The sequence below is a fragment of the Mchenga conophoros genome, linkage group LG18, assembly GCF_057382185.1.
Source record: "Mchenga conophoros isolate Kocher_MC1m ecotype Shallow Benthic linkage group LG18, M_conophoros_male_GT1.1, whole genome shotgun sequence".
In the NCBI taxonomy this organism is placed as follows: Eukaryota; Metazoa; Chordata; class Actinopteri; order Cichliformes; family Cichlidae; genus Mchenga; species Mchenga conophoros.
In genome coordinates this window covers 16,386,918-16,455,200 of record NC_140543.1, presented here as the reverse complement: position 1 = coordinate 16,455,200, position 68,283 = coordinate 16,386,918, and the positions used below count along the sequence as shown (strand labels likewise).

At 38.6% G+C, this 68,283-nt stretch overlaps 2 protein-coding genes across 2 annotated transcripts; one reads left to right on the top strand and one right to left on the bottom strand.

Moving 5' to 3' along the window:
* Nucleotides 1–15,689: 15,689 nt before the first annotated feature.
* myl13 (myosin, light chain 13) lies at nt 15,690–18,855 on the top strand. The gene is made up of 5 exons (XM_085254082.1): nt 15,690–15,838; nt 17,391–17,418; nt 17,837–17,986; nt 18,167–18,340; nt 18,435–18,855. Exons 1-5 carry the CDS (start codon nt 15,731–15,733, stop codon nt 18,539–18,541), a joined length of 567 nt encoding a protein of 188 aa, XP_085110208.1. The 5' UTR covers nt 15,690–15,730; the 3' UTR covers nt 18,542–18,855.
* A 3,186-nt stretch (nt 18,856–22,041) lies between these two features.
* On the bottom strand, nt 22,042–66,116 carry crhr2 (corticotropin releasing hormone receptor 2). Its single transcript, XM_085253667.1, has 12 exons — nt 65,906–66,116; nt 65,655–65,774; nt 47,718–47,803; nt 46,687–46,793; nt 43,982–44,099; nt 43,729–43,882; nt 39,476–39,536; nt 39,304–39,376; nt 37,973–38,058; nt 35,311–35,446; nt 34,766–34,807; nt 22,042–24,636 (listed from the first exon to the last, which is right to left on the bottom strand). The coding sequence occupies exons 1-12, from the start codon at nt 66,111–66,113 to the stop codon at nt 24,496–24,498; spliced, it is 1,332 nt and encodes a 443-aa protein (XP_085109793.1). The 5' UTR covers nt 66,114–66,116; the 3' UTR covers nt 22,042–24,495.
* Nucleotides 66,117–68,283: the final 2,167 nt, after the last annotated feature.

Below are 68,283 nucleotides of genomic sequence, written 5' to 3'. Positions count from 1 at the left end.
TGTCCAAGCGCTTTATGGACTCTGTGATAGATACTAAAGTAGTTCCTGTCCACCTGGAGACAGAGACCCACATTGACACTGATGACACATGATGACACTGCCATGCCAAACCAGGCATGAATGCATGCAAACATCACATATATGTTTTGACTATCTTCCTTGTTCCTTCCTTCCTTCACATTTCATTCTGTAATGAAATTATGTAAGTGTCCCCATCCCACTGAAAATTTCCACTTTCTGATTTTGAAGTCTTTCAATCCCGCTGTGATGTCCTCATTTGACCAAGGCAAGTGGGAAGATCTCCAGCTGTTTAATTTTTTTAAGTGTCTTTTCTCAAAAGTGATTCTAGAACCACCAGTTCAGCAGGTTATGATGATGGTTTTCGGGGAAAATGCTGGCAAACACCATTGGAGCTGCTTATTCCAGTTGCTATGGTACTCTGACAGCAGAATGTACAGTGCTGTTTTTTACAGTGTGGTCACAGTTGTGATCAAATGGCACAATGACTGAAATGCCCCAGCTGTTAAACCATGCAGAGTCCCAGCTATCATAGAATAGTTGTAGGATTATAAAACCACCTCACAGGCTCCCACAAGCAGAGATATAGTAAAAGGCAATTTCAGTCCTGCTGGGTGTAACCTACAGTGCACCACCTAGAAATACCCAGCTACACCTTTTCAAAGAACAAAAAGGGTACATATTTGGGCCCAGGGAGTAAAAAGGTACATGCTGGCACCATTTCATCTAGATTTTAAAACAGGATTACTTTTAAAAAGATTGTGTGTGTGTGTGTGTGTGTGTGTGTGTGTGTGTGTGTGTGTGTGTGTGTGTGTGTGTGTGTGTGTGTGTGTGTGTGTGTGTGTTCAGGGATATGCAAGGTCTTAGGTGAAATATAAATTTTCAAGATAATTTCGCATTAAACACAGGAGCACACAGAAACAGTACATGGAGGTTGGGGTGATGGGGATAAGGTTGTATGTACCGATCATGGTGGCCAGCCTTAGCATGTGATTTATATTATCTTGTTTGTGTTTGAAGTACAGTATTATAAAGGGAATGAGCTCTAGGCGCAACATAAGCATGGAGGCAGTGTTTTTGTTTTAACTGGGTCAAGTTTTTCTATAAAGTTGAAGTCAATTTATCTAAATTTTCATGATCTGTTAGCAAGTTGAGCCAGTGAGTTATTGATCATTTTGTTTTGTTTTTCCAATTAAGAAAAATAGCTTTTAATGCAACATTTAAAGGCATTAAGCTACAAGCTTGGAGGTTCTTAGGTACAGTCAAAGAGAAGAAGTCAGATCCAAGTAAAACAGAGGAGGTGAGATGCTGAGGCTAGCTCTGTCGAAGGTTCTAGCTTTAAACTTTTCTGAGGCATTTGTTCTCCAATTTGTTTTGTGCTCTGACAGGGCATTAAGATATAGACACCAGAGGTTCAAGACTGGTTTCCACATGGTACAAACCACAAGTATGCTAGCAAGTACAAATATCAAGGGTATCAAGGGTACAACAACAGCACTTTAGATGGTACTGCCCCAGCTACATGCTACTGCGCCCATTAAGGCAATTTCTTTTCTGAGAATATAGTAAGCACTTTGATACAACTGTTATTCTGATATATATAAATACAATTCTTTTGTATTGATACAATATATCAAGCATCAAGCAGTGACTCACTATAAAAGCCATCAATGCTGATAGACAACCGTGATTGGCTGCTGTTGTGGATGAACATCGTGTGTATTATCCATCAGAGAGAATAATGTTTCAGCAATCAGCTTTAAAGTCATTAACTGCCATATGCTTCCGCCACACAGGGCACAGGCTGGCATCTCATGCTGACATTGTTTTCATGCATCAAATCAAAGTTTAAGTCGCAGCAGCACTCATCACGTGTGCAGTTATACTTGAATGTACGTGTTTATTGTGGGGTTTAAAATGCTCCAAATCTTTGTAGTTTGGCGTTTTTGCTCATGTCTTTTAACCAGCTGATTAACTGTACGTTTTGTTAACAGTGTGAAACTAAGATAGAATAATGACTCAGTGGACAAATTCATAGCCCCAGTTCTCTGTGTACTAGGATGGATAATGGGTATTTAGTAATTTGAGCATAAAAGCTCGCCTTAACTCAAGGTTCACTACATTTGTGGAGCTCTCAAGCCTTTTACAGTTGTCCCTAGAGGATACACACAATACGGTTCTTACATTCGATTTTCATGTGTATCATACCTGCTAAGAAAGTGTTGTTGTTGCTGCTCAGTGATACGTTTTTGAAAAAGTCAGTCAAAGATGGTATTTATATATTGTTCACTTGCAATTAAAATATAGGATATGATAGGACCTATAATTCAAGCTCTTTATTTGCCGACAGATTCAGTGAGGTGCAGTTGATGTCTTTGTTTAAAGCTGATAAGAAGACCAAGCTTTGCTATATTCTTTCTGCCTCTTCACGAAAAAAGCAACAACATATAGCGATTTAGTCTCTTATTTTTTATAAGGACTTGATGTCAGGTTGTTGCTGTGTCACTTTGCTCAGTCAGTCAAAGATAAAAGAAAAAAGCCGCAACATAACGAGAAGTTGTTTTTGCATGAAAAAATCAAAAAAGATCCAGTACCATTTTTATAACCCCTTAACTAAGCAGCAATGCACTATAGGTTATGAAACTGTGTGTCTTTGCACAGCATTGAAAAATAAAGATATATAAATATCTTTCCCATTTTCCACTTCCTTTTTTTAACTTCCTTATTTTCTTTTTGCTCTGTGTATTTATTTCTTAGAGGTCATGGTACTTACTATAACAATGTCCTCAGTATTAACCAGCAGAGCCTTCTTTTCCATCATAAATATAGGTTAATTCCTGCGGTGCAAGATAATACACAATATAAAAGCGGTCATAAACAAGCAATAAGATGTATCAATATATTTGCTCATCTGCCTTGCAGAAGATTGCACCCCACTGTGCCTCTATGGAAAACTCAAGATACAGTAGGCTGCAGAAGATTAACAGACGAGACTGTGTTTAAGACATATGCATAATCTCCACTCAGTTTTCAATTCATCTGTCAGGGTTTGTCTTTCTAAAACAGAGCTTTTCTTTTGAAACAGTCTCTGGGAAAGGTTAACCTTGCCTTCAAGCCAATTACTGTATCTCTGTGCCAGTTCTGCTGGTTATGGTCTTATCCATGGTACTTATTCTTAATTTTTCACCCTGTCCTGCATCTTTTGCCATCAAATTTATCACAGAAACATTCTGTCCATCTGGAATGATTAATATCCATGTCCAGTAATTGTCTGTTAGGTTCAGCGCTCTGCTGTGACAGCACATCTCTATCTATCGATCTATCTATCTATCTATCTATGAGCGCAGCAAGCTTCCATCATGGTTGGAGCCCAACTCTGTAGGAGACCAACTTGTATATTCTTGTTCTCTCACATTTACAAAAGGAATCAGATATCAAAGTAGATGAAAGTGAAAAAAGCTATTAAGAAATCTATTATGGTAAATGGCCTGTATTTGTATAGCACTTTTCTAGTCCCTAAGGACCCCAAAGCGCTTTACACAACCTGTCATCCACCCATTCGTGATAGTAAGCTACAATGTAGCCACAGCCACCCTGGGGCGCACTGACAGAGGCGAGGCTGCCGGACACTGGCGCCACCGGGCCCTCTGACCACCACCAGTAGGCAAGGGGTGAAGTGTCTTGCCCAAGGACACAACGACCAAGACTGTCCAAGCCGGGGCTCGAACCGGCAACCTTCCGATTACAAGGCGAACTCCCAACTCTTGAGCCACGATCGCCCACGATCTGTTACACTTGGAGGAAATTAGCTGTTCCCCTTATCAGCTCTCATTATCATCCACTCATGTTAACTTTCTCTACTTAGAAAAAAAAATAAAGATAGTTTTGGCTTCTCCACTTGTCACAAGGGGTCGCCACAGCAGGTACCACTGCATGTTTGATTTGGCACAGATTTACCCGAGATGCCCTTCCTGACACAATCTCAAAGGGGACTCTACTTACAAAAAAATAATACGTTAAAAAAAAACACGCCAGTGTAACATATGGCATGTATTTTGTATTACGTATTCACCACTGAAATGATACTATAAGCTATATGCTGCACCCTATGCAACAATCCAGGAATGGGGACACTGAAATTGTATATCTGTGTGACGCATGTCAAAAGCCATGAAAAAAGCCAAAAATTCAAAGCACATGTATGTCTGGACACACGATACTCCTCATTCTTGTATGGTTTCATATAGTGTGCTGGACTTCTTTTTATACATCCAGTTATATCTTTTCCATATAAACATCGTTTTGTTTTGGTTTGCTTTGCCCTGACTTTCACGTACACGCGTGACCCTAACAAAGGAAATTGCAAAAGAAAGCTTTAAATGTACACATATAATTTATTCCCCATGTTTAGAAACATTTTGGAAAATTCTGACACAATTACCAAGTGCTCCTCAGAAATCACCAGGGATTGTAATTGGAATAAAATCTTGGCTTCCTTTTTAATCATTTCTATTTACTTTAATCATGATTCCAAGGCAGCAAATGTCATATACAATATAGTCAATACCCAGTTTTTGTCACAAAACAATTGGTGAAGCCCCCCAGGGCCAAACAAAGTTTTTTCAAGTTGGATTAGGGTCAGCTCATCTTTCCTCCTGCTGTCTTGACAGCTCACACACTCAGGTCTCCCAGAGGTATAATCCAGAAATAGAATAAAGGAACAAATCTGGTCAAAGAAACTTCATACCTGACACTGTGAACATAGGACACACGTACACACTGTGGAAGTGGAGGAGTTGATGATTACGAACATCAATCTTCCACTTTCATGTCTATCATATTGAAACTACTTTGATGAAAAACATGGCCCGTGAAGATAAGGCGGCATGAGCTAACCAATGACCTTTACTGACCCACATATATATATATATATATATATATATATATATATATATATATATATATATATATATATATATATATATATATATATATATATATATATATATATATATACCCACCCACGTGGGTTCTCTCCGGGTACTCCGGCTTCCTCCCACCGTCCAAAGACATGCAGCTTGTGGGGATAGGTTAATTGAATAATCCAAATTGTCACTAGGTGTGAATGTGTGAATGAAAGTGAGTGTGAATGGTTGTCTGTCCCTGTGTGTTGGCCCTGCGACAGACTGGCGACCTGTCCAGGGTGTACCCCGCCTCTCGCCCTATGACAGCTGGGATAGGCTCCAGCGCCCCCCGCGACCCTGAAAAGGACAAGCGGAAGCGAATGGATGGATGGTTGGATATATATATATATATATATATATATATATATATATATATATATATATATATATATATATATATATAATAACATTTCAAACACAACAAGCAATTCAGTACAAAATGCGCTATAATTTCAGAGTTGAGATTGTCCACCACTGTCAACAAATTCCAAGATAACCAAAGTGTTGAGCAATAAGACAAAACCAAAAAGGGACTCAAAAACAAAAGTAGGGTTGTGTAATTGTTAAAGTACGAGAAAAGAAAAACAGTTGGCACATAAATCTAACAGTTAATGTCAGAGGGGCCAGCGCAGTAGCTGCTTAGGATATCTGATAGCTCGATGTATTTTTCTCAGCAAATTAATCTGTTGTTACAGACATACTATCTGGATAAACTGAATGTAATCAGCAATGAGGTCACCATTTCTTTCCCAAAACAGAACAGCAGAAACTGGCTCGAACCAGCGTGCGATGCTTTAGATGGCGTTTACTTTGAAAACTTTGTGAGAGAGTTCTACGAAGCTTTGTCCCTCTGATTGGGTTGGGTTTACAGGGTTAGGTTAAAGCATGAGTCATGAGGAATGATAATTGGTTGTTTTAGGCATGAGAAGTGAATCAGAGACACAGGAGGGTGAGCGCCATCAAGTATGTAACTTTCCCCTTGTTAAAGTGAAGGAATAATTGTGTATTTCCTCATTTTTTCTTTTATTTTTGGTTTACACACACACACACACACACACACACGTCACCCATCTTCTATATTTCTGTATAGACACTGTTGCTTCTGCTAAAGTGGGTCGCTCTAAACAACAAAGTGATGATAATACTCTTAGACTTTGTCCTGTTGTGGCATGCTACTTGGTCATCATTTCCATCATTATCGTTTAAACAACTTCTTTAAAAAATAGGTTAAAAAAGTTCAAAAGTAAATCATATATGATTTTTTGTTATACCAGGCCACACCTGCAGAGTCCTAACATGATCACGCTTGGCCTCAAACTTTAAGGAACGGGAAAACTTTAATTATTTACAAAAAATATAAGATCAGCAGAATTAAATTTTTACAGCTCGGTGCCATAAATAATAACATGAGGGGAAAAGGGAAAACATATTTACAGTGGAAACTATGGCCTCCACTGCTGTGAGTAGATATGGTTGTGGTAAACAGGAATCATATGAGCAGAGCAGAGTAAACACTTAACTGGTCAAGAGCAACATGGGGTTTAAAGTTAAGCGAAAACTGTCTTTAATAAGAGAACTGTTTGCACGTTGCAGAGCTGAAAATGCAATTTTAAATAAACGCTTGTCAGAGTTACTTGGTGTGACACTTTTGCCTCTCAGCAAGGGCACTCTAGTGGTCACTGTGACCACTTGGCTGCTGAGCTCGGTCAAACTCAGAGAATGAATGTCCTCGGGAGGATCAATACATGTGAAGTACCTCGATAAATCTTTCTTCATTCCCACCGACTCACAGAAATATAAGAGGTCTATAGTGGGGACAAGGTACAAGCAGATGATTACACAGAGAGCAGAAAGAATGGGGCCTTAATCAAATAAATTAGATGTGACATCAAACTAATGTGAGGATAATTTTAAACAAGGCTGTCTTCGAAAAGTCGGAATAATTCAGCAGTGCTGCTCTGCACGATTAAGTGTCCAAACTTCCAGATTGACCCATTATTTTCTCTATGTTAGTTCATATTAACTGAGGTAAAACATTTTGTATTCTAATGGGGAAAAAGGTGATATGAGGGAAACACATGATGATGAATCATTTGCGGATTCAAAGATTTGCTTTTACAGTTTGTTTTTTTTTATTCAATTGCTTTGGCACATTTTTCAAAAGATTTTTGAAGTTTATTTTCTCAGTTCTCTTCTCTGCATTTCCCAAAACTGCTCATACATGCAGGCAAATTCAAGTTTTTCTGTGCAAATGAATAAGTGTTTAAAGCCAGGCAGAAAAATGCATAGACATTTAGTTTGTTTGTTCTCTTCATGTTTCCTTACAGTCTTGTCCTTCGTGTTTTCAGTAACAACAAATGCATTTTGAATAAAACTGTTATTCCTTCCTGAGAATACCTGCTACATTTGTGGTCTGAAGTTTAAATGTAGACTCATCATGGACATAAATGTCACAGTAATTTGGGGGTTTTGATGATTTCTTTGAGCTGTTCTTTGTGCTCAAATATACCCAAAGAGCCCAACTAAAATTTGGTTAAATGTGCCTTAGAAAGTTGCACCCCAATCAGATGCTTTTGGTAGACATCAACAAGCTTCTGGCATAATTCTGGCTGGATATTTGACCACTGTTCTTGGCAGAATTGACATAGGTCATTTAAATTGGTTGTTTTCCTAGTGCAGATCCAGCTTTTAAAGAATTTTTAATAAGGTTGAGGTCAGGGCCTTTCAGAAGCTTAATGTTAGCCTGCTTTATCCATTTCAAAATCAGTTTTGATGTGTGTTTGGGATTATTGTCTTGACAGAAAATCCAAAATAAATTCAAACCTGTGGATCCAATTCTTTTTTCTTTTTTTTAAGTGATTAAAGATGCATGCTGTATAATTGTTCCACCCTGTAAAACAAAAAGCTCAACAAAACCATTAAAAGTACAAAGCTACCATGACATTCATGACCATGATTAGTGTATGTAAACCTCTGACTCCACAACTGTATATGAGAGTGTGCACGTTTATGGTTTTACATTCGACATGCAAACAAAATGTTTTCTGTGATTTGCATGTTTTATGAGTCATTTTTCCTCTAAATGGCTGCACATTACAGTTATAGTTACAGAAAAACTGAAAAAACAGAGACAAAACACATCAGCTATCAGTGCCAAAAAACACATACTGTGGAAACAAAACACGAGTCTGCTACGTGCAATAGAATGCTACAATAACAAAGCTGTGCTGTGAAATCACTGGATCCTTTTGCCCGCAGGCTCTATTAAACCTCACACCTAATGCTCTCCCTTACAAGGTAACAGGGGATTTGTTGCATCCAACCTCTGCACTTCTTCTGCATCCCTCTGTATTCTGCTGACTTCCCGTTGGTACACTGCCATATCTTTGCTCCTCTTTCTTTTTCACCAGCTAATAAATGTTTGTCTGAGCAGACTCTTTCATATTCTATACATATATATGCACAAAAAAATTATTTCTATTCATAATTTACACCTGTGAGTTTGGCAGATTGTGACAGTTAACCACCCCATTTTCTGAAGATGATGACATATTCAATTAAATGACGCTAGCATATTCTTAAGACTAACTGATCAATAAATTGTGGTCAAATAACGAGAAATGTTCTTTCAAATGTCCACCAGTAATAAGATGTTACTGGATTGTTAGATGTCATCCCTCTCTGTATTTTTTGAGTATTGTGCAACTGAGAAGACTAAATTAAGTGGCAATATCGACACCCAGCTAATTACCCTGTGACCACAGGAGGGCAGTGTAGTTCAGATGCTGGCTGGGCTCTCCATGTTTGACAGCACAGATGTTGACAAGTTATAATTAGGGACTGACATCTTGCGCCTGAATAATAATACCTCTCTCTCATTACATTTTAACGTGAAGCCTCTGATGCATGAAGTTTTAGCTTGTGAACATTAAGGGTGCTTTTTTATATATCTATTACACGTGTAAATGTTTGTGACAGAATAGGTAAGACTAGGAGTTTGTAAGACGAATGTTGCTGTCTGGCGACGCACACTTTCATAAACACACGTAGATTAAATGTTTCGCATAAAATATATTTTAGCGGAAATCCTACTGAGAGCCCCCCAAAAAACCTGTGTTTATATTTTCTTTACTAAATAAGAATTTCTGCCAAACAACATGGCAGCTATGGAGTCTATGTTGGAGTGATGCCTGTGCAGACTGGCACCATTACCACTTCAGCACACTAAACTGGATAGCACATCGGATCCTAGTTGGACAGGGGACAGTTTAATTACACGCTCCTTCACTTCACTGACTGCCTTGTGGACCTGATAATGAACACGTCAAAACCTACCAGGAATTGAGCTGGTATATTAACCACCTTATTAGTATTAACGTTGGCGAGGACACGCTGTATCCTGAGTGCTCGTAAATGATCACAGTGGAGTAGTGTCGCCCCCGCTCCACAGAGCCCTGTCACAGAGCCAAAGGGTAGTTTGTCTGTTAATGCAGTTACAGAGCACTGGACTTAATGTTGCCCTGTAAAGAATTATGAAAGCAAATAAAAAAGGTTTCCCCAACACCGCACCTGCTACAACAGGGAAAAGACTAAATCTCCCCAGCTTCAGATTTAATTTTTTCAATTGTATAGAACAGATCTGTTTAGTGTTAAAACTGATAATCACATTAATGCTGTGTTTAAATCTCTGAGTGAATGTGCAGTATTCTATATGGGCTACAAATAATTAATTCAATTTATAAAATATTGCTCATCTACTGCAGATCACCTGCTTTGTAAAATTATGTATCAACCTCATAATGATTCATCTCTGATGATTTATGTTCAATTTCAATGACAGAAACGAATCCCGAGAATGTTTCTTTCTTTTCACAAAAGCTCTGTTGCCCACCTAAGCTGCTTATTTTCCTTTATCTTTCTGCTACACTGATGCAGGACCTAAATAGGTCTACAAGCAATTTAAGAAAAAAGAAAATTAAGTAGCTTCTATGTCTCTTCGGCTTTAGACTTCACACTCACCCCGAGGCCTGTTTTTCCCTCAGTCAAACTCACCAGGCCAAGGCTAACCCCGAGCCCACAGCAGCTCGTGGAATCTGTCTGAACCCTCCATGCCAGCAATGGAAAGGCTTGCACCGAGCTCTGACACAGAGAAGCTTTCTGTCTTTTGTTCTACAGTCCCAGCCTGCACACTTTCAGTCTTCCTTGCTCATAAGCTATCTTTCTATTGTATTCTTGCTTCGTATGCGTATGCAATAGCCCTGGCAAGCAGTTTAGCATTCCTGCATGGCAGACTTCCCACAATAAAAACTGCCAGATCACAGATTTGACCACAGCGGAGCTATGACCTGCTAATGCCCCCACCTCCTACTTGAGGTGGGGGCTTTCCAAGCTTCCAAGCTTCTGTCTTGCACAAAAATACGTTGGTTTTTTAGCTTATAGGTGGCATAAATAAAGGGGGATGGTAGCTATGGGCTTTATTCCTACTTTCACAATCACAGGTGAGCTCAGTCGTTAGCTTGGCAAGTGAAAGCCCCCAGCTAACTCAGAATAAGGGAACACCAGGTTTGACAGAAGCATTAATATGCAGGCTGTCAGTGTGTTTTATTGACACTGCTTGCACGATCACACCAATAGGTTCAGATGAAAGCTGATAGTTAAATAAGGAACAGCCTGATGGTGGTGTTTACCTCTTTACCTCTTGACCTGCACCATGTGGCACCTATGCTGACATAAGTGAGGCAGCTTGTAAAGGAGCGTTGCCCTGAGCCCATTTCTCTTCAGCTACTTCACACAGCGATTATGTTAGCGCAGGCCATAACAGAGGCTTTCGGGTGCATTAGGAGCTTTACATCTCTATGCCATCACTGTGATCATGTTAGCAGAGCAGATTGTGTGGTCAAGCGCTGTGTGCTCCTGATCTTACTGCTCAGTGCAGCAGTGAGTCATTCCTCTGAGGAAGGTTGCAGGTTCTCTGCTGCGGATCAGAAGTGAATCCACAGCCTGTACAGCATAGAACGTGAAATGACCAAAGATATTTTCTGCATTAAAGTCAGGCATTTTTTTGATTATTTCTTTGATTATCAGTGATAATGTAGCACCTCAACATGAGCAGATGCGCTCATGGGGAATAGGCTGCTTTTGTCAGCCATGAAACATGACAGAGGTTTCAAGCCTTCATCTACATAGTGCTCAGGTTGCAGTTTTGCTTTCAGCCTCTTTTACATGTTTGGTTAAGAGGGTTAGCTATTTCTTTTCCCCACTGAAGATCGGCCGTAGCTCAGGCTGCTTCCACATCAGTGACGTCAACACAATGCACAACAAATTCTGAAAGCAACACAATGCTTTGGCATGTGCAGCTGTGCTACCCTGCACCTACAGGGGAAAACAAATTACAAAAAAAAATATGTTTTCGGAGGGGGCTACACATCCCGAGAGTGGGTCTTAACCTGCATCCAAATATAGTGCTCAGTGTGAAATGTTCTGGACTACAGAGGTGACAAACTGAATGTTTTGTTTGTTCATTACTGCACATGAGAAAATCTTCAATAATGGATGCCCGCTGGAGAAAAACAAAATCTTAACCCGGATGTGATACATGTTATGTTATCCACGCATCGATATCCATAGTTTGCAGAACAGATCTGGCAGGTCTTCGCCCAGCCTGTCGCTAACATGTTCTGATTGTTTGACAGTGCTGAATGGGCCCAGGGCTTCTGGGAGCTTATGACGACCCCTGTTGAAGGTTTTTTTGGGGGGTCATTTTGCAGCCTTTTCAGGACTTTGCCTTCAGTGGTAACAAATAACAGTCCCATAGATTGCTAAGTACATTCTCAGAAGACTAGAGTCACATCTACAGTATAGCAGAATCATATACTATTAATTGCCTCAGAAAAAAAACACATGTCACTGACACATCGTGATTTTTCTGTTGCGGCTTTTGTGTCTTTCTGATGTCTGACTGATAAAAACTGTACTTTTTCAGTGAGTCATCAGAACTGGACTGCCACTTTTTGGAATGGCAGTGTAATAGCATTGCTTTATCCTGGCTGCTAAAACATCATACACTAAAAGCCACAGCTGCACTGAAGGTCGTGTGATAGGTCAGAGTAACAATTGGCATTGTGCGCTTACTGGAGTTTTTCCAAGGTGCATGCCAGCCAGACAACAGACTAACTCCAAAATAGCAAACTGCACAGGTCTTAGATGGTTTGAGAGCTTGAGTGTTTGTGGTTGGTCATGTCAGGAGTTGTTGCTGCGGCCTGTTGATGGGATCACCTGACAGTATCTGAGGGGGGAGGTGGCAGTGAGCTATGTATGGCTGGATCCATTTATACTTGGGCTAACATACACTGTTTCCATCTGTCTCTGTGTAGGTTCGCTCAAACCAGACACTGACAATTTAAGTCATCTCCCATTTGAAGATATTGAGGAACAAACTGCAGCCATGACTAATCATTTCTCAAGCATTCACTCATCAGATTTTTTTTTTGTTCTTTTTACAATTTTATGCACCATCTCCCCCATGAAGCCACAGTCAAACAGAGCAACAGAAGAAGAGCATGCCAAATTATTTTCCTGTGTGTTTCTCTTGTGTTTCATTGCATTTTAAAGACAATATCCCCTTGATCATTATGATTTAGTTCCTTCTCTCCTTTTCTAGCATTTCTACAAGCTGGTGCTGACAGGCCAGTCATATTTTTTGTGACATCATTCCTAATAAAGGAAATTATAGTTAGCTCAAGATTTAAATCAAGCGCTTGAATATGTCACTGTCATGAAATTACATGATTCAGGCTCCTACAAAACTGATGATTAAAGGATTTGTTTCACATTATTCAGTATTTGCACTTCCTAACAGAGGATTTACCAAACTTACCATCAGGCAATGTTGACTTCATTAGTTGACATTTTTATCACATGAGCTTGATGGGAGCTCTTTAAAGGCTTTAAAGGCAAGCCAAGAGCAGCTGCTGACAAGCATCTTTCCTTGAAAAGACATGGAGATGTAATCATGATCAGTCTGTAGAGTGAAGACATGGAGCACATCGAGCATATATTTCTAAAAACAGGCCAAATTTATACATTTTCCCTGCTGTAGAATCTGTAGCTGCTATTTTTCACACTGCTTTCATTCTTGTGTATTTAGGCACAGTTCAAATTTCATCCTCCACAGATCGCAGCACCAGAACAAAAAATCAAAATACTCCACTGCCTTGCTCACCACTTACCTTTAGCCAATTGAAAGAAAAATGAGTTCTGAAAATTCAGAAAACTGCGACTGTTTAATCACAGCGTTAAAAGAGAGAGAGAGAGAGAAGCCCTTTTTAGTCTTGGAGGAGTGTAGACAATCAATTGAAGATTGCTGTCTTTATAATTACGATAATAAAAATTATTTTTGACTTCATTTTTACCTGCTGTCATGTGAACCAAAGAAATGAGATGTTCATAGCATATCAGCCTTTGGATTTTGTGGTTTTTACGCACTGTTAAAGTTTTTATATGGACAAATGTCCTTAATCAAGCTACGCGAGACCTCATGTTACCTAACCAATCTTTGACTATTGACCTTGTTCGGTGAAGTGTAGCATTTATTAGTGAGGAGAGGAAGACGAAAATGATGATATCTGAACAAGAGGGGAAGTTGCTTAAATTCCAGTGCCACAATGCTCTGTGATGAACAGCAATTATCCTTGATTATTATTCAAAATTACAACCAATGAGACGGCATCATCCGCTGTGCACACTGTGTGCCAGGACAAGCCTTTATGATGACCGTTTATCTAGTGCGATCAGAGGGATTTTCAGGCCATTAAAATAGGATTCACCAAGTGTTGTGTCTGTGTGATCTTAGTCTTGCGAGGGTGATTATATGTGTACAAACCACTCGCAAAGTTGAATACAACAAACAGAGAAGTGAATAAAGTAATCTGTGATAACACTGGGTGCTGCTTTGTGTAGCTGCCATTCACACTTGAATGCAGACACAGGGTGGTAGCTGTCTGATGTTTTCGGTTTTATTCACATAGTTATGAACTCAGAATCATGTGTGCAAGAATAACTCACACAAACATGCAATTAATTTGCTAATTAACGCAGAGTGAAATTTCTTGGAAATGAAAGGTCATGCTTGACATTCATATTAGCATCACAGTTCCTGTGATTTTCTGACTTTACAAATCTTGATTAAGATGTGTGGATGTATCCACACGTGACTTGTTTATCCAGCTACAGAAATAAACCCACTGTAACGCACTTTGGTTCATGATCAGGTTGGACTACCTTTTCCCCTTTTCTTCATGGGATAGATTCATAAAGGGTCTGGAAACATTTCTCAGGGATTTGAGATATTGTAGCATTACTCAGCTGCACATTCATGATGAAAATTTCCTGATCCTAAAAGTCTTTTTTCCTGTCTTCCTTCTCTCACCCCAGCTGGTCACGGCAGATGGCCGCCCCTCGCTGAGCTTGGTTGTTCTGGAAATTTCTTCCTGTTAAAAGGAAGTTTTTCCTTACCACTGTTGCCAAAGTGCTTGCTCATAGGGTTGTTTACTTTTTCTCTGTGTATTATTGTAGGGTCTGCCTTATAATATAAAGCGCATTCAGGTGACTCTTGTGATTTGGAGCTGTATAAATAAAACTGAATTGAATTGTTCCATCATAATATTACACAATGTTCAGCTGGAACTAAGAGGTCCAAAGTGGGCCATTACACCAGCACCAACAGCCTGAACTGTTAATACAAGACAGGATGGATCCATGTGTTCATGTTGTTTGTGCCAAATTCTGACCCTGCCGTGTGAATGTTAAAGCAGAAAGTAAACTCATCAGACCAGGCAACAATCTTCTATTGTTCAATTTATTTATTTTTTTACTAAAACTTGTGTAACTTTAGGCTAAAATTCCTGTTCTTAGCTGACAGGAGTGGCACTCAGTGTGGTCTTCTGCTTCTGTAGCAGAAGGGTTGGTTGCAATGAGTACTTATTTGAGTTACTGCTTATTTTCTCTTTTTTAAACCACTCTCTGTAAACTCCAGAGATGGTAGATCAACAGTTTCTGAAATACTGAGACCACTTCGTCAGGCAACAGAAGTCATGTTATATTCAAAATTACTGAAGTCAACGACCTTCCTCATTCTGCTCAGCAGGTCATCCTGATTATGTCTGTATGCTTAAAAGTACTGAGTCCCAGCAATATGACTGACTGATTAATTGAACTGATGTAGCTAACAAAGAGACCAGTGAGCGTATAAAAATATTGTAAAAAGCAAGCCGTCCATTCACAGATCCAGCGGAGACTTAATTATTCATGCTCATAGAGAGCATTTTCATGGATGCATTGTGGATTTGACATTTTAAAAGTTTGTAGATCTTTGTTAACACTTTCTTCTTTTTGAGTATTTTTGTACGACATCATTCTGTCACTAAAGCATTTTTCTCTGCATCTATAGAAGATTGTGCAAATAAGTCTGATCTACGCTCATATTTCATTAACAGAAGGAACCAGGCCCGGGGATCTCAGCTAATGTAGTTTTCCATCACTCCTGTCTTGATGATGTTATACACACAACAACCTTTGTCTTAAATAGAAGCACAAAGGCATATCCTTTTATAGTCCTCCCCTATTGTTGGCACTGTGGGGGTGGAGGTGACACCTGTGAACAGTGGATAAAGGGCCTCTAATCACCCATCTCTGACCGCAGTGTCCAGGATCACTCTGCTGTGTGTCAGTCCTCCCCTTTGTCTCTTCCAATGGCCCCTAAGAAGAAAGAAGAGCCAAAACCTGCCGCACCAGCTGCCCCCAAACCCCCAGAGCCTGAGCGCCCCAAGACCCCGGAGTTTGACCCAACATCAGTGACGGTAAAACATCAACAGATATTATTATTGTACGCACAGATTGTGGATCGGCTTCAGATAGAGGTTGTTGGTGAATTTAACCCCTTTTTTTATTCAATCATATTAGACAGATAAGGAGACTTCATTTCAAGAGTCCAATGCTGTTACCTATGCCTGTGTTTAAAGTGCATCAGAGACCCCATGTGACATTTACTTGGCAGTACAAGACAAACAGGAGGGTAAAGATTTTTCAAGGCATTATGGTGATTCTTGTAATATTTTTTCTAACCTTCATAGCTTTACAGAATTTTTCATAAACTGCGCGCATCTTTGACAGTTATGGGGGAAAAAGCACGTAACTCACTGTCAGGGCGAGGTTCAGAAGCAAACTACTTGATACGTCAGACATCATGGAAACATTGTCTTCTGCTGACTTGGCCCTTTCTCAATGGATAAATGTTTTCTTGGTTGAGCGAGCTGCCATGTTACAATGGACCGTGGTTAAATCCACAAAATATGATCTTCATTATGTCTGCAAATAGCAGACCACCCTCACCATTCCTCTGTGGGGAAAAAGGGGTGGAAAAACTGGGAGGAAGAAAAATACAGATAATTATAGCCATCTTCATCCATCTTTAAACATGCTTAGATACGTTTTTGGATAATATTTTTACAAAACCTCACAAAGGGTCTAGGGGTCTGTAGATGTAGCCTGACATGAGACAGAAACAGGGGCGTGCCCTGACAGTTCAAAATATGCTTGAAGTGCAAAACTTCAAAAGTTGTTGTGGTTACTGAGGCCAAAGCTATTTTTAGATTTAAAATAACAGATTTTAATGGAGCACAAAGCTGATTGTAGAAACGAGCTGTACAGCTGGTTTAACATTCAGTTCTCTTTCTACTATATATTCTACCACCTGAGTGTCAAACATGTGCAGTTTCCCAGGAAAAGCAAAGATACTGTGCAGGACCCTCAAGCACCCAGGTCTCTGGTAGAGGACCCGAGCTTGAAGGATAAAGACCGCCCTGCCCTCTCTCTCTCACACAAACACAAAAATTAAAAAATTAAAAAATGAGATGAAACAGATGGGTTCCCCTTCAAGGTTTTGTTCTGCTTGTTCTGCTGAACAAATAGAAGAATAATTAGAAGCATATATAAATCGCTGGATCTCAGGTTTTCTAACTCTAAATGGTGTTTAACAGATTTTATGTACTTTACACTCTTTATATCTAATAATGCTGCTCGTGTGCATATGCACATGACATTATGGCCTTGTTACTTCCCCGTGGAGCTGACAGCACCAAAGATTCCACGTTACATCTAAAAATAAACTCAAATGACGCCGACACTGGTAGACAGTATACATCTAGTAAGAAGGGGGTTTTAGCCTCAAGGTCACAAGTAAACAATGCACTTTGATCAGAACAGATGATGGCTGTAACTCGACCTGCTAAAATGGCTTGCTGTAGGAGGGTCATCAAGTTCACCGTCTTAAATGAATTCACTGTGTTTGCGGTACTATGTCCCAAATGATCAGCATCCCTCAGTCGCTTTGTTTTCTATGTCTTTTTGCAGCTGGAATTTACTCCTGAACAACTTGAGGGTAAGGCTCAGGCGGCTGTTACAGTTGTCTTCTGGGCTGCATGGTTTGTGAGTTATTTATAGAGTGAATAAATTGTTTGTGTGATCATGCCACCCATAAGTGTGTGAGAAATGTTCAGCAGCAGCTGGTGATACACTAGAGCCAGCATATGCTATTATATTAAAATAAACATCCATCTGTGTCAGTCGCTTTGAAAAGGCTTTAAGATGCATGTCAGTCTAGGTAGAGAGGAACATCTGAGGGTTTGACTCCTTCATTAGCGGTGGGCTCTTTTATGTGAGGCGTGCAATTATGCTGTTGATCGTTACACAAACAGAGAGCATGTGATGCCTTTTCTCAAAGACTTTGCATGTTCTCTTAGATTACAATAACAAGATGAGAAATCAAAAGGAATAATGCGCTTTCTTTTCATTCACAGACTTCAAAGATGCTTTCCAGCTGTTTGACAGGACCCCAACCAGTGAGATGAAAATCACTTATGCCCAGTGTGGTGACCTAATAAGAGCTTTGGGCCAGAATCCCACAAATACAGAGATAATGTACGTGCTTGGAAAGCCCAAAGCTGAAGGTTAGTAATGAGACAAGTGTGCAAACTGAGTCATTGCTGTTGTTAAGCGTTGGAGCTGGATGTAGTTCAAGAATCTGTACAATATCGGACTAAATAAAGTTCACCACTACAAAGGAATTCCGTCTTTCTTTCTTTCTTTTTTTTGTGCTTTATTTGTTACACTTTCATTATTTTCTGCAGATATGAATACCAAGATGCTGGACTTTGACCAGTTTCTACCCATCCACCAACACATCTGCAAAGCCAAGGACCGTGGAACATTTGAGGACTTTGTAGAGGGCCTCCGGGTGTTTGACAAGGAGGGGAACGGCACGGTCATGGGTGCAGAACTCAGACACGTTTTGGCAACACTGGGTGAGTTAATTAACAACTTTAATTCATGAATCTGTCATCATAAGGAAATGTACTGAACTGACTGCTTTCCTGTGTTCTTCCTTGGGGATCATAGGTGAGAAGATGAGGGAGGACGAGGTGGAGCAGCTAATGCAAAACCAAGAGGATGCTAATGGGTGCATAAATTATGAAGCTTTTGTTAAGTACATTATGGCATCTTAAGAGGGGCCGATGTTTCTTTCAGCCTCATTGTCATTCTGGTGCTACATCGCAGTACATAATGAAATCAATATGAGTGAGTAATGAGTTTGTCTCTCCTTCATTGTGAATTCTTGACCGCAAAAGATTTCCGTACATCTCATCTTGTATATTTTTCATTTCCATGCATCTTGGATTGATCTACAGCATAATTCATCAATATTTCAATGTTTTCTTTTTTTTTCTAAGGTCCCTGATGTTAATGCTGTGCGCACACTGCACATTGCCCCTGTTTATTTTGTAGAGCATGGTAAATAAAAACACTCATTGTGGCTGTACTCGATTTTTCAAAAACGAACGCAGAAATGTGTGTTATTGTCTGCGCCTTTCACATAAGGCAGTTCATTTTGCTTCAGATTGAGTCATAATATATAATATAGTGCATTAAGAAGCAAATCAGAGACTCCATGGTTTAGTAGTTAGCACATTAGCCAAATCTAAAAGCTCACTGGTTTCAGGAAAAAAAAATGCTGATTAAAAAATGTGGAACCATCCACTGTGGTGACCCCTCATGAATAAAAGAAGCTATACTAACAGACAAATCAATAGAGTGTCCTGTTTGTTATTCTTAAGATAGCAACAGGACAACAATTAAAATAGGAAACTATATAAAATCTCTGTAGTTTGCTGTAAATGAGCATATATTTGATTCAATTACTTCTTCTAAAAATGTTATACCTAAATTTCGTTTCTCAAAATGTATTTTATTTTGTCAAAGTCCCCAAGAGAAAAGCATCTTTAGAGTAAAAAAATAAATACTGACATTTAAAGTCTGTATTAAACCTAATATAGGGCAGCAGCACTTACTACAGTGTCAATCACAGGAAATTTTGAAAAAATAGTACTTTCCCTAATCAGCCAACAGAGGGAGCTGTTGCTCAAAAAATGTCTCACTTGCGGTAAATGTGGGGATTCTGTAAACACTGACGAATGAAAAACAACATGCCATTCTTCACCTCCAGCCCTGCTACAAATATACAAATGAGGAACATTAAGGTGCCACAGCCTATCCATCCTGCTAGTCCCACATTACGGAAAGTCATTTAAATTCTGGTTGGCATTTTATCCAATGGCAGGGTTAGTTTCATAATGCTCGTTAATCAGCGTGTAAACCCACGCCTCTAGTAAGACCCATAATGAGCCAATTTACCATAACTGATAAAATGTTCGCTGTTTGTGAGCATTGTTATGTAGTACTGCTTAAATACTATTTTGGTGGTAAAGTTCATACAAGCTTAACGACATCAACCCTGTACAAGGATCTTCCTTTTATTTCCCCAAGAGGAACAAAAGCGCTCAGATTTCTGAACAATATCGTCATTGTCATGTTGTAGATTAGGTTGAACAGGTGCTCTATGGACCCACGCAATAATAAGTAAAATATTCAGCGCCGTTGCTTTATGCCTGCACCATTCAATTAAATGAATCACAATCTTAGACATTATTTATACTTGTGGGGTTTCGCTAGTTGTGAATGAGTTGAAAAGGACCCACTTACTACATTCGTTTGTTACCTGAGGCCTGAGGCTACAAATACAAACATGCTACGCCTACATTATTTTCCTGATATTGCTGAAAAACAAACAACATATTTCAACATAAGTCTGAAATCTGAATATAAAATAGAAATTTCTTTGATTTTTCGCTTGTATCTTGACATTACAGTAAAGACTATCCCATTTTGGGATTAACTCATTTCGAAACAAGTTCACCGTGGCATTATCCTTCACCTTAAATAGCTTTTCAAGCACTTCTTTTTCACTGCTCTGCTGACCTTCATCATAATCTTTTTCAGTCTGCTTTCCTCATCCAGCCGCTTCAGGCTATATAGTATATTTACCTATTATGTGTTCACAGCCAATTTTCCACCAGACGGCTAGACTGGCACCAGTTTATAGTTGCTGGGACATATTGACTGTATGGTTTAAGTAATGCAGTAAACTGGCAGCATCATATTGGAATAATTTCCACATTAATTCCGTTTAATAACAAAACTCCTGGGAGAAAACAGTTTATATATTTTAATGCCATTCACCCTTAAGGTTTACCCTTAAGGAAAAATCAAGTATTCATGTTTAAAAAGTCCTGGTTTACTTTGAATTGCCTGTTACCTGTGTAATTGTAAGCATGGTGCTTCTCCAGAGAAGAAAAAAAGAAAGAGATGCTTATTCTGTTGTGTCAAATTCGTTTTTAAGATCAAGAGTTTTAAAGCCAGAGAGCATAATTTACATTAAACCCCTTGCTAACTGAGTTGACTCAATGCTGATTAGGCCCATCATCACAAAGTAACATTAAAGCAGAGCTATAAATCCGGTGTGGCTGAAGACATTAATGTGCTGGCACAGTGGTTCTGACTCATTTCAAGTCAACCAGTAAGAACTGTTTTGCCAGTGGTGAAGATGTGAGCAACTGCCAGTGGGAGTAGCTTCCCTTTACGGCTTATTGACAGAGAGCTTTAATTTCTTTTGTAATGTTTTCAGTTTCCAGGTGCTGTTGGTTATTTTTAAGCAACAAAACTACTTGGTAAGGCTTAGAATAATATTAGGGATTGGATTAAAATATATCCTCTCGCTACAATGTCGAGAATTTCTCTGCCAGAAAACCTTGAAGGCAAATACCACCAAAAACATTGTTTTCTTAGCCCCACCAGGCTGGTAAATGTGTTTTTAAGGTTTACTCCACCCTCTATGTGCACATGTGATGCACACCATCTTTTAGAAATTAGAAAGTCTGAAGTTGAAAACGCAAACTTAATAAAGTTCCTTTACAGCCAGGCTGAAGGATGCTGCCTGTGGGAATTGCTATTAACTTACCTTTATGTATAAAATCAGCAGGGTGACCTTTGCAGGAGTTTTGGCTTAAAGCAGCAATAATTAAGTGATGGGAGATACTTCATTAAGCGAGGTCATTTATTAGTTTATCTGAGCTTAAGATATAAATATTATATTACAGATGGGTTTATTTTGAAATTCGAGGCTTAGTGGCAGCCTTTTGTTGTCATGCTGGTTATTTATTTTTAGTTGATGCAATGTGGAATGCAGTTTAATGCAGACACATGGGAGTTCAGGGCAAATAATCCATGATGCTGTGCAGATGTGCTGCACACGTCTGGCATGATACTGAAGAATCTGATAGCATTGTCTATCTTTTGCAATGCTGGAAACCATTAGAAACATTAATTGTCACAATAAGGCTTGATTGGGCTACATCAGAGTCCCGGCCGATTGTTTGGGGATGTATAACTCAAATCCTGAGGGTTCTGGGGATAGGCTGTAGTTTCTGCTCCATTTCACTCCAGTCAAGCCTGAAGTGTATGAAACAGTGTCTAGCAAGTGCTCTCTGAGTGTGTCTTCCATTCTGTGAGTAAAAACTACAATTTCAGATCAGGAAATGCCAGTGAAGCAGCAGTCGTTCAGTCTATCAGAAAAATAAGTATGAGATTGGATCATTATAAAACTGCTGTATTTATTTTATAAAGTGCCTGGAGGTGAGGGAGATACACAGCAAATGAATCAGCTGAACAGATTCTATTAGTGCAATCTGTGACTTTTGTAAGATTTTCAAACTGTATGGACCCAATGCACTGAAATGCCCCCCTCCAAAATATATAGTGTGTTATATAATTTAAAGTAAAATTTTAATCAAAATCATTTTTTCACACATACAGTCCAAGTGTATACAAGTAACACAAAGATACATGATTTACAGAGACAACGGCTTCATTTTCACAAAACTTTTTTTTCTTTTGTTTATAAGGCAACCTGGGTTGTTCAACAAAGAGTTTTTATAAAATTATGTCTGACATCAAACAGCACTGAATACACATCATGTACAACAAACGATGTACAAAATAAACAAGATTTGGTCGACAAAGTCCAGTGGAAATAATAGAAATACATAGGCAGTTAAAAAGTCAGTATGTCAGTAAACATGGTTTCTCTCTTTGGTGAGTTCAAATAAAATATAGTTTTATTTATATTTTATTCACATTTGTTTAAAAAAAGTTTCTTTATGAAAATACGTCACAGTTGTAATGTAATGTGGTACACTTTGTATGTATGTAACATATTGAAGTCTTGGGAGGATGCGCAATGTCATGGCTAACTTATGACGCCCTTGATCAGAGTTATATATTAATGGGTAAATAATGAGAGGTGATCAGTATTTACCAGCTAACATCAAGCGTCATCAAGCAGCAACAGCAAAAATGAACTAAGATCAACAGAAACAGATGTTGTAATGTAGCAAAAGTTTACAAAATACTTTTTTTACATCAAGATGTGATTAAATATTTTGTGTTATATACACCATCTTCACATGGGTTCAGTTTTTGAAATAAATTCTGGATGTTTTATGTGACACTTTTAAATACAAACCCCGATATCAATGCAAATATAATCTGAAATAAATACATAAACGTAATAAATAAATAAAACATGGGAAGGTCATTCACTTTCTGTCCGAAGCTTGCAAAATCTTCTTAATGACCCCTCTGGAGTATCACAGTATTAAGCGTTATTGTTAAATCCACACAAAACACACATCAAACAGAAATGAGGGGTGCTGATTTTGCCACCCATCAAATGTCAGACAGTTTTTATTTAACAGATGTGTAGCTAATCTATCAACACAGAAGGGAATATGTGCATCAAAATGTAAGCTTGCTGTAATTGATCGATAAACCTTTTCATAACAAACGTTTCCTCCCTTATTATTATCTGTCCATACATGGCTGTTTAAATTACTATTGGGTGAGCAGCCTTAGGAGGTGTAAGAGCCGGGGTTACAGGCAAGCAGAAGGTTGATCTCACCAGAGCAAGGGTTTAGGAAAAGGATCGGTCCTCATATTGTCAAGCTCCTCTTCCTTTGACCCAGAAGCTTAACACTGATTATAAGGAAGCCACAAGGATTTCGTAAAGCCAAAAGAATTTAATCTGCTTCCACTGTGCCTGCATGACAAATCCATGCGCAGCACTTAACAGATTACATAAATGAGAATCACTTGGATCCATAAAATATAGTGTATATATAATCATACCTTTCCTCGTCTGCAAGAGAACTCTAAGTTGGGAACGCTCATTTATCGCTCTCGGGGAGTTCAAACACATAATACGTTAAATTGCTCTTTATGTCAACACCTTCCTTGCACAGTAAAAAAAAAAGCAACAAAAAAATAAGACCAAGTCTAACAAAAGGAAATAAAAATAGTTGTAAAATCAAATCCTCAGAACAAAGAGGGGAAAAAAGTATTTACCAATGTTTACAACAGTAAGAAAGATGTAAAAAAGAAAGAAGAAAAATGATTAAAAAAAAAGACACATTATAAAAGCTTCTTAACAATGGCTTGTTTGTATAAAATAGCCACATCTCACATTAACCAAAACATCATGTGTTGAGATTGTGTTTTAGTTTAAAAAAAGCAGTTGATGACTGTACATTAAATTGTTTTCACTTCAGAGTGTTATGACTCATTTTTTATTATTTTGTTTTTACTCTGTGCTGTTTTCTGTTTTCTTCCTTACCAAAAAGCTTCTTTCTGTCAAATTAAGCTGCTGATAAAGAGCAGGTAATTCAAAGAGCAGTTTAGCATTTTTATCATAATAGATACAAATGGCAGTTTTGGCAACATATGAATGCGTCATGGTCAGTCAAATTTCAAGTACTCATAACCAGTAACAACACTAAAATTATAGGGTCAAACCTGATGTAATGTGACCATTGAACCATTTCGTTGTTTCGAAAAAACCCAGCCCGTCTACGTCCCGAACGGTACCTTATAACGAGAACTTCATGTCATTTTTGTGCAGTTAAAATGAACTTTTGTCACCAGGCAAAATAAATCGCATGACTCCTTAGTCATACCGGACAAACAGCGACCTTGCTGGAGGAATCAGTATGGAGATTGCGTGTTTCTGTGGTCACACGGCTGTGGTCTGTTTGATGCTGTGGAAGCTGATCCTGGTCGGAGAGGTCGGGATAGACATGGCTCGTGCCACTCGAACTCGAAGAGCGTGGTTGTCCTGCCAGCGGTGCCACCGTTTTCTTACTGCTGAGCGAACCTACAACGATAACAAGATATATAGAGAATAAAAGAATATTACAATAAACTTCAAATTATTTTTTAAGATATTATACAACATTTTGGGAAGTCATTTTAATTGTTTAATGTAAAGATAGAGCCATGTGAATAAATAATTGTTTTAGAAGATTCTGTGCAGTCCTGTGAAACTCCATTATTCAGTTCAGCTTGTAGAAAGCACCTTTAGCGCTCCTTAACTTGAAGTATTGTTTTCTGTATGACTTCCAGTCTCTGGAAGAACCCACACTTCTTTACAACACTTCAGTTCATTGAGGTTTGTAGGCATTTGTTTATGCACAGCTCTCTTAAGGTCCTGCTCCATCATTTCAGTCACGTTTAGGTCTTGACTTTGGCATTATAACACTTTGACTCTTTTCTTTTTCAGATTCTGTTATAGATTTGCTGCTGATTTAGCTATTGGACAAATGGCTTCACATTTGAAAGAGTACTTTGGTATACAGAGGAGTTTGTGGTCGACTCAGTGACCGCAAGGTACCCAGGTCCTGTAACAGCAAAAAACAGCCGAAATCATCAGCCCTCCAACACGGTGCTGACAGTTGGTCTCAGGTGTTTGTGCTGATTTGCTGTGTTTGGGTTCCTCCACACATGGTACTGTGCTTTATGGCGAAACATCCCTACTTTGGCCTCACATGTCCAAAGGACATTGTTCCAGACGTTTTGTGGTTTGTTCAGTTGCAACTTTGCAAACCTAAGCGTTCCTGCCATGTGATTTTGGAGATGCTTTCTCCTGACAACCCTTTTAAACAAACCGTGCTTGCTCGTTTTTCTTCTAATTATACTTTCATGAACTTTAACACTTAACATGCTAACTAAATCCTGTAGAGTCTGCGATGTGGTTCTTGGATTTTTTGCTGTTTCTGTCACCAAAGAGGTTGTCACACTTGTTGATGAGCAGCTGATCGAGTGCATTTGATTAGCAGCACCTGGCTGCTACTTACAATACCCACTGCATTCCTGTGGAAGCAGTAAGGGTGTGCTAAGTTTTTAACAAGATTATAATGAGTCCTGTTAAAACTCTGATTTTCTCATGACTGTAAATGTATGACTTTAACGGTAGACTATGAGACCGTAAACACATTAACTAATTAACTAACTAATGAAAAATAATATTCAGGTAAAAATGTTATATTAAAAAAATATAACTTTTTTGCCAATAATTTAAAGGGCTCTGTTCCCACAATGTGTGTCTTTATGTATAAATTAAACCCCATTATTATACTGATTTAATTTCTGTTTCCTCTCGATTACGATCAAACGTGACATAATCGTTATACTCCCCGTCTGTTGTCCTTTTGTCTCGATTTATAGGTTTTTCTTTTATTAAAAATTTCTGAATGTGATTCTTAATAAAAGTCACCTTCACAACCTTCCACCATGATCTGGCGTTATATTTTAAAATCAAATAAATGGTGATTTCAGCATATTTGGCCACAAAACCTAATTTCTGTCTCTGCTGCTCATCCACCTCCCCGTGTCCGTATTCAGTCCTTTGAATCCAAGTCAGGTACAAAGTTTTCCACACTCACATTAATTTTAATGACTGCAGTCAATGTTTTTTGATGCAGGTCCTGCCACTTGCTAGGACTTGACATCTTCTTAACACTTTTAGGCAGTTATTTGGGCACTTATTTTAAAGACCCCATTTAAAAGAATGGGAATTTCAATGGTCCCCCAGAACATAAAAATTGCATGCATCAAATCATTGAGTGAAACTGCTTAAAAGGCCTGGCAACTTTGCCCTGGAAAAAAAAGGTTTCTTTCTCAGAAGTTATACGTCTACTTCACTTGTGAAGAGTTACACAGCATTTTGGCTTCACTATCGGCTCAATCAAGAGTCCCAACACAATCCTCCTGACTCATTCCACCAGACCACTGAAGAAAAGCCAGTTTAATTAATATGGGTACAGTAAACTAAGAAAAACAACACTACGCATATTTATGTCTATCCCCAAAATGTTGAAACTTGACTGTGCACTTGTAACAACATGACTTACTAATTTGTTTCATGGTTTGGCTGCAAAAATTTCTGGCACAACTTCACCTACTTCCAAGGTGCATGGAGAGGATGAAAGAATTCACAATGCAGGAACTCCAGCAACACTTGAGGGAAGATGTGGCCTGATGAAGGCCCTGATGAAGGCCACAAGCCGAAAAGTGTCAGTCAATTATTAAAGTTGTTCATCTTCCCTCAAGTGTTTCATGGTTTGGCTGCCAGAAAGCATCTGATTGATTCATTTGGGTTAAGAGCGGAAAATGCGGTCCCTCTCATTATGAAATCCTCCAACAGAGTTTTATTCAGGAATCTTTCTTTCCATCACAATGATGCATATGCCTCAGTGTTTCTGTTTGCTTTGATCAATTCAAGATCTTTGACTAAAGAGCCTCAACAATTCCAGATAACATCAATATTAATCCAAAAGTCTCAAAAAGCAAAATCCTTGCTACAAAATTACAACCACGTTACCTCAACTCAAGATAATCAACTCAATCAGTATACCTTTAAGTCAGGGGTGTCCAACTCCAGGCCTGAAGGGCCGGTGTCCTGCAGGTTTTAGATCTCACCCTGGGTCAAAACACCTGAATCAAATGATTAGTTCATTCCCAGGCCTCTGGAGAACTTCAAGACATGTTGAGGAGGTCATTTAGCCATTTAAATCTGCTGTGTTGGATCAAGGACACATCTAAAACCTGCAGGACATTGTCCCTTCAGGCCTGGAGTTGGACACCACTGACTTAAGTCAACGCTTCAAATTTCCTACTAAACATGCTAACACTATGCCTCACTATATAAATAAATGCATCCTTTAGACTTGAAGGACGTAATGTTTCATTTGATTTCAATGGCTTGCCGGTCTATAATTGACCCAGTATCTGAAACTGTCATGGACCTGGGTCGTTGACCTAGTGTTTTGAGTTTGTTTGGCTTCATGAGGCATTTTGTTTTGCATTGTTTGCTCTTGTTCTTTCTTCATGGAGTATTTGTGATTATTATGTTCAGTTTGAGAGCCCTGGGGTTATTTCTTCGTACATCAAGTTTTGTTCCCTTTCGTGTCCCGTTTGTCTCGGTCTGTGTGCATCCTCCCCAGAATCTCCTGTGTTAGTTATTTGTGCCTCCCTGTGAAGTCTCTCTTGTCTCCCTGTTTATTCGCCTGTTTCCCAGTCATGTCTCTGTGTGTCTGACTGGTTGCTCTCACTCTCTTGCCCCCTGTCTGTGTCTACCTACTCGTCTCTTTCTCCTCCCTCTGTTCCCTGTATTCAGTCAGTCTGCGGCTCAGTGCATGTTTCTTGTTTTATTCTGACAGTCTCTTGTCCTGTGTGCATCTTGTTCAGTTTTGGTTCCCTTGTCTCGCAATGGCGTGTCCAGCGGGGTGGCCTGGGGGGGCACAGGCCACCCCCCCAACCAGACTGACCACCCCAGGTGCCACCCCAAAGGCAAAACAATAAAATTCAATCAAATATCAAATGTCCGATTATGTTTTCACGGTGAAGCTCAGATATCCGAGTGTAAGTGAATGCAGCATCGGCTTCTGCGCTATGCGCATCACGTTAGCAAAGGTAGGAGAGCCAAGCAGAAAGACGCACTGCAGGAAACAATTTTTCGGTGAAAGAAAATGAGGACAGAATAAATGTCCCGGTAAGTAATATTAAGTTTGTTGAGTTTAGTAAACTTCGGTGAAATTAGAATACCAAGGAAAAAAATAACACTTAAAGAATTATTGCAGCCGTGGAATATTTCAGACAGTATGCTACAGAGGGGAGCTAACATAAGAGTTATGAGTTATAAGATGTAATCTAAGCAGAGGTGGGACCAAGTCATTGTTTTGCAAGTCTCAAGTAAGTCTCAAGTCTTTATCCTCAAGTCTCAAGTCAAGTCTCAAGTAATGTCAGGCAAGTCAGAGTCGAGTCTCAAGTCACTGGTGTAAAAGTCCGAGTCAAGTCACAAGTCTGAAACTTTGAATTTCAAGTCCTTTCGAGTAGGGGTGGGTTTTTATAATCGATTTATCGATTAAAATCGATTCTAGCTTGGATAACGTAAAATCGATTCATTAAAATCCTGAATCGATTTTTTAATATTAATTTATTTTGCCCGAAATGCCAGAATCTCAGGTGAAAGATCACAAAATTTCAACAACCACCAAACAGCTAAGACCGTAAATGAGAGCAGGTGCACGGCTTCTGCACAAAGACGTAAACACACAGCGCCGACGGATCAGGATCAGTTAGATGTCGCTTTTCTCAGCTGACGGTCGGGGCTGAAAGCCGACAGCTCGCTGATTCTGATCCGCGGGTCCGCGCTGTGTGTTTACGCCCTTTTTGCGCTGATCATATGGCTGTTAGTTTTATCTCTCTCCAAACAATATTGACCGAACCAGCAGCAAAAGAAGATCCAAACCACGCTTCACATAAACATCGTCATGAATTCCCTCTGACTTTTGCTGACTTTTCAGGATAAAAATCACACTTCATGCACAGCTCTCTCTCTCTCTCGCTCTCTCTCTCTTTTCTGCATTATTCGCTTGCTTGTTACACACAAGTCTACCGTTGTTTACAGGCTGTCGGCCGACGTTTTTTTTCCCCTTTTACTTACTTCCGAAAAGTAAACCTAATTTCTGCCGTTCAATATTGAACAAATTTAAACTTTTTAAAATTAAGCAAAATGCAAAACGCTTAGCCGTGTCTCTAATAAAACCGCTGTAACTTCAGAGGTGATGTTCATATGTTGATTAATGGTTTTCTTTCGTTTTTGATGTACTGCAGAATATTTTTTATAAAATCCCAGAACAGGAAAATCACCTTCATGTTTTTCTGTGTTTTATCTTCAGCTACTTTGACACAAAGGCATCTGCTGTGATGCTCACACCTTTGATAAAGTCTTGCGTGTGTCAGCTTCCTTTTAATAGATACAAAAATATGTAAATGTACTGATCTGAATTATAATATTTCTGACTGTCAAAATTTCCCAGAATCGAATCGAATCAAATCGAATTAAATCGAATCGTGGATCGAATCGATTCGGGACCTTGTGAATCGGAATTGAATCGATTCTAGAAATCAGTGACGATACCCAGCCCTACTTTCGAGTCTTTAAAAAAACAAACGAAAAAATAATGTTGCAGTTATGCTAAATGTAAATATTAGACCATGTAATTTTAAAATCTGTGTTTTTCTCAACACATGACAAAATAGTGAACTTAGAAAATATACACAAATTGTGAAATTGCACCTCTTTAAAATGCAGCTCAATTAAACTTAGCTCCAAGAATAATTTTCACCGACAGTTCTGAGATACGCTGCATGTTATTCTTGGATGCGGTTGTAGGACCGGCTTTAAAATCGCATGACAAAAATATCATACATATTAAAAAAAAACTGTATCACCAACGTAGCCTGGACAACATTTGCTAGTTAGATGAAGTCAGCTATCTCATCTTAGCATATTTATATGCATATTTATAATCATACGGTTCTTGGAGTGAGTGCATACACTCATGAAGTTTAGTAACTTCAGGTCACTGCAACAAGCCCAGGTACAGTTTACCGACGGATGGGTGCAGGACCTTGAAATGCACCGTGTAGAAAGTAAAGACCATGTACGTATCATAAGTTTACCAGTCTCACAAATCGTCTTCATAAATACACATTCCTTAACCGTTTATTAATATAACCTTTGAGCTCAACGGTAATTAATTAGTAGTGGAAATAATTTCTGGTAGCATCACAGAAATGTAGCAGTGACAATAATATTGTATGCTGTAATCGTACTGGGCAATTAGTGATACAGAAAAACTGTTTTATCCTGTGAATAAAAGTATATGTTTTTGTCAATGTACCATAATAACAGAAGCGAAACGCAATATTGTGTCAGGACAATTCACTATTTATGCACAATAAACACAATAAATAAAGGAACATAGCGCGACAATTTCTGTTCAGCGCCAGACTTGCTTGTAACCTATATCACTAATTATGTTAAGAAAAATGACGCATTAACTACAACAGCAGACTGACCTTTGTGTAAATGCTTGGAGCAGACTAACCTGTGAGCTGGAGTGTTCTGGGACGTTATATTTGATCTTTGAATGGCTGCAATCCAGGCCACCCTTCGGAAACATGGCTCGAACAATTTCTCTTCCACGACGTAATCCGATAACAACCGATCTCTTTACCCGTCGGCTTCCCGTGGCTGTCATGCGACCGGCTATTGCAGTTAATAATACAACAGCTTCTTGACATTTTTGTGTTTCTTTTTATGGCTGTGTGACTGATTTTAATTGAAAGCCTGCATGCGCTAGTACCGCTTGCCACGAGTTCCCAGAATCCTTTGCGGTTCTACCCGTGAATGACGTCACATTTTCAATCTCTATATAATATGCATGTTACATTTTATATTTGGGGTAAAATATCAAGTCTTTTCAAGTAAACCGGTTCAAGTCCAATTCAAGTCCCAAGTCATTGGTGTAAAAGTCCAAGTCAAGTCACAAGTCTTAGAACATTTTTTCAAGTCAAGTCTAAAGTCATAAAATTAATGACTCGAGTCTGACTCGAGTCCAAGTCATGTGACTCGAGTCCACACCTCTGAATCTAAGTCGTAACATTGCTGTATGGAGCTGCAGATTTGGTTGCAGGTTAACATAGCTGGACTGGCCATCGGGCTTATTTGACTTATTTTTTATTTTTTTTGTAACGGCATGAACAATGAGAGGTGGTGGATTGGCCAGATGCAGGTCGATGTGTAGAAATAACTCGTTGTTTGGTGGTGGCTATGGCGGGGCTTCCACAGAGGCAACAGGTGGATGAGGGAAGGGGAGGCAGGAGGAGAGACCCGAAGCAGCCGCCAGTCCGAGTGTCAGGTGAACTGAACTTCAGGTAAGAAGTTATGACCTGCAGTCTATCTGGGTCAGATATGAACTAAGTTTAGGTGGAGTTTATTTTCGTTGTGCTGACAGTTGCAATAACTCATACTGCGTTCTAGCCAGTTTGACGGAGTTTTTATACAGCTGGGTGGGTGCTATGATGTTACTGATAGTGAACTTTATTTTATTCATAAGGTTAGTTAGTAGAGTTGCCAACGGCTCCTTAAAAAAATGGAATGGTCCCTCAATCAGAGAAAATATTACACGTTTCGTATTGAGCTGAGAAGAGACACAGTTTGTCCCGAACTTCAGCTAGAATGGAAAAAGACACAAAGCTGGATTTATTCTGTCTTTACGCTGCACAGCTGCCTCTTCTCTCATCCTGCCTCTCCTGTTGCTACTTCAATCATGAAACTGATCGATGATCAGCTGATCGGCTTTTCTCTCTTGTTTGTTTATCGCCCACTTTGCGCCAGAAAGACGAAACCAGCAGATGTTGCGCTAAACAACAGCAGCAAGTTTAAGCTTGATCAGCTGTTGTTAGAATTTATTTAATATTAATTTCTAGTATCAGCTGATGTTTGCTGGAGCCACAGCTATAAAGCTGCTGGTCATGATGTCGGTTTGGATATCTGGTGAGAGGGAAACGTGAAGACCACCCACCAGGATCCTTTTTTATGTAGCTGACAGCTGGTAACTGTGCAGGGGCAGGTCTAGCAAAGTTTTGCCAGGGGGCCAGGTAGGGCATTAACAGGGAAAGGGGGCACAAAGAAATACTTTTCTTTCTTATTCTCATTTAAAATATCTAGCTTTTATTAAATAATTATCTAAATCTTACAACCAAAGTTTTTATCTGACGTAAAATGTATAGAAATCATACATATACCAAAAAGACTGTACATCACTGTCACAACAGGGTTTGTTTTCATTCAAAGGCTTTATGGCTTTAATACCTGGTGGGTCGGTCTGTAGTCAAAATGCCCGATTTTCTGTCCCAGTCCAGCCCTGCAGGTTATACTGGCAGTGTCACCATGCCAGCTGAATGTATTTCATCATCAGCCAGTGTTGTTCTTTATCAATATTACCAAAGTTTACCATAAGGCAGCATAGAAAGTTTTATTCAAATATTAGTCTTTTCAGTTGTTTCTCCACTTTTTTCCTGTTTCAAAATCAAACACCAGTTTGTGAGAAGATTATCTTCTTTTTTTAACAGGCAGAGAAAGTTTTACATTGGAACTGGCTAATTTGTCAATTGTTTGCTACAAATGTTCGTATTTTAATATTCAAAAATGTTTTTGCCCAAAACATATGTGCAGTATATGTCAGTAAAAATACTATGCAAATATTGCTGTCCTTGAATGCTGAGTAAACACTGACAAAGCACTGATTGTATCTCTTGTACTTTATCAACGCAGTATCTAAAAACTTTGCACCGTAGTGGTTAAAATCTCATTCTAATAAGAGTTAAAAGTGCATTTGGTTATTAGGTTTATAGGATTATTGAATTATGGTTAATGGTTGGTAGAATTTTTTTTTAAACATTATCTGCCAATTAAATCTGCCACCCTTCTCCAAATCTGTGCCCCTACCTGGCCCCCCCAACAAAAATTTTTTAGACACGCCACTGTTGTCTCGTCAGTTAGATTATGTCCAGCCGTGTTTCCCAGGTGTTTCCTCTCTGCCCTTAATCCTGGTGTGTATATGCCTGTGTCTCCTCCGGCCTCTTCTTGATCTCCCTCATTCCTCTGGCTGTGTATTCTGGCTGTTTAGTTTCTTAGTGTCATTCCAGTTTTGTTTTGTTTCGTTTTTCAGTTAGCTTAGTTTCTGAATCCAGCAGTAAAGTGAGTTCAGCCCTGCATGTGTGTTCTGCGTTTTTGGGTCCTATTCCTGCCTGCCTCACACAGCGTTATGACAGAAAAAGGATGTTTTGACACAAATTCTTTCAATTAACACTTGTTCTGTGTCTAGATAACTGACAGTAGTAAACATAACACAGTTTGACTTTGACCACTGCAGAAGAAATTAATAATTGGATCCCCTGGTACTGGATATTTTTGTCTTATGAACCACGTCAGTAGCCAATTGAATCAATTTCAGTTTGAGTCCTGCAAATAGATCTATTAGTCTCTCATTAGTCTTGATTCTACTTGTGTTAAGCTCTATTTATGTCAGATGATCTATAAACTATACTGACCATTCTCAGATCCCTGTCCGTCTTTCGGCAATAAAAAGCTGGATAGCTCCAAATTTCCTTCCAACTAATGAAGCCAAATCAGGGGTTATATTAAAGTGTCACACCCACCCTGACAGCTCACATAAAAAGGGAGCGTAAGTTTTGATGACATTTCTATATTTGTGGTATTTGTCATTTTGTATTTTGTTTTATATTAGTGGAGCATTTTGTAGCTGTGGTTTGAAAAGTGTTCTACATATTTATGCACTATTTCTTTTTCTAAAAATGATACTAAAGCCAGACAAAGACAGGAAGCCAGAATGTCCATATGGACAAAAACCAAAATCGGAAAACAACAAGCTGTGACAGAGCTGGGTGGTTTTTATGCACTATACTAGCAAAATCATATAATAAATAGCAATAGTTAAGTCAAGCCTCCTAATTTTTCATTTTTTAAATAAGGACCGCTTTACAGCAGTCGTTTGTAATGTGGCCTAAAGTCACACAATTGCTTTTTTCGTTTTGTTGTTTGCCACTCAGAGTCTTAAATTGCAATTAATATCTGTTCAAATAGGATGACTCAATTTCTTCACATCACGTCATTAAATTAACAAACTCTTTACCCCCGAGTTTCAATAATTTTAGGGATGAGAGCGCGCAGCAAGAGAGTCCTTCATTTTTTTTCTATCACAATTTATCACAATTTATGTGTAATCATAATGGCGTTAATGACTTTCAACCAGCTGGAGTTTTGGTAATTTGCTTTTATTTCAATCAGGCAAAAATGAGACAGCCTCATAAAAGTTTTCTATGCTGTTATTTCACTGACTGCACGGAAACTCTTTGGCATTTTCTTTTCTATTACAGCTACTTGATCCTCCCCCTGGTTGAACATAAAAATGTTAACTTGGAGGCAAGTTAGAAAAACAATATTAAAACGAATTAAGGCTATCAATTTATGGTTTTATTAAGCTTGTGTATCAAAGAAAAAACCCCAAAGACATTGACAGTAAAATTAACATCATAAATAACGGGCGTTTTGCTAAACTCCAGTGACTCACCTCTCCGTTTAGAAAGCAGTAAAACACTGACACAAAGAACCCCTGCAAAATAAGACACATTAGAATTAGAAGCAGAAAATGTGCCTGTATTATGTAATGGCACTGTAATTAGACGCAATCATTATAAAGAAAAGGCAAAACAAATTTCCAAAGCAAAATATAGAATTTTTAAAGCTCTACTCGAACCCCCCCTCCCCCTACTCAGCCCTACATTTAAGCACAGGAGATAAATAAATAAATAAATAAATAATAGCCACAGAGCAGAAATCATGCCCACATGGCTCTGTTATTCCTGACAGCTGAGAGCACTGAACATGAGGTAGGAGGGCCATGTTGTGTGTAAGCGCAGCCAGGATGCTACTTCAAATCATCTTCCCACAAGAAGCCTTAGAACCTGACAAGTCGCTCTTTAAAGTAGCGATACAACTCTGAGATAAAAACACATTAAGAAATCAGAATGATTCATATTTTTAGCTTTGTGGGCAGTGAGTGTGAGCTTTCAAACTCTGGCCACTGTCACACTGTATTATTAATCATAATCTCACCTGAAAAGACTGTAGAAAGGAGTTGAAATAGATGAACACAATTTGCGAGATGTCATCCTCCCCCGGATTCACAAAGAAGAGCATGTAGGTGATGCCGAGCAGAGGTAGCAAGACTAGTGTTGCTTTCACGGCTTTTCTGTGAAGACAGAGTTGGAGTCTCATTTATAGAATTGCAAAAATTGAGCCTTGAATGTCAGCCCAGTGGATTCTGGAAAATGCATGACTCTGTGTCAGCGGCAGACAGGGATAAAAATAAAAATGTCACCCTCCACCACATGGATGTTTCAGATTGGAAGATGGGCCCCTTTTCAGGGGTAGCAAAAATATGTATGTCACATATAATTCTAGCTCTTCTGTAATAATTTTGACAGTGTGAATAAGAGCAAAGTTTAGCTTTCTTGGTTTTGCAATGCAACAATAAGCCATCACATCTATAGATGAAAATGTGGATGATTTATGTCCTCCTCCACTGCATCCATAAACCTCCTCTGTGGTCCTGTCACATGTCCAACATGTCCACTACGCCTCCTCTGAGCACGTCCAAGCCAATTTTGCTTCGGCTCTCTGAATTTGTTTTTCAAAATAAAGCTCAAACTGTCCCATACTTTGAAATGTTCACAAGAGGATCCAATAAGCAGACACAGCAGGCACTGGCAAGTGGATGGATAAACTAGAAACCTTAATCTAGAACTCATAGACAACCAAAAGCAGTGTGAAGTGTGATGGAAAAACTCAAATGAATCCAAATCCATGGAATCTAAAACCCAACAGGAGCAATCCAAAACACAGGGAGGCAGCAGAAAACAAGGGAGTCTCGAGAACAGGCGAGAGATGTAACAACGCCTATACGGACTAGGGAGAGGGATAATAAGACACAGGAGAAATCAATCAAATCAGGGTGGAAAAAGAAAGTGAAAACACATAAAGCCACATGAGGAAAACAAAAGGGCAAGTAAAAGAAAGAAGGACAAAAAAAACCAATACTTGCAGAACAAAATACACACAGGCTCAGACAGGGAAAACTCTGAAAGCACTCACGTGAGAAAAAGATTCAAGATCATAAGGGCAACAGCCAAACCTAATTCAAGGAATAACAGAAAAGACCATGGTGGGGACTTTTAATATGAGCTATGACAGTCCCATAATTTAGGGATGACCACAAACCTTTCTTTGCCCTTACTGATTATAATTTTCATTTTAAAACAATCGGTTTTTTTAAGGTCAAGAAGTTCAGCTTGAAACCCCTGTGCTTCATTTGCTTAAATTTGTATGGCTCACAACAACCACCAGCAATCCAGCCCCAGCCTGAAAAGACTACACTCAGATTGTCTGAGCCGTGACACTGAAAACACTCTGTGCGCTTGAAATAATCCCCACTGGAGAAAAACACACTTGACACAGTAACAGCAGGTAGGTAAACAAGCTCACTCTTTTAGCAATTTCAGCCATTCCAGATCTACAACCTAACAGCATAATTCAGGTATGCACTCAGCTCGTGCCTCTCAAGCGCACGCTAAATCTCTGCTCTCTTCTCAGGCACACAGAATCAGACAAACCCAAGGTTTTTCCCCTTTAACTGTTACTAGTGCGTGTAAATGAAAGAACTTCTTGCATGAAGTATTGCAACTGAGTTCACTAAGGTTGAGGCGTTTGTCTTGAATCTTTATTTTATGGGTAAGAAGCACATTTGTAGTACTTTTGCAGTGTCCTGTAATAAGTTACAAGACAAGACAATATACTTATTTTGTTTCAGGCTTATATTATTATTATTATTATATACTTTATTAAGCACACTGGTTACCAGGTTAGACCTGTGTTGGACCCCTGTTTGCCTTTAGAACTGCATTAATCCTTTGTGGCATAGTTTGAATAAGGTTCCTCAAACATTCCTCAGAGACTTTGATCCGTTTTAACATGACGGCATCTCGCAGTTGCTGTAGATTTGTCAGCTGCACATTCATGATGTGAACCTCCCATTCATCAGATCCGAAAGGTGCACTGTTGAATTGACATGTGGCGACATTTGGCATTTGCGAAGTGAATTTATTGTCATGTCGAAGAAACCACTTGGAGATGATTTGAGCTTTGTGCCGTCAGATGATGGGTACACTGTAGTCATGAAGGGATGGAGGTGGTCAGTGTTTAAATGATGATCATGTAGTACAACAGGGCCCAGTGTATGTCAAGAAAATATCCCCCATACACCATCACAGCACCACCAAAAGCCTGAACCATTCATACAAGGTTGGATGGATGCTTTCATGTGGTCTATGACTCTACCATCCAAATTTCACAAGACACCAAATCACAGCACAGTTTTTTAGTGAAGTTAGTTTCTTTTCCCACAAAATTTCCAATACTTAGCCTTAAAGTCATAAGGCAAAAGCCACAACCACAATAACAGATTTCTTCCTTAATAGCAGTTTGATTTAATTATCATTAACACCGGACCCTTTGATCACCAAACATCTGTTCACTGATAGGATATTAACGCTCTTAGATTTGTATGAAATGAGGTCTGATGCTGATGATAAAGGTTTAAATGAGTCTAATCACTCTAAAAATGTGCTTCTTCTGAAACACTCCTTAATGTCCTTGAAAGAAGGAAGACAAAGTGTACTGCTCCTAAATTTATATGCAGTTACCAACAGAATCAACTCACCTGTACTGTATTGTTTCTGATGTGGTTGAAGCTCTTAGTTTGGTCATAAGAATTCGAACTATATTGAAGAGGAAAACAAAGTTTATCTAGAAGAAGAAGACATAAGGAAATTATTACTTTAAAATGCTGTGCTAATGACTTATATTATACAGAGGGGAAAATATCAGACAGCTCAGTCAGTGTTGAGCTGGGAGAGAAGAAGTAACACTCGTCACAGCATATAATCTTCCTTAACAAGACAGTGATTAATCATATTACATGTTGCTAAGGACTTACATAAGCACAAACATTTATGTGAAATCAATTTCTTATTTTCAGAAGTCTTTTGTTTGGAAACCCTTAAGACTACAGTTCTGTGCAAAAGTCATGAGTCATCCCTCATTTCTTTATATTTAGCTTCAAAGGAGTCAGACAGAAGTTTTTCTTTGGACATTGAGTCCTTTTTAATTCATTTTCAGTCCAGTCCTTGCACCTGACCATTTTCAGTGGGATGCTTTTTGTTTGTCAGTTCACTTAATGCTGACCACTGGCCATATGTAAAAACATGAAGCTGTGTCCTGCTTTGGGGCTGTATTTTTCATATGGAATCAAAAATGCAGAAAAGTGAAATTAATTGATATTGATTAACTATGTAATATCATATCTAAAGCATCTGATTGGCAACAGCTTGGGGTTTTTTTGTATTTCAAACAATCTATATACTAAAGTCTTACCTGGATAGAAAAACACAGTGGAATACTATTAGTCATGGATTGGCCTCCACAGAGCTGAGACCACAACATTGTTGAAAAAGTGTAGGATCATCTTCATGGAGAACAGAACAAAACACAACATCCAAAGAAAAGCTTTTGATGTCCTTCAAAGAAGCCTAATTCTGAAGACTACTTAAAGAAATTACAAAAAAAGCTTGTCTAAGAGAGTCCAGACTGTCCTGAAGAATACTTGAAAGTCAATATGTTGGTATGACCAGCTGGTCGTGCTGCCTTTGAAGCTTGCTGGTATTGTAAAAGTTCTTTTTCGAGCCTGAAGGCTGCTTAAAGGAATTGCTGGAAAGCTTGCCGAAGAGAGCTCAGGCTGTGTTGAAGAATAAAGGTGGTCACACCAAAAATGTTCCATGTTTGCACATTTCAATAAATGGCTGCACAAAATATTCAAAAGTGAGGGGCTCAGTACTTTTGCACTGTACTGCTTTTGTGACTTTCTAATCTAGTCACTGCACAGAAATGCAAAAAAAAAAAAATCAGTATAGGGCAGATTTTCTATGTTAATTAGCAAATAATGTCAAATTAATGGCAATAAATGTACAGTCCGTTTTCTTTGTTGTAGCTCACCAAAAGCACAAGAATAACAGGTCCCTGGTAAATGTAGTCCATGTATTTTCCAGGTTCTTTACCAAACCAGCATCTGTTGACAGGAAAAGAAGAAGAAACGTACCGTTAATTAAAGAAATTATCCAGAAAACATTCTAATTATGTGGCCACAAATTATTAGGGGATTTCTTACTGTTCATTTTCATAATACAGCTTTCCTATGGCCCAAGCCACAATTATAGGACACGGAATACCTGGAGTAACAAGGAAGAGTCGTGTAAGTGGAAATAAAATAAAACGTATTTGGTAAACAGATTTTTTTTTTCATGGAATTGAAGAAAGAAGGTCAGAATAATAAAGACAAAAATCAAAGATTGTTTTTTTTTTTCTTTGCTTTTCGGTTTTTGTTTTGTTACATGCACAGCCATGGGGAGGGGGAGGGGATAACAAATTAACACGCTTCAACTACAAAGAATCAAGTTAAAACAGAACATGCTCCAATTTTTACTGCCCTCAAGGGTTATAGAGTAACGGCAACAGTAGCATAATCTCTGCCAAAAGGGGCTTCAGAGTCATACCATATAACTCATGAATCACAACTGCTTCCCCTAGTCCAGCATGTAATGTATATCTGGAAAAAGTTTTGATGTTGATGCTTTGACAAAGTAAATAGAAGGTTTTTCACATATAAAACAAACAACACAAATCAAAACAATCTTTTTGAACTGCTTTAATAAAACAAAAAAGGACCAGTTCACCATACCTCTAAAATCAGTCACTGCTGAATAAAGGCCATGCGTTAACGTGTCAAATCAGCGTGTTAGGTGCCAGGCCTGACAAAGTAAGACCAAGTGTGCTTGAATAGGCTGAGATTTCTTATAAAAAGCATTGACCTCTCCAGAAAAGAGCAACTGCACTGACCGTATCAATCAAACGCGAATGCAATCACCGTTCAGAGCATACTAATTTTATTAGCTGTCTTCAGACTGTTTTTCATCAAATTTTTCGTTACATGTAACATATAACAGCTTTGCAGGAGGAAAATGTCCACAAATCGGACGAAATGTTCGTAAATCTGAAAAGTATCAGTAAAATCACTTTAAATAAAACACACATCAAAAGCAGTTTTGATCCCAGCTCATCAGACCTGTGGTAGCGGACAGATTTCATGCGCCCCACTTCTATCACCTCCTAATGAAATTAATTAGAAGCCTCTCCAAATGAAACCCAATGAGAAAGCACCTGCAATAACCCCATTTAAAATAAAGCATATATTATATTGTACATACTCTATGATTGTTAATATGAAATTAACGACTTAAATGGATAATACTTTATATATGGAGGTGGAGTGGATGAGTGGACCTGCAAATAGGAACTACTCTGCTAATCTAATCTTTTTGAGACAAACTGCCAGTACTTACTATTATATTCTTATTAAAATCATATTAGAGAATTAAAAATCTGATGAATATGTGTGAGATCTTTTTTTTATTTCTATTTCAAAGCTAACATTAGCTTCCCAATAATATCATCCATCTGTCATTCACCGTCATCTACTCTCTACATCTGCTGATAAGACTTCATATTTTAATCTTGTGCTCACAAAGCTCCATTAACTCATTTTCTCATGACCTAGTTTGAAGTAAAGTATGAGGGGTTTTTTCTTTCTGCTGAGCACACTATGTCCATTACATAAACAGAAGGAGAAAATCTCAGTGTTTCCGGGAAGCATGCGAGCAGAATACTTTGTGTATTTCTGTCCCTGATGATGTTGGCTCTGTACAGCATATAATATGCTTGATTTATCAGTCAAGGTGAGATCATTTATAGGGTCATGATGGGATATCTGCTGTATATTCAGGACTCAAAGTCAAGCACGCTGCATGCCGGTTCTTTCATTAAATTAAAGTCTTATCTCGGATATGAACCACTAAAGAGTTTCCCTCCTCTTCACTGGAGAAGTGATTGTACTCTCGGGCACATGTTCAGTTCAAACAATAACGCCTGATAACAGTGTTTTGTCACAACCTGGTTTTCAATTAATGCAAGAAAAGTGAAATTCTCCTTTTGAGTATATGAATTGTTTGACAAACTGTTCTTTTTCTAATTTTGAGCACATTCACCAGTCACTCTGTTAGTTACAGCTTGCTAGCGCCATGTTGGATCCAATTTTGCCTTTAAAACTGCCTTAATATTTCATGGCATAGATCGAACAAGGTTGAATTCCTCAAAGCCTTTGGTTCATACTGACATAACAGCATCACACACACAACAAAACCAAACGTGTGCCATAGTCAGCTCTACAGAAGACAAGCGAGTATTAAAGGAGTGACGTTTTGTCACTGTGGCAGGTAATTTCAAATGCAGTGTTTCTATCAGCTTAACAAACAAACTGTCTGTGTTCAGTTTATTTCGCAGTTTTTTTTCTAGCTGAAGGTCCAGCTGCTGTATTTCACAGGGAGAGAAAAGAAAGAGCGCTAACGTCACTCAGAGAAAGATAAGAAAGGCAGGACAGGAGATGAAGAACAGAGGTTAGATTTAAAGGTAAGGACTGCTCAGTAGTGTTTGATAAATTGGATATGCAAGTTTTCAAATTTTTTAATCAGGTATGTACAGGTCTGTAAATGCGACATGTTTTTTTTTTTCATATTGTGAAACATGCTGCAAAACAAACTGAGCAAGACTAACTGTGCTATTTAACCTCCTAGGACCTGGCATCCACATATGTGGACATCACATTTTGGGTTATTTAGACCAAAATACAGTTTTGCTCTACAAGGGCCTGATATCCACTTATGAGGACATTATACTGCTACTGTTCTATCAAAATTTTAAATGAATATCCTCATATGCGGCTCTCATTTTTCATAAAAAGAAAAACAAGGTAAAAAAAAATGCATGCCGTGGAAGAGTTTAGGTCTTAGGAGGTTAAAGGTTGCATGAAAATACTCTGCAGGTTAGTGCAGGATAAACTGGTTAACTTGCTGCACTGTGGTGGATTTAGATCAGCTGATCACAGCCGCTACATTAAGAAAACCTACTGGAGCTCTCAATAGAAATTATTGTGAGCTGCGATTCTTTTTCCCCACGCTGAACCACAACTAATATTAGGGTTCCCTCACCTGCTGAATCCCACTTTAACCTCTTCGCTACTCATGTTCCTCGTTAGAGGCAAAGTTACCCTCTACAATGTAGGCAACAAAAAACAGAGCTATTTTTCATTTTCCTTCTTTTTTTCTGCTCATGTTCTCTTTAACTGATTCAAGCTGAGTACATTTAAGGATTATTTCAATTTACATAAAAATTGTATACTTATATACTAGTATTTTATCATCACATTGCCACCTCTGTTCATGCTGTTTCCACCATTCTGACAGTGCTGCAGAAAATATTGAGAGTCATTAGGCCAGACAACATTTTTCCAATCTTCTGTTGTACAATTTCGGTGAGCCTGTGTGAATTGGAGCCTCACTTTCCTGTTCTTAGCTGGCAGGAGTGGCGCCAAGTCTGATCTTCTGACGTGGCTGCAAGGTCTGAAGAGCTGTGCATTCAGAGATGCTCTTCTTGGTTGTAATGAGTGGTTACTGCTGCCTTTCCACTAGCTTGCAGCAGTCTTCTCCTCTGACCTCTGATATCAAAGAGGTATTTTCACCCAGGGAACTGTTTTTTGTTTTGTTTTGTTTTTTTGTTTTTTTTAATCGTTCTCTGTAAATTCTCAAGAGGATTTATTAAAAAATCCCAGCTATGTTCAAAGTCGCTTAAATCACCTTTCTTCCCCATTCTGATGCTTGGTTTGAACTTCAGCAGGCCGTCTTGATCATGTCTACATGTTTAAATGCATGTGTGCCCTGGTTGCTGATTTAATGATTACCTGATTATGTATGTCCTTCAAGAATCAATAACACAAATAAATAAATATTTGACATTCGTACGAGCCGCTTTCCAATTTTTTTTCTGCTGTACTTTAATCTTCTAAAGAAATGTCTTATAACCTTATCAGCTAGTTTTTAGAGAGATCAGAGTATAGTAAAATGGGGAAAAAAAACTTCTATAAATACAGTGACAGATTTTAATAACACAGTGGATAAAAATATCATTGCTGTGCCCTGTTTTTAGATTTATTCAAGGCCTTTGAAATGGTGCATTTTACACAATCCACTCATTTAAAAGTATTGGTTCATCAAAGGAAAGCTTATGTTCATTGTGTCCAAACAGATGATAGCTTGGCTTAAGGTAAAGGTAATGTCACCTAATAATACTTTGTCTTATTTTGTTTCATTTTACCATTTTATTAAACTAAAGTCTGTATATTCAGCCTGTTTATGCTTTGAATAGAGTTTATAAAGCACTATGGTTTTTCCATAGAGTATGAAATGTGTTTCATAAAAAAATGCCTTGAGCTGAATATAGCATGACAAATGCATTGATAACAATCATACTTACACCAGCCGATAAACAGGAAGACCCACTTTCTCAGCTTATCAGTTGAATATGTCATTACAATGGCTGTGTGAAGGTAGCATCCTTCAACAAACATCCAGAAAAAGTTTGTCACCACAAAGTAGTTGTATATAGTCGTTATTAAGCGACACCAAGGCTGAAAAAAAAGAATTCAGAAAAGATTTTAAAGACTTTGTATTGGTAAATTAACACCTCAGTGATACTTTCAAACCCCATAACACATCACTACTGTTACCTCATTGCTCTCATGGATATTGTGGTCAATCAGCTGAAGCAAAAACCACATAACATTCCTCAGTATAAAGGTGGTGATTAAGTTCCAGTGGATGATGTTTCGAAGACATCGTATGCTCCTAAAACAATAAGCCAAACGCAGACGGCTGATTAAGATGTTTTGAAAAACAAACTCAAGTCAGGTCAGTTTAATTACTGCATCTAGACCGTTTAAGCACACGACACATGAACCAACGTGCTATCACAGAAACAATACAAAATGATTTAAGAACAAGAAATAAAATATAATTATTTAAGCTACTAAATTAATGAAATTAATGAATGAAAATGGCACAATAAATTAAAACTACAGTAATTTGAGCTGAAAAGAAAAGCTAATGAGAAGATGTAGGTTTTCAGTTGGATTGGGTTACTGAGGAAAATGATCTAATCCAGAAACAGAGACAATTCCAAGGCTGCGACTAAGACTGCAGGGTGATCTGCACAAGCCAATTACTGTAAGACGTTAATCAGCGGACATAAGTGAGTAGGGCTGTGCGATATGACCAAAATCTCATATCCCAATATAAGAATTCTATCGTCCGATAACGATATAAATCACACAAATGTAACATTTTCTGTAAATTCTGTGAATCTCGGGCAGCTCATCTTGCCTTAAGTGTTTCCAGCTGTGCGTTGCTTACCTGGAGTCGAGTGTTTTAACCGATGCATGAAACTATACATTTTTAGGCATAAGTTGTAACAGCCGCTGTTTTCTTTGTGAGTATTTATTACACGGCGTGCTGCGGGGAAACGCCTGCTCTAACGTTTGAGTCTAAGGTTTATTTTTTAGCACCTGGTGGATCTTTTTTACTTCTCATCCGTAAATAATCTGCTCTTTCACGTGATTCAGCTTATTTTGAAAAGTCTCAACAGGATCTTGAGCTTTATTGTGAAAGGTTTATGTGGAACATAAACAAGCGGACACGCGATGGTGTTACCGTCATTGTTGCTAATGACAACGCATAAAAACAGGCGCTTGTCCGTCCACAGTGTGGTTATATTAAATATAAGAGAAAGAGAGAACTTTAAGAAATTAACATAGCCACTACAGTGACCATCAAAACCATAAAAAAATATTGCCGTAAACAGTTTATTTTGCGACACCACGAAACAAACGATAGCGTCAAATGAAACGATAGACGTTTTTATATCATCATCCGATATATATCGTTACATCCTATGCCCTATTAGTGAGTGGCATGGGATGTAGGACTGTAAAATGTCTGATAGATAACCTGGAGCGAGCCCATTCAACCTCTTATATGTGAGCCACAATATTTTGAAATTCAACCTGTATGTCTCAGGAAGCCAGTGTTGCGTTTTAAGACAGGGCTAAATACGACTGTGCTTCTGACTGTGCTTCTGTGTACCTGTCAGAAGTCAGCATTTTGAACCAGTTGTACAATGCAGCATTAATTCTAAGAAGTGAGATCGTATGAAGAAAAAATTTAGAAAGCTGTCGCACAATGCAGGAGAACGACTTGGAAAGATAGAGGCAGTGTGGTTAAGGACAAAACTGATAGTGCTGAACAGGATCCTTCATCTGCTGGAGTAAGGAGAAATAAATAAAGCATTTGTTTCTCAAGGCCTTGACAGCCTCCTGATATGTGTTTAAAGAATGTCTTAAAATTTCACAAGGCACTTTTTTTCTGCTTCTTTTGTGCTCTCCTGCATCATTGTCTAAGTGTCAAAAGTTTAAAAGTAAAGGACAGTTTATTCACAGCGAGATGACATTATAGGCTGGAATATTGACAGAATAAGTTTATACTTGGGATGAAGCCGCTGCAATGGTTTGCCCGGTTATTGGCTTTTACACCTTTGATCAATTTTCTGGCAGTTCTGTAATTGCAGTCAGTGTGTGAAAACTGAGCCTTTTTTAGGCCAATCAATTTTTTCCAGTTGCCAGTTCCTGTTTGCAGGCAATTATTACGAGATTAGTTTCGAACTACATAAAACTTCATGATAAACTAAAAGTGTGCTAACTCTAAAAATGCATGTATAATGTTTGTGTGCTCAGATTTGACACAGTTATGACTCAGGGAACAGGCACTTTCATGCAAATTAGGGTTTTACTTTTTTTAAAAATGTAGACATCTTCAGCTTTAAAACACTGCTGAAAGTTAATCTTTGTACAAGATTTAGCACTGACTTATAGTTGCAGGTGATTCTTCAAATGCATTTCCCGAAATGGCCAAGAATAAATATATATGTGGAGAAATAGTTGCTGATTTCTCTGTGAAGTCTAAGGAGATTTAACCTCAGAAGACAATAACTATTTTAGTCTCCATGAAATAATCGGTATTTGCTTTCAGAAGCCCATATTGATCTAACCTCAGTACACAAAGTATCTCAGGATGCTGGTGTTTGCCCTCTTTTGTCATAACTGATATATCGTGTGTGTGTGTGTGTGTGTGTGTGTGTGTGTGTGTGTGTGTGTGTGTGTGTGTGTGTGTTTTGAAGCCAGGATATGAAAAGAGATACAACTTCAAACACAAGTGTTGGGAAACGCACATTAGGCCCTTCCGTGCCTGAGCTGCAGAGTTCTATTCATCTGACATAAGCAAGTTAATGATAAGCAGTGTGAGTATGATGTGGATTTCACTGATTGTCTTCCATGAGGTGCATACAGGACACGTTTCAAATATGCACTATTTTTGTACTTGCCTTAAGCACAAGAAGAGAATGAAGGCCACGACAAGAGCTCCCACAGAGATGCAATGGCCTAAGTAGTTGATGATCAGCGCTATTTTATAATGCATCGGATATTTTCTCTGAAAAGACAGCCCATGAATTACTTCTTTATTGTTACAGCTGCATAATAGAAACAAAGACAAAGCAATGTATAAACACAGTGGAAGAACCTATCTAGTGCATGCAGTTTAACAACAAGAGTGCCTTTTCCCTGCAAATTTTAGATGTTAATACATGTTCAGTGCACTAATAGGTCGTCACAAGTAATTACATGCTTAGGTCGTGACAATAGTAGAGGAACCAAGAGGCAGTGGCATGCAGAGTGCATTCAAAGCCAAGCTTTTACATTACTGATGCAAATAATCATTCCTCTTTAATGAAGCAGTTAGCAAAGTATTCTATGCTTGAATGAAAGTAGGTTTTTTGTCTTTTAAACTGTTCCATTTGCAAACATTATTGAGAGACCTAATGATCCCAACATTGGTGGAGCAAATACGTTTCCCTTAGGCTGCAGTTAAATAATTTTAGTCCGAGATTTTTGAATTTGAATGATAACAAGAACATAATTTGTATGAGAGGGCTGTCTCTACATCATTTCAGCTGCTACTCAATCCAGGCTTCATTGTACTGAGATTTAACTATGATTATAAAAAGCAAATGTCATTGACATACTTCAGTCTTGGCTTAAAATTATCTAAGAATATAGAGCAAGACACAGAATCGGAGCCACAGTACGAGGTAATCAGGCCAAAACTTGCTACATACAGTGCATCGCTCCTGCAGTTTGTCCTCCGGCTTTGTTTACAAAGACACAGACAATACTGCTCAAAAAGAACATGTTTTAAAGTGGGGGGGGGGGGGGGGGTTTAACCGCACCGCATCATAAAGGGACATACGGTTCTGTTTGGTTCTTTTTCATTGTTGCATCCGATTGCAATTTTTCTGACGATGATGAGTGTTTTTCTGAAGAACTGCAGGATTTACTCCCGCCTACAGTCACCTACCTTCTCCTCCAAAATGGGTTCACAGTTGGAGTAATTACTCTTCAGCGCCCATGTTCCGTTATCCATACATTCCCTGTAAGCGCTCCCTGCAAGAAAAGAGAAAACGGTAAAGCTTTGGCATTCTCGCAAACATATTGTTTTAAAATGCACGTTGAGCTATAAAGATAAATACAGATCTTGCATATTCATTATTCCAAAGCACTGCAATCAGCTAAGTCAAGAGCAGGCATAAACCAGTGATTTGCTGTTACAGTAAAGTGTTTTCCAAGTAGGTAAGCTAAACCATCCTTGTAATTTCTTCAGAGCTCAGTTCAAAGTTGAGCACTACTATCCGTCTGACTCTCACCCAGAATACCAATTTAGCAATACAAATTTTTATTCATAGGGGGAAATGCAAAGCCTCTTACTCTGTCAGTTTATTTGCATATCTCTTAAAACCCGCTCCCCATAATCAACTTTGAACTGCATTTTCCATTTTGAAGTTCTTCCTTGTGCATTCAGTGGGTTCTTGTTATCTCTTTAACACTAGGAAATGTATAGAGGGCAGGGGGGAACACAGCAGCATGTTTCTGCCTTTGTATTATTATGATGGCCAATTAAAGTATTCATTTAATCAATTTTATTCCTTTATTTAACTAATTTGTGCAGTTTTCCAAATCCATGCAATCATTAATGTAACTTATTATCCTGCAAGGTTTTGATATTGTCCTGAAAATAAGCATTGTTGAATGAATAAATGCATTCCTCTGAACGTTTAGAAAACTGATATCATACCCAACTGTAAACCGCAACATTCACATTAACCCATCTTAATTCAAACATTCTTGTCAACAACAAAATAAAAAGCGAGGACAACGTCCACCTCAATTTTTGAAGCAGTGGCAGGAACAGAGTAATATCCTTTGCATTCAATTTAATGTTATATAATGTGACAGTTTTGACAGCAGAGACCACAAAACTGCTTGTGGCAGCTACACAAGACAAGGAGAAATAAGATTTAAAATGAGCTTGGTTTAAGCTCTTCACTTGACTGATGGCGACACGTCGTGACTGCAGAATGTTTTGTGCTCTTCATGAGGGAAAATCCTAGTTCTCAGCCATGTGAGAGGGATCGACTTGTGCAGGCATAGTGGCAATTCAGTGAAACCAATAAAACAACTGACTCTGTGGTATACGACACCGTGAATTAGTTTGTTTTTTTTATGTATTTTAAAACCATATTCATCGTGTGAAACTGCCTCAGTGTGTTTATTGATCAAGTGCCATGTGGCATTCAGCAAAGTCCCGGTGCATTTAAGGTTCCATGTCTGCAGGGTTTAAAGTTTGATTCAAACAAATGAGAGAACCTGCATTTTTTTTTAAATTTGTTGTTTTTACAAGCAGTGAAGACGGCAAGGATCTCTAACAGGAGCATTACTTCAACACATTGCATTCATTTGGAGGCAACATGCATAAAATAGCTGAAAAGGATCATTTTAGTAAGATAAGATAAGATAAGATAAGATAAAACTTTATTAATCCCTCGGGTGGGTTCCTGTGGGAAATTCAGTTTCCAAAATCACAGCACCGACAGAAGTTACAGAGTTACAGAATATTATATACACACGCACACATATATATAAATACAGAGACATATATAAATAAAATAAAATATACGAAGGGGATAAATAGAATAAATAGGAATAAAAATAAAAATACAAGTGAATTGTATTTTTTATAATAGTAGAGAGAAAAGGAAGATTATAGCAGTTTAAACTGAACTGCAGAATTAGAAATGTCAGGTGTGGTCGTGCTCGTCTTGCACTCGGGTCCATCTAGCAATCATAAGGTCAGTGGTTCAGTTTTCCACCTAGGCATCCAGCTGTGGGTGTGAAAGCCACTTTAAAGGCATAGAAAAGAGTGCAACGTGAATGTGGCTTGTAGTGCTCAGAGTAGAAAAGACACTCTTTTGAATTAAATACTGATTAAATACTGCATCACCACATGTCTGTGAAGCACAACACCAAGATATTTTAAAAACATGCCGAGACTTTGATGTGTAGTGTAGTGTCACCATAACCACTTCACTCATTACTTGCAGTTTGCAAATTGTCTTACTGAGCTACTGCAATGGTTCTCAGGGAAGTAAATTTAAGCTTGTTGAATTAACAAAAATAGAACAGCAAATTATTTTTATTTCAATCTGTGGCTGCTACTGAGCAGCAAATAAATAAGGTATTAAAAACATTTTTTCACATTTATTACAAAAGAAGAGTAATCACAGGTGTCTCAGTTTAGGCGAATAAAGCTAAAAGTCAGTATGATGACATTAACAGGATGACTGTATTACTTAAAGGTATTAACAGACAAAATTCCTCAAGGCACTTTTGATTCATTATTTTTAATCTGTGTGAAAAAAAACACATATTTTAAAATCTCATTAACTTAATATCCATTTTAATAGGACGTGACGCCTTCAAGTAAGCTAAGCTATTATTATAACTGCAGCACAAAGTACTTTCCAGTTACTTTCCAAGTATCCTACTGTGTTTGCGAATCAATCAGCGAAGGTGAAGAAACAGAGGAAGGGGAGCAGGTTGTGGATTTCTCCCTGTGAGCTACACCACTGAGGCAGGACTAATTCAAAGCACTGGTGCAGGGAGAGCACATTTCTGACAAACCATCTGTGCAGTGGGCATGATGAGGCTTTTTTCTTCGCATTATCCTTACAGGGTATTACGTTCACGCAGTTAAAAAAAATCTCTAAATGACTCATTCTGTGAGTTTGGGAGGAGGATTAAAAGCTTCCATGTGAGGTGCTAACAATGCTGTAAGCGACTTAACACTGACCACGCTCCACTGGGGGTAAAGACGCACAAGAACATGGAAGAAACGTACAACTTCCAACTGATATAGTCTTTGCCAACAATGCCCACCTCTTCAGCTAGCCACTCTGCCAGTCCTCTTTCTTGGAGGCATGCAAACAAACACTGTACGGCTGTTCAAAGATTAGAAAAATTGGAAGCTCTAAATGAGGAAAAGAGCGCTTAAATTTAGTCTGGATTGGTCATTCCTGCATAAATGTTCAGATAGATGATTAAAAAGACTAAATATTGCTTGATCTTGATTGAAATTGTAAGATAAATCTGGCAAAAAAAAACACCTAATCCAAAGAACAAATCAGTGCCTTTTCACTTCAGCTAAACTTGACCTGTTTCTTTTATCTGTGGGTTGTGCTGTCAGCTGTGCTATACCAACTGTGAAGCGACAATAAACAGGAATATTTCACTTAGTGTTTGCACAAGGCTGTCTTTCTTTTTGTGGTGTTTGATTGCTCTGACTTCCACTTATCCCAGGTGGTTGGGTTAAAAAAGAAAAGAAAAACTTGATACGACTTTTACGCCTCCTCAAAAGACCAAGCCGCTCTTTATAGGTTATCAAAAATTACCCACTTTTTTCTGCCGTTTTGAGAAATAGTCACTAAATCTGAGGTTTTTTATGTGGATAGGTTTCAAAATATAGTGAAATTGAAAGGCTACGATATCTAAAAACTGAGTGAACGCATCACATTAAAGCCATGCACCTGAGCCAGTTACAGCAGCTTTTACTTCGAGCCATATGAAATTTGATTTCATGAGCTGGGTAGATGGAATAAACTAGGCCATACAATAACATGGGAATATCATAGCTCATTGCACTTTGATATTTTATTCAAGCAGCAGGAACTAGAGCAAAGCTGCCAGACATCTACGTCCGAGAACAGGCAAGGACATAAACTCAAGAGAATTAAAGAAAATGAATGAATTATTTACCAGCCAGTTAGTCCAATAAATGATTCTAAGTAAACGGTGGTCCCAGTTTAATGTTTATACTAAACTGTGGCCACTATGGGCCTCTGCAAGACATATATGTGTATATACGTCTTACTTAGTTTTGAAAAAGAAGAACTCGGGTGAGATAAAAAGGCTCATTCTGTTGCATTTATCTTTTAAAATCGGGCTGGTCTTGGTGGTGACTCACTCTTACTAGAATTACTAGGTGGGAAAATTCCATAAATTAATTCCTACATGAACTGTATTGGTATTTATCAATGTAACAGTTAATCCAGCAGTATGTGCAAGCTCTTTAATCAAAATTATGTTTTTAGTGCTAAATTATTATCATTGCTATTATCAATGATTTTTCAAATTCCCTATTTTTTTAAAAGCGGGGAAAAATAGTAAAACCTATTATTATTCTTTGATTAAGATGACAAATTACAGTCATTTGCTTGGATTTCTAAACAGAAAAAACGGTCTTAGTGTTCCACTATTATCATTAATTAATTTCTGACTTCTCGGATGAATTCAGTGTGCCGGCTCAAGTTTGGGTAGAAAGACATTAATTCAGTTTGTTAATTGCCTGATAAATAATTTGAGAGATTTCTAAAATATTTGTGCTTCCTTATTTTTTATGACAGGTGGCCTAATAAATTCATTAAGTACTGTAAGTCTCGTCGTTTTGAAAAAGAAAGTCTGACTGGAACAAAAGGGTGACATCACTCATTCTGTTGCTTTGGATTTTCAAAATCCTGCTGAATAAACGGCTTCTTTGCATCTACGCTTTGTGGTTCAGCAGCGATACGATGCCACAGTAAAACTACAGTAAAATAAACACATTTTACTCTAAAATGTGTTTTTCTCTTAGTTAAAGTTATGTTTCACTCACTCACTCTTACTAGAGTTGCATTGGGAAACTTACTTTCTGAACCACATGACTGATTTCATTCAGTTAGTTGAGGTTTTTGTTAAATTCCCGCAGAGCTTAACAATTTTATTAGACCACCACCCTTGTTCGGTTTATGCCGCAGCTGACCTCAATTAACAGCACTGATAATTACAAAAATCATTATTTTATGTCTCTGTAAAAGTTAATCCTCCAGCATGTGTGAGCTCTTACTATCTAACACAACTACTGCTCTTGCTTACTGAAAGTCATATATTGCAGTATCTTAATTTGTCATGCTGTCTTTGTAGCCATTGCTTTCCCCCCATGTGTCCTTTTTTTTCTCCCCTCTTCTTTTTGACTCGTGTTTTATTTTCCATCTCTGCTGTGTTGCATCTGTGTTTGTAAGGGTTTATGCGGCGCCCTCCATCTCCCACTCTCCTGGATCCACTCCAATCAGTGTGCACACCTGTGGTTCAAGCGCTCAATTTTGTGCAGTATGCCCTTGTCTGCAGTCATTGCTCGTTTCAGCTTTCTGACTGCTGCTGTGGTAGTTATGCTAAGGCCTTGTACTCTGAGTATGTCTTTTGGTTGGAACCAATTGAACTCTGCGATGGTTAGACTTACAAACGCATTCCCTGCCTGCCCACCCAAGCTTCCGCTCGTCAGTTTATCTACAGCAACGGAGGAGTGACGGGAGAGTCACCTGCCCACTCTCACTCAGGCTGCCACACCACACACTATCTGCCGCTGCCATCAATCCTCTGTCTGCCTCTCTGCTCTCTGAGCCTGCACGCTCTTTCTCCAAAGAGCCATCGCATCCACATACAGCTACTTGAGCATTCGCACTAAAAGCTTGTTTTGAGTCACTGCCAACCTGAGTATGTTTGTCCTGCCTTTTGGGTCCAGAAATTCTTATCATCTTAATGCTTGGACACAGGTTATCTCTGGATCTGTGGGGTTCTTTCTCTAATATTGTAAGCTTTTACAAGGACATGGTTTTAAACAGATGCTATATAACTGCGAAAATGGCTTCATAGTATTATTTTCATATGTATTTACACTATTTGTCTGCAGCTGTTTTATAATGTGAGTTTTTAGGTTGCTTGTTTAACATTGTCAGGACGGTTTCCTTTTTTGGGATAGCATCACATGTGCTTTTTTTATGTGTCAGCGACTGACCTAGCCCTTTTTCTCTTGCAAATGAGTCCTTTTCAAAGGGCATTTTTTTTCCTTTTGATCACATGTCTGCCACAAGGAGTTGGCCTAAATGGTATGTCAGCCCAAAACACACAGAGAATACACTTGTGATTGACTTGTGCTGATGAAAGCAGGAAGCAAGCATTCTCTGCCTTAAAAAAAAGTAATTATTTTTATTTTAAAAAATATTTTACTGCCTCCAGCTTCCAAAATATTATATTTGACCCAGATCACCGGTGGTTCAGATCATAAAATGTCTCCAGTGAGCCCAACCCGTCAACACTGACATGTCAGCATTAAAATGCAGCTGTTCCGAAGCCCTTCGTTGACCTCAGTTTGATCAAAGACAACATGGCAGCTAAACAACTTTCCAAAAACCTACTGTCTCGTCCTTGTCACATTAACTCTGTTATACATTTTGTCAGAGGTGCTGATCCTTTTCAAATCAAAACAGTCTCTGGCTCTCTGGCATTATCAGCACACTCTGAGGCTGGATTACCTGAAATAAATCTCTGGGTGATTCATTCTACGACATTACTAAAAGCCCAGACTTTGTTAGATCAAAGTCAAGGATACATCACAAAGTATTTAAACTCATTTCGCAGACAAGGCCCTTTTGGTGCCATTAAGCACTGAGCTTTTTTGTTGTTTTCACATGCATTTATGTCTACCAGTAATCAACACCTTAGTGCAAGGCCTGTCACCAGCTTGATAAAAAAACAGTGTTTGCGTTCAAGTATTATATCATATCTTTTACCGAACAAAAAAATTAGATGTTGCCACTGTTAAAATGAAAAATAAATGCAAACTTTTAAAGTTTATAAATCAAACACCCATTTAGCAGACTGCGGTGAATATCTCTGTTTTATAATCAGACTCGTGTGAAATCTACGCACACTCATGACTTCTATAAAGGGAACAGCCGAAGGGAAGCAGTAGCTCATGCACAGTTGTGCTGCACACAGGCTTGTGCAGAAGTGTTCCTGACATATTTCTGCTGACAAAATTAGTCATCCATTTCTACTGTACAACAGATCTTATAGCTTAAATGCAACATAGATCTTGAGAACACAGCCACCATGGATAAGAAAAACAACTTGTGTAAATATGTACTAAAGCCACACATGGATGTTTAAATTTAGCGCAGGGAATCTGTCTGAGTCGAAAATCCCACTGTAGCCTTGGTGTTTTCTCAGAGTGACTTTAAGCCTTAGTGTCATGCTCTTCCTCCTGACAACAGCTGGAGATGTGGCTGCAGAAACGCTTCACTAGGTTTACAGAGAGAAAACTCTCAGAAAGACCGGGACGTGGAGCAGCCTCATGGGCCACCTAACCACACAAGCCCCACTGAGCTAATCAACAAAAGACATATGGGGCTACTCTAAAAGCTTTGGCTTTGATGTCTTTACTCTACATCCATGATGAATACACAGAGCAGGAACGTCTTTCTTTAAAAGTTCACTTGCAAAAATCAAATTTGAGTTTCTTAAAGTTCGACTTCATTTAGTAAAAAGCCAACGTTTGGGCAATGATTTGTCATAAAAATCTAACAACGTTATCTGATTATTCTATATAGGCCATAAAGTCTCATTTACAATTTATACAGTTTATAGAATTATTTGGGGGGGACACTGAAATCAGTCTATAAAACCCTTCACTGCTCATTGTATTAAAACAAAAAAGGCAGATTTGCTTTGCGTCTTAGATAGATGTGGGTTGGATACATCACGAAATAATCACTAAATGCTAACAATCTGTACAGAACATGTTTATAACAAATGGCCTCATTTCAATCCAGAAATTATATGAATTCAAAGGATATTTAAAGGAATTTAAAGGAAACTCTTGGTCTCAAACATGCTCATTCCAGTATATCATGACTTTTGCAATGTTCTAATAAGTATATAATTACTTTAATATATAATTACTCACTCCATTAGTACATTACCTATAATAGAATCAAAAATTATATGCATGTACAGTACTCATGTCTTCATATTCTGTCAGAAAAAGCAGGAATTGAGGTGAAATGATTTATTGAAACATGTGTGTGGTCATGGAAATACAGTGTATAAGGCTCAAAAGGGAATATTTTGGTATGAACAGGTGGACATACCAAAAAATATTACTTTCAAGTATTCTTCAGCACAGCCTGAACTCTCTTAGGCAGATTTCTTGTAATTTCTTTAAGTAGTCTGAATGTCCTTTAGAAACTATTCCTTCAAAGCTCTTCTTTGGATCTTGGCTGCCTTTTGTTCTGTTCTCTGTCACGATGATCCCACACTGTTTCAGCAATGTTAAGATCTGGGCTCTCGGTAGGCTAATCCACGAGTAACAGTATTTCCATTGTGTGTGTCTGTGTTTTTGTATCCAGGTATACTTTTACTGCACTGGCAGTGGGTTTGCCATCATTTCTGTACTGCGGGCTCAAGACTTTTGCACTTTACTGTATATTTCATCGTGAAGAAACAGAAATATGCAAACAGAAAACTAACATTTGTTAAGTTTTGTATGGAAAGGTTGCTCAGTCTCCTACTTTAGTCCAGACAGAACTTTAAAATATATTTCATGTATTTGCTCTGTTTTTTCAGCCCCACCCAGATCCAATGAATAATGATGCTGGTGATACAGTTATCTGAGTTTACATTTATGAACATTTGCAGGTTAATATTAGCTTTTACCATTAAGCCCTATTGTGCCTAATAACAGGCGTACGCAGCCTATGAACGCTCAGTCCTGCTAGTGAAAGAAATGGTCTGTTTTCTTTTATTAATCAAAATCTGCATTGTTCTGTCAAGGCATTATTGGCATCTTTAGTTCTTGTCAATAATTTCAACTGTCCCCGAGTTCAGATTGCTTGGAGCCGCTGACATGTATGACAAATGAGAGAAAAAGTAGTGCTTATTTTGGTGCTTGTTTTATTGCAGTGTCGCCCATCATCATCAGAGGTTAATACTTTCTATTTATTAGCTGTCTGTAACAAATCAGCTGCTTCACTGGCTTGGCGACCTGGTCAGATAACACGGTTTCTAAGAGGGAAACAGTAGCTGAGCAAGCTTATAAAGTTTCTGCATGACGAACAGCTCATTTAGTTTTAAGGCGAAGCAAAACAAAGACCTCGGAGTAGGTAATAGCAGGCAGCTGAAGGTTACTGAGCACTTCTGTAAGGTTCATCATGTCGAACAAGTAGATTGTACACAGTACTGACAAGCTGAAGAATGAATCCCTTATGAAGGGAGGAAGAGAGAATCTATGACTGCCACTCTACTTCACTTTAGACGCTTCAATGAATTTCAGAAACGAGCTAATGAGAATGATCACATCGGTGCATACTGAATGTGGTGAGTATTAAGTCTAACTTGTTTATTCCCCGTACCATATGTTCTTTTCAAATGTGCTCAGTGCTTGGGATCATTTTTTCAGTCCGACTTTAAAGTTTAAAGAACAGACTTTTCTCAGTTCAACATGAGAGAAGAGGACAGATTTTGTTTAATTTTCACACACGCACCAGGAGGGAGACAGAGCGCCTACAACCATTACCATTCCTTCAAGTGAAGATTTCCATTTGTTTGTTTTTTTAGCTTCATAACTGAATATACAGATTTGGAAGGTTATGGGAAGAGAAAAATAAAGGAAGCATCTGACCACTTCTGTTTGAGAACATGTCAAAGGCTGGTGAGCATTATTATTTGTGGCTGTTTATTGCTGGGAAAAGGGCAGAACTAATCAGTTCAACATCAGAAGACTGAGGAAACCAGCAAATACTCACATCTGAGAAGTGGAGACCAGAGAGGTTTTGCTAGAGTGCTAGAATTTGACGATAAGTAAGTAAGTAAACACAATCAACTTTCAGCTTTCATAAAATCACGAGTAGTAGCTTCACTGGGCATGCCTTATAAGTACCACACAATGAACATTTGCTATGAAAGAGAGATTGGGTAGGGTTGTCAGGGTGTCTCCTCTTGTTTAGCAAGGACGACTGAATAGCTTAAAAAGCCTTGAGTAATGACCACTGAAGCAGACAAGTCAGCAGAGCCCGAGGAAGAGATACCGGGTAATCTTTTACTTACAGCTGTGGCTCTTAAGCTTTCCTTCTTCTCTCCATGCCCTCTTGACATATTAGCTGTAACTGCAAATGAAAAATTTTTGTGCCTGTTTGCTGTCAAACTTTCAACCCTCAGCAGCTGCACTGAAGCCAGCTGGTGAGAGAAAATTAGCAAAAACCCACGTACTAAGACTATGTCCCTCCGGGAAACAGAGACGGCATGAGGAGGATAGTGAGAACATTACCCCACAGTACAAAAATGAAAAGTATGCAAGGATGGCCACAACCTTACCAAAGACTTGTTTATAGCTGCTCAGTGAAATAACAAAATGGCTTTTCAGTCTGACCGTTGCCACAATCGAGTCTTGGTCCTGTAGTCTTTGAGTTTTAACTCTTCGGTCTCTGTTTTCCACACGCAAAACTGTGCACAGAACAGTCACAACAGTAAAATCACTGACAGTTGAATTAAATCCCATTTATAATCTTGTAACAGTGCAATGTTCTGGTTGTTGACATTCATCAGCAAGCGAAACACTGATGCGGACCAAGCACCCGCACCAAACGCTGCAACACCGCTCCGTGACAGAAGGTGCTTTCCCACTGCACACCACAATTTGCAAAAATTAATTAGGACTGCCTCAAGAAACAAAACAAAAGAGCTCAAGGCATTTACTCAGAAATTTCCGTTATGATGAAGCCTGCAAACTATATGACTGTTATGGCAAAAACCACGACAGTTGCTTTGTTCAATACTGAAATCAGAGGTATTCAACATCATTACACACAGGCTACCTCACATTAATAATCAGCGGAAGGTAAAATTGTAATTCAAATAAAAATTTGATTAATTGCACAGCCATAAATAGGACCAGAAGGATCTGCTGCCTGCATGCAGCGCTGACAGGTAACAGCTGTTTCAACCACGTGTGGGTGTATTTGCTTTAATGTTGAGGCTGATTTAGTATAAAATCCAATATGTTTTGGAGGAAACACTATTGCTCTTGGTCCCACAATACAGTGTTTACAATTTTGAAATATTAAGCTTAGATTAAGATTATATATATTGGTGTCAATATAGAAAAAAGCTATGATGTCACATGAATAATGTCTTTTTTACTGTTTCAATATTTTTATTATGTTTTTTGTTTTCTTGTAAAAAAAAAAAAAATTAACCACATGTTTTGATTTGTGGGGAGAAAAAAATATTCTGTCAAGCCAAAAGATTTTCACACTTCAATATGAAGCTTTAGCTAAATTTTTAAAAAAAAGATAAAGGTATTTATGAACCTTAGTCCTATATGAATCAAAGGTGTAAACATATGGTATTAAGCACATATGTGTTATCCCCGCCTCAGTCCTGGGGGATTTAACATCGAGGAAATTTGTAAAATGCAGCCCCAGATATGAGATATGTGACCGATTTTCCTTTGATGTATTCAGCAGTGCTGCACTCTTCTCTTTGATTTCAGACATATGGTCATTTTCTCACTTTGGACAGCAACGGTAAAATAAGAATCCAAAAATGAACATCCCTGATACCCCAGTAGCTAGTTATTCTTGCACGTACGCATGCACGGCTCAAAATAGTAAGTAACGAACAAAAGCTGGCTCGCAATTCAGAGTGTGATGACAGTTATGAACAACAGGGAGATGCATCTCCAGGAGGAGACAGTAAGAAGGATGCAAGGTTAACTGACAATTCTTCATGGGTGGCAGCTGCACTGCAGGAGTCTCAGTGGTATACAACTGAGAAAACTGTTACCTCTGTTAACAGGTACTGAGATTTTAAGACTTTTTTAACAAGAAAGGCGGTCCATGGTCTGAGTTTGGATGTGTGAAAACGCCACTTTGAGATAGAGTGGGGAGGATGAGGGTGGAAAATTAATTTGAGGCATCTATCGAGACACAAGTGCAACACTAAAACGAATGCAGTTTTCAGGACATATGGATGTAAATGTGTCATTTGGTCTGAAATGATAAAATGAAAATGTTTGGAAGGAGGACTTGGATTTACGAGTGAACACAGAAGTAGGAATGAAAAGAAAATAAACCATAATAAATAATCATGACATGCTTTGCAGATATTTGTGTTATTTGGTAGCTTCAAAATGTCTCCGGTACTTTAGTGTGTCATCTGTGGTGAGTGCAGCCAGCGAAGGCTGGTGCTGATTGGACCCCCTCTGGGTCTTGGTGTGCAATGGCTAGTGAAATGTTTGCAACACATACTGTCCTGAATTTGCTGATTGAACCTCTTACTCAGTCTCACCGTGGAGAAGGGGATCAAAGGTTTCAAAGGGCTAGAATTCGCAGTAGGAGAGGTATTTTGCAGAGACCTGTGGTGCCGTCATCAGATTGAGCAAAGAAAAAATAGCACAAGTTGTGGCAGACGCATGTGCATGTTTCTCGGCATTAGAAAATGCACATGAGGTAGATTGCATCAGTAAGATAAGTGTCACAATAAGACATTTTGTGATTTGGGAACACCTAAACAAGTGAATGCAACAATGAGCATTGACTGTCTACATGTAATTTTCTCCAATTTCTTCTCAGAGCTTTAGGAGGAAGGAAAATGAGTTTCATATTAATTCTCCTCTGAGTGGGGACATGACAGCTCACAGACAAGAAGATGCAAAACAGCCATTATAGCCATTTGAACTGTCATTAAACTTCAGCGAGTCATTTGGTCATGCTGTGCAGTGAGTAAGCTTTTGACAAATAAGGTAGGATTTCTTTTACACATTCCTCGTCACACAACCAGTCCTCCTGAGAATCTGCTCTACATTTTAAGACTTGTGCTCATGGGTCCGTCTGCCACCATAGGCTCTTAAACAATTTTTAATAGGGAACATCTACAAAAAAAACTGTGCTAATACCAGTTTCACAATTACTAACAATGCCTGTCTATATTTATCCACCACCTTATATTAGTGTCATGTTTGCCTCCAGAAGGCGAGGTACAGAATTAGCTGTGATTTAAAATAAAGAGACAAGCTGTATCCCCCAACATGCAACACTACATCAGCTTCACTCTCTCCACTGTCAGTCTGAACCAGATACACAGAGCAGCACTGATATGTCTCAGACTTTATTAATCCTGATAAGAGAATCAATAGAGCTCTATTGTAGAAACAGCTGCCCTGATTTTGATTTGTGTTGACTAGGATGGTACATTATGTGCTAACAGGATGTCGCCTATGTGAGAATGAACACACACTCACTGGGAGGAGGTGAATTTACAAGAACAATATGAGCGATTCACTGAATAATTAAAGTTGTGCTCTGGGTGAACAGAGAAAGCATACAGGTCACACATTTTTTATTTATCTTCCAAAACTAATACTTCAGCACTAGTGCCACTCTTCAGTACTGCTTTGGACTGCTTGTTTTGCCTGAGGCTTGATAGAGAGCACATCATATAGTCGTTAGAAAGCACACCGTATCTAACAACTGTGGCCCAACGGTGGTGATTTTCATTTCATGTAAACCAGAGGAACGAATAAATGCGCTGCAAGAAAAAAAACATGAACAGAGGAAAGTTTAAAAATGCATAAATGCTCTTAAGTCACTCTGCGCAGACATTAATATTTATACAAGCCAGATGAAATGGAAAAGAATTTATAGCTACTTACCTGAACTGCCCCGCTAAGCCTCTTAAACTTCTAATTTTTGCAAAAGAATCGCAACATTTTTACTTTACACTTGCTCAGCTTCTCATTTGAAAGCACCACAGAAAACCTACACGGTTTCAAGCAAGATGTGGCATTTATATCTTGTACTGTTCAACAACTGGGAGTACAAACCGCAAGGGATTCTCCTTAAAATATCCTGGGTCATTCATTTCTAATATGCAGGCTTGTATAGAAGCATGAAATACCTGGCTCTTGGATATATGCTGGGCAAATGGCTGCTGCTAGGCATGTGGTCAAAGTGATTGGTTTAAAACACATCTTGTTTGGCTTCAGTTTGCAAATTGCTGCGCTGCATTTTCACAGTTCTTTTTTTTTTTTTTGCATTGTTTTAATTAACACCTGCTCATGGGATGTTAGGGCCTACTTCTATTCTTAGTCTGACCTATTTTGTGGTTTAAAATTTGTATTTTTTTTCCTGAATGCAAATGAGGGCTGCTAATGTGACCTAGGAGGATGAGAATAATCACCTACATTGTCTCTGGTGTCACATCACTTTGCTGTGAAAACACGCAGAATCCTGCAGTTAAGCTATCAGTTGTGAAGAGTTTTGTAATGGCCTCCCTGCTGTGTCGAACCGCAATCTATTAAGATAAGATAACCTTTATTAGTCCCACACGTGGGAAATTTGTTAAATATTCTGCTTTGGCTTCTTTAATAGTCTGACTTAAAACAATGCATTTATTGTTGCATGTTTGACATCCTAAAAAACTGAAAGTCTATTTCCTGATTTGACAGGAAGAAGAAAAAAAGATTTGTTTACATAGCTAAGATAATCCAAGCATTTCAAAGCGTATTAGCTGCACATGTCACATGTCAGATCTGTGTTAAAAATATAACAATCCATGTAATTACAAATGTTGGTGACAGTGAAAGAATAAAACCTGTAATCTCTGCTGTCACAAGAACCAATCCCTGTAATTAACTTACTCATCAACTTTTTCGCGCAAGGGCGAAAAATCTGTCACCTCCTCTATCTAATTTCTGAACTGCACATATGTTTGAGACAAACATTCAAACAATATTTTATTTACTGTTTGATTGCTGTATTCATTCACTCCTGGGTGATGCAGGAAACTGCAGCTGTACAGTTCTTTGTACTTCTCCTATTATCTAACGGGAAACTCTTCACACAGTTCAGTCAGTATATTACAGCCTCAATATCTAAACCTGAGCCTGATAAAAATGTAATATTGACTCACCAGGGTGCTATCTAAACCTTCACTGGACAAGGTGTCTCAATGCTTTTCGGTATGCTTTTCACACTGGTGGATCAAACCAACAGGCGTGTTCAGCTAAGATAAGATAAGATAAGATAAGATAGAACTTTATTAATCCCTCGGGTGGGTTCCTCTGGGAAATTCGACTTCCAAAAAGCACAGCAACGACCGAAGTTACAGTTACAGAATTGTTATACATATATATATATATATATATATATATATATATATATATATATACACACACACACACACACACACACACACACACACACACACACACACACACACACACATATATATATAAATACAGAGACAAATATAAATAAAATAAAATATACAAAGGGGATAAATAGAATAAATAGGAATAAAAAATAAAAATACAAGTGAATTGCACATTTCAAGTATTGAGTCTATTGCACTGTTGACTATTTACAAAAAGTATTGCACAAGGTATTGCACAGTGAGGTGAAGAGGCACTACAGCTTAGTTGTTCCCCCCTCCTTTGTCCTCCTGTTTCCCCTCCCTCTCCCCTCCAGAGAGGAGTTAAACAGTCTGATGGCGTGTGGGACAAAGGAGTTTTTAAGTCTGTTAGTTCTTGTCTTGGGGAGAAGCAACCTGTCACTGAACAGACTCTTCTGATTGTTTATGGCCGTGTGCAGAGGATGCCCAGCATTGTTCATAATGTCCATCAGTTTCTTTAATGCTAATACTAAGCAGCAGCAGAGCAAAGTTGAATCAAAGGTGATCAGACAGCAGTTGATTGTGGGTGTGTATCAGAGGTTTGGTGGGTAATGACACTACACCTGAGTCTATTACAGAGATAACAGTAGTGTTAAATGAAAAGTCCAGATATGGACACTCTGGACACTCACACTTGGTGCAGGTCGGTTATTTTGTGAAATGAATGGTGCTGTTTTCTCGGCAACAAGTTCATCAGCCTTATGACTAACACAGGAGTTACATAAGGTGACAGTGCTGGGTGGCGGAGTTGTGATATGCTGTTCTCAGCTCTTAGCTAAACTGTTGGCTGACACAGATTAGTTTGGAAACTGCTCAGCCTGTCAAGCCAGCAGATTAAAACCATCCTCTTAGCGTATTGTTGAAATCAGAAGCAAAATGAAAAGTATTATTCTGAAATCCCACACCCACCCTCCCCCCAAAGAAATTGACCAGATAAGTCATTTCCGCAAGCTCTTATGAACTAGAGTTGCATTTTAGAGATAAGTAGCCTACAGGAGCTGAGTGATCCAGGGTGACACGCAGGTAGGGACGGGGGTGGGCGCCTAAAAATTGTATCATGATATTTCAAAGACATCTGCAAGAATTATATTTCTGATGATGTAGAGAAATAATCCTCAACAATGTTTTATCTGAGATTGCAGCTTGCCTGCAGCACTGTTTATTTGTGCAAACAAAATAATGGACATTTTCTGTCCTTCATTTCCAATGAGCTGCTGTCATCGATGACAGACGATCTCATTCAAAGTGTGCTTCTACTGAAACAAGGTGCCCCCAGCAGCAGAAATATCACAGTGCAATAGTAGTGGCACAGTATTATATTCAGTGATGCAGCATAAGACAAATGTAAGTGTAAAAGGAGCCTGGTTAGTGGTTTCAGTGGAAATTTTGGTGGTTTGCATTTGGATTGTGGGGACACACAGTTATTTGATACTTTTAAGCAATTATTAAAGTAACTTGTATCTAATCAGCAACCAGCACAATAAAACTGAAGCTGAAAACATTTTCTACCTGGGATGTTGTTACTTAGGTCAAACAATTTGCTTAATGTCCTGTTTTTCCACCATTTCAATTGACATCATATTATTACATATACTTGCCCAAAAAATATGAAGCAGCACTGGTAATTTCTACCATTTGTGCTTCCTGTCATAGGGAGTGAGGCCCGCGAGTGCTACAATGATGCTCAGTTATACCATTTTTGGGCCTCCTTGCATTTCATGGTGTGTTTTCACATCAAGTGATGAAAAATACTTTGCTAAGTATTGTGCTTTGTTGGAAGATGTTCAAATATCTCCCTTTTTACTAAATGTCTGGGTGTGTCTTGTTGTTTTGCGCAATAAGGAATTTGCACAATAACCATTGCTATAGCAGTGATATCACAATATGACACTTTTTACACATAAAAGTTTTGTATATTATGCTGTTTTATATTGTATGATGCAGCCCAAGTGGAAGGCGTCCATAGAGTCCATTGTTTGGTCACACCAGACAAATCTCAAACCCCAGTCTAACTGTTAGAAGTCGAGCATGTGAATACTGAACACCTGTTTAAGATAAGGAGATTTTTAAAGAAAGCAGGCTAGTATTAAGGTCCAATGTTTAGTAGACCCATCCATCCACCGCAACCTCCTCCCAATGGAGGCTTTCATTGTTTCATATCCTCTCTTATTTTGGACACTAGACGGTGCTGCTATGATAACAGTTATACAATAGTTCTAATGGGCAGTCAGTCTCAATTTTACAGCAGATCACCTTGCTCGCTCTCTCGCACACACACTCTCTCTGCTGATACTGGAACACCAGTGCAATGCCAAATTGTCCAGCTGTCTATTGGAACAAACAAAATTCCCCCTCCAGTAAAATCAAACCAAGAGATGCCCTCACATACATGTAAGTAGCTTACAGAAGCAGAGATTTGAGCGATCTTAGGTGTATTTGCCCTTTAAGTGAAAAGCACACACGCACATTCTTAAGCAGCTGTTCCTGTAACAGGAGGTTTAATAATGATCACTGATTCGCTGTCTATGCCGCTTTACTTGTGAACACAGGGGGGGTACTAATAATAAGCCTGTGGAAAAATTATCTAATTAGGGTAGAAATGAAAATTCATAAGACGGTGGGCTAAATGAGAGATCATTAAGCTGCTGGATTTGTTTGTTATTGCTTATATTAACGGGCGGTTGTTTGCAGCACAAATCATTTTTTTCATGAAGTCTTGCTGTAATTAACGCACTTGCTAATGTTGCGCTCTTTTGCTTTGCGCTATTTCTTTTTCCACAACTGTCTAAATAATTTTCCACAAAATGCTCCACAGTTTCCCACACGTTAAGGAACTTTTTTCCACGATGGAAAGACTTACTCGTTGTGTTGTACTTCACCCCATTAATGTACTCAGGGCAAGGTCTTTCTACAATCCTGCCAGTGCTGCTCCGTGGCCAGCAGGTTCCAATCTCATCGGTTGTGGCATTGCAATATAAACCTTTTAGGGGGGAAACATAATAAATGAAAATAAAATAAAAGATAAAGGTCGACGCTTAGCTTTCTATTTTTAAGATGTAACAGCAAAACATCTCAATACTGAGGAAGGAGAATGAAGCAATTCCGCCTTACCATCAGTGCTCAGCAATGACAATGAAGCATTTGCCAAAAAAGTGTCCTGGAAAGCCTCTATTAAACTACAATTTAGGTCCCCGAGCTCTCCAAATATGATCTCATAAACAGTAGCATCCATAGTGCGAGCCGCCACTTTTGGTCTGAATAATGTGCAAGTCCGAGAGGAGATAGGCACACTGCCGTGCCCAGCCGTGTTCGTGGGCATGTGAATCGGTGCAACCGTAATGACAAGTAGAGAGCCCGGCGCGCCTTCTGGAGAGCGCGCGCCTGGCCAATCAGAGCCGCGGATCCGCTCATCCCTCCACGTGAAAGACAGCCGTCACACCGCACTGACCGGATCATGAGCCTTGTTACTCTGACATTTCACACCTGCTACCCACCTGTCGTGTTTATTTATGAGGAAAAAGTCGCTGCGTTTGAAATGCAAAGTAGCGTGTGTGGGAGAGATTTAGAATGAAATGTACAGCCAGGTTACCTGTTGTTGCGAGTGAAACTTGAATGGAAGGGAAAGAAACAGAACAGAACAGAAAGCAGCAAGAAGAATACTGGGTTCAGTTATTGGTTTTATATTTGTATCATAGAGCCCTTTTTTCTGTATGCAAATAGTAAACGGACGTTTTCAGGGCAGGAAGCTGAAAAGCTGATTGTATGTCGTACAATAATTAGACTCGGTGATGACGTCGGCTCCTTTGGCTTTTGTTTCTAAATAGCACTAAGGACACAACTCTGTCGGTACTCTTTAAGATGATGCAGAGCTTAATCTGGAATGTTTGGACATAACCAAGTTTAACTTTTGCTTTGGATTGCTGTTATCATTTCCTGTTTTACTTTGAAATCTGTAATTCTTATGTGTTTTTGCTTTACTTTTTCCATTATTGTCTTCACCTTGTAATATAAAGCACCTTGAGGAGAAGCTGTGATTTGGCACTATATAAATACAACTAACTGAAGATTGAATTCAACTGAATTAAGTTGAACTGATTTGTTTTCTGTCACTTTTGCACACCATCCTTAACCTATTATGTAATGGAGTCACTATAAGGCAGTATACTTAAACCTGACTCTCCAACTAGATGCTTGTACTCCTTATACTCAAGCCTTCTAGTAATTTCTTGGTTCTCTCTGGGGGTTTTTTTTTTTTTTTTTTTTTGGCTTTATCTGCATGCAAAAGGACATACAAGCTCCCTGACCTATATGCTTCAGCCAGAACCCCTTCAAGTTTGTTTTCATTGTTGTGTCCACAGATTTTCAGAATACGTGCCCTTTCTGCTTTCCCCTTGTCTCTTCTGGTTATCTTGTGTTTGACCCTTGCTGTGATCATTAATCTTTGGATTTTTGGACTTTTTCTTGCCCCTGGTGTCCTGGATTTGGGTTGTCTCCTCCTGTAAATCGTTACGAGGTTACCCGAGGACTGTGAAAGAACCAAATGTGCTTCTAGTAGCAGAAAAGCTGTATCTCTGGCATTAAAGTCTGACACTTGGAAGCCAACCACCCACCTCAGCAGAGGGTTTTTGTGAACGTATCTTGTCAGCTCCAAATGTGCACCTGATACATTTTTCCCATTCACAAAAACCGGAAGCATTTAAACAAATGCCATGGTGCAGTAGAGGGTAGTCTCTTTGAAGACTGAGGAAAGTACAAACTAAATAAAAAATACTACTGTGTACCTTCAGAGTGTGTACACTCACAACTGTTTATTTTTCATGAAACAGAGCCCGATTTTGCACTTTTGTACATTGAGTAGTTTTTCTGTAAAAAGGTGAAAATAATTATGACCACAATGGCACTGATCATGCAGACCAACACTCCCTGCCAGGTTTACAGTTTTGAGTACCCTTTGAGTGAAAGTACAGTTCATTCCACAAATGAGTGACTCAAAATACTGAATGCTTCTTATTAAAGATGTGGTCTGTTTTGCTTTAAACAGTCATTTTTTATTTATTGTTATTTTTTTTCGACAATTTTGATGTTTTAAAATTGAGATTCACGCAGCTCTATTCCCAATAATTTCTGCTAACTATGGGGCAAAACAAAACAAAATAAACTGTATCAATAATAAAATCTCAAGGCTTACATTATTTGATTAAATCTTCCAGTTTCTCATAAATTCTGGAGCTGCAAATATAGCACGACGAAAAATTCAAATGTTTTGTCTCAAACTTCGATTCAAATTAATGAAAAGTGTCTAGACTGCAAATGTGACTCATAACAGAGTTTAATATCTTGGCTGTTTACTGTTAAATGTGAGACGTGACCTTTTCACCAGCGAGAGGCTTTCTGTCTAAGCTCCCTCTTAGCTTCCACATGCAGAACTCCATGTCACTTTACGCTCCAGTCATGCAGTCATAGATCGGATTGTTGGGTTGACCTGGCCA

What these genes read in the sequence shown, in the direction of transcription:
- crhr2 (XM_085253667.1), bottom strand. Translation starts at nt 66,113, where the DNA reads ATGCCCACGAACACGGCTGGGCACGGCAGTGTGCCTATCTCCTCTCGG. An exon ending in CTGTATTATGAAAATGAACA is followed by an intron (nt 39,377 to 39,475) that starts GTAAGAAATCCC and finishes TCCTGTCAACAG; the next exon opens with ATGCTGGTTTGGTAAAGAAC. An exon ending in CTGTTATTCTTGTGCTTTTG is followed by an intron (nt 38,059 to 39,303) that starts GTGAGCTACAAC and finishes TTCTTCTTCTAG; the next exon opens with ATAAACTTTGTTTTCCTCTT.
- myl13 (XM_085254082.1), top strand. Translation starts at nt 15,731, where the DNA reads ATGGCCCCTAAGAAGAAAGAAGAGCCAAAACCTGCCGCACCAGCTGCC. An exon ending in TTGACCCAACATCAGTGACG is followed by an intron (nt 15,839 to 17,390) that starts GTAAAACATCAA and finishes GTCTTTTTGCAG; the next exon opens with CTGGAATTTACTCCTGAACA. An exon ending in TACTCCTGAACAACTTGAGG is followed by an intron (nt 17,419 to 17,836) that starts GTAAGGCTCAGG and finishes TTTCATTCACAG; the next exon opens with ACTTCAAAGATGCTTTCCAG.